Genomic DNA, 72089 nt, shown 5'->3' with positions numbered 1-72089 from the left:
GCAAATGCGCACTTGTTTACCAAAGTTTGCACCTGCTGGTATTGATTTGGGGTTGGAAATTTTAGGTAGCAGCAAATTCATAAATAGAGAATTCACCAGCCCTGAGATGGCACTGTCGCTGTCTATTTTTCCCATCTTGTCATCTCAGTTTAAATGTCACTGCCCCTAGGAAGGGCTGGGCCCACCTCCTAGTCCTCCATCACACAAGCTGTGGCTTCCCTACACGACCCCTTCCCTTCTTGGCCGCCAGCCTGACTTGTCACCCTGGTTTTTTTTTTGCCATCATTTATTGTGTCCACTTTCGTTTATTGTCTTTTTTAACCTTTATATCTCTCTTATAACACTAAGCTTTACCACATATAGAGGTTGGGTAAATATTTGTTGAACAAGTGAGTAGTCCTTCATTAGATGCAGCACATAGTGAGAAAGAGTTCTAGGTTGTTTTTGTGTGTGTGTGTGTGTGTGTGTGTGTGTGTGTGTGTGAGAAAGAGTTCTAGGTTGTTTGTGTGTGTGTGTGTGTGTGTGTGTATATATATCATTACCAGGGTACAGGGGCTTGACCTCAGGGCATGAGGCTCTTCTTGTTTGGATTTTTTTTTTTTTTTGCTGGAGACTGGTGCTCTACCACTTGAGCCACATGTCAACTTTCAGGGTTTTTTGTTGTTGTTGTTGCTGTTGTTTTTGGCTGGTTAATTAGAGATCAGAGTCTTTCAGATAAATCTGCCCAAGATGGCTTTGAACCATGATCCTCAGATCTTAGCCTAGCTGAGCAGCTAGGATTATAGTCATGAGTCACTATTGCCCAGCTGATTTCTAGAAATGAAACTGGAAGAAAAATCTGGTTTCTCATTATACTTTTAACACTTATTGGCTATGAGGTTGGTGACAAGTTGCTTGAGTCACATAAACTTTGGTTTCCTCATCTTTTTAACTAGAAAAATAAATATCTTATGAGCCCAAACTAGAGGTTTATAACTATATAAGCAATAAAAAAACACCAACAGAAAATGAGATATGTACGTTTACTTGTCAATTGAGATATATTGGTGCTATATTTTCTGAATATTCAAATGATTGAAGAATTTTCACTTGGGAAATGGATGTTTTGTTACTCAGTTAAGCTAGTTGCGTGTCTCACAGTCCAACTGTGACATCTTAAGAGTGAGTGATTTTGGTTTTAGGCATCTCTAGCTTTCCAATTCTGCATTGGTGAATTTAATAATGATGCCACATTATAAGGTTATAAATTCAAAGCATTAAAACTGCAATGGTGTGCTTAGGAAAAAAAAAAGCATTTGCTGAATGTTTAAAAGCTTTTTTTTTTCAAAAACAGTTTATACTCTGCAAATAAGACTTTTCTTTCAAGCATTCCTAATGACAAATTTAATTAATAAGCACATTATGATTCGGCTGGAAATGTTTTCTTACAAAGAACTCATGTGTTTCTTAAAACTGTAAGGCAATAAAAATCAACAATGTCTATAAAATCATCTCGATCTTTCCATGTGTGATGAAGACCAACAAAGGATTTAAATGTTAACTTACAGCAGAAAGGAAGCTGCATAAAAGAAAATATTGGTAACTTCACTCCAAAATTATATAAATGAATGCCTTACACAATTATAATGATCAGATCTGATTAAAGGATACTATTTAAGATGTAAAACATTCCCTCCCCCATGGTATAATCCCTGTTTTCACTGTATTTGATGTTGATATAATTTGTGGAGAAGGGAAAAAACAAATTGTTTAAATAGGAATACAGGTGGACCCATTGCAACAATGAGTTGTACAAGACGTTATGTCAAAAAACGAACTTTACTGGGCTGGGAAGGTGGCTCAGTGGTAGAGCGCTTGCCTTGCATGCCTGAGGCCCTGGGTTCGATTCCTCAGCATCACATAAGCAAAAAGAAAAAAAAGCCAGAAGTGGTGCTGTGGCTCAAGTGGTAGAGTGCTAGCCTTGAGCTGAAGAGCTGAGGGACAGTGCCCAGGCCCAGAGTTCAGGCCCCACGACCGGAAAAATAAAAATAACTATAGATAAAAAAAATGAACTTTACAACTTTGAATGGGGGGGGTGGGATGGGAAGAGATGGGAAGGGGAAACAAAGGAGGAGGCAACAATGCTTGATAAGAAATGTACTCATTACCTTTCTCATGTAATTATAACCCCTCTTTACGGTATTTTCACAATATAAAAAACAAACAAACAAAAAAGAAAATGTAAAACATGTTGAGTCACCCAGAAAGCAAGCTAATGGCAGGGAGGGAGAAGTGCTAAGTCAGTGTATTTGATTACAAAGCAAAAACAGATCAGTAGCCTGGTGCTGGTGGCTCAGGCCTGTAATCCTAACTACTTTGGAGGCTGAGATCTGAGGATCATGGTTCAAAGTCAGCCTGTGCAGGAAAGGCCATAAAACTCTTATCTCCAATTAACCACCAAAAAGCCAGAAATGGAGCTGTGGCTCAAGTGATAGAGTGCCAGTCTTGAGTGAAAAAGCCAAGGGACAATGCTTAAGCCCTAAATTTATGTCCCAGTACTGGCAAAACAAAACGAAACAAAAAACAGGTCAGTAAAACCATAGAATGTAGACTGATTGTTGTACATAAAACTTTCATTGTTTCCTGACTTGCATCTCTATTAACTTTCCTGGGAACAACATTAAACAACAACCTGTAAGTTCCCATAGGAAACCTAACAACAGGTATGAGTCAAGGCTAAGGGATCAGATGTCACTTGCTGACAGGCATCTTCTGAGTGTGCTCGGCAGAGGCCCATGACTTCCTATCACTTCCAGGCTATTGTCAATGACCTTGGACAGGACTCCTGAATGACCTGTCAGCAAACAGACAAATATTATGATGCCACTTTTCCATATTTCTTCCCAGAACATGGATTATTTGGGACTATTCTAATAGAATCAAGACAATTTTATGAGAAAACAACACCAAAAACCCCACAAGTTATGTTTCACTTCAAAGTTTTCAGTTTTAACCGAAAAAAAGAAATTAGTCTAGTTAAAATGGCAGGTGGGCTATGATGAAATCAACTTTCAAGTTTTGGCCCAAATACCTGTTTCATGAGTCCCAGTCTCGTGAGATTGGTCTCATTGGTCTTTGCATTCCTCCTAGGCTCAGCAGGCATTAAATATATGATATGAACTATGTCATATGACATAGATACATATATGTATAGCTATATACATATATCTGTAGTTAATAATAATTAATGAATAAGTGGATGGATGAATGAGTGAACAAATAAGAGTTGCAAATTAGGAGCTACAAATTTTTCCTTCATAAAATAACTGCAAGCTGGGTGCCAGAGGCTCACGCCTATAATCCTAGATACTCAGAAGGCTGAGATGTAAGGATCACAGTTTTGAAGCCAGCATAGGCAGAAAAGTCCCTGTGAAACTCTTATCTCCAGTAAACTCAAAAAAGCTGGGAGAGGCACTGTGGTTCAAGAGGTAGAGTGCTAAAATTGAGTACAAAGAGGCTCATGGACAAAGCTCAGGCCCTGAGTTCAAGCCCCAGGATCAGCGAGAGAGAAAGAGAGAGAGAGAGAGACAGAGAGAGAGACAGAGAGAGAGAGAAAGAGAAAGAGAGACAGGGAGAGACAGAGAAACAGAGAGAGACAGAGAGAAGTTGCAGTGGGCCTGGAATGTATGTCTATGAAGAATTTTATTTTTAGATCTTTCATAAATTTTTTTCATTATTTATGGTCAACTTGGGTCTTTCATGATGGTTTTTCAAGCTTGTTTTTGTTTCAAAACCAAGGTGTGAAAAACACAGAGGTATGTTCTGGGATGTGAAAGTCAAATACAGTTCTTTGAAAGTTTCACTCATATGTGGCTTGTGTTTGTGATAATTATTTTAAAATCTCAGACAATTAATAGGTATTTTCTAGGCACAGACTTCAGGGGAGCCACTGTGGGAAATGTTTAAAAACGGAAGTTAAAAGGAAACTACTCTTGCTCTCACACAACAAATACTGACACCAAGACATGTGTACAATTTCCAGTTTATCTATAAGTAAGAAAAGTGGCTAGATTTTTTAAACTGTGGCCCAACTCTAATCCTAGCTACCTAGGAGAATCAGAGTTCAAAGCCAGTCCCGTCAGACAACTTTATTTCCAATTAACCAGCAAAAATCCAGAAGTGGAGTTGTAGCTCAAGTGGTAGAGTGCCAGTCTTAAGTGAGAAAGCTCAGGGGCAGCTCCCAGGCCCTGAGTTCAAGCCCAAGGGCTGACATACAAAATGAAATGAAATGACATGAAATAAAATGAAAAAGTAATACTAAATTATAACTATGGTCAGGAAAGTATAAACAACTGCTATATAACTTATTGTAATTACAGATCTCTCACTTGAAGGCCTTGCAAAATGGAACACAGAAGAGCCAGAAAAACAACAACAACAACAACAACAACCAAATAACAACAAAGATAGACTAAGATATGGTTATAATTCTAAGAACTAGAATCACCAGAAAGGGCCTAAAAAGGCACCTTTCTTCTGCCCTTTGAGTTACTCAGAGATATTTTTCTTTTCTGTGAGACATAATTCTAACAATCTTGATATCAAGGGGTTCGGGAAACAGAAGATTTGTGTGTGGGGGGGGGAAGGGCCGGGGGGAAGCATATCAGAATGGACTGAGAGTTCAGCTATATTAGCAGCAGAGAAACAGATCGATCTTAAAGGAAGAGATTTTTAAAGAGATTTAAAAGAAAGACACTTACGAATTCATCAAGGATGCCTGTATGGGGCCATTTAGTATAAGAGGTCAAGAGGCAGCCACACCTGGGTCTCTGTAAAGACATCCTGAATTACAGCATACTGCACACGCCATAATAATTAATGTTTATAATGACTGGAAATCATTAAGAACAGATTAACCATGAACTCTCTTAGGTGACAGAGACTTACATAATATATTTTGAAAGACCTTTCCTACCAAAAAAAAAGATGAAATAATTTAGGCATTTACAAAACATCAATTTATATGTGATATCTCACTTTCTGTGAGATATAGTATTGATATATATTGCAAATAATAATGCTCATTACTTAACCTTATTGTCAAGGATTTAGCTGTCCTAATCTCAAGTAAGCAATGCATTAGAACCTACTGGGGAAAAAATAAAGCAATTTCTCTAGTTGGTTACCTAATTTCATTCTAATATTCTATAATAGTCTCCAAAAATTAATAAAAGAAAAACTGTTCAAACCACCCCCCTAAAAAAAAACTCTACTTAAAGCTAGAATGTTTTTGTAAATGTTCCCTTCAATTATGATGCTCAGGTCTCTGGTTTAAATGTGGGTAATTATATTATGGTACTTATTCTAATGGTTATTTTTGTAATAATAATGCCTAACCTGCTGGAATTTTCAAGAAGAAAAGGTTATTAGTTAAGGTACATTTGATGGGGAAAGGGGGAAAAAAACCAACCAGAGGCAAAATTTTATGTTGTTTCTGTCCAATGCAAGTCAAGAGGTAAGATTTTCAAAAGAGATATTTTGCATGTACGTACACATTATATCAATATCCTGTTCAGTGACTGCAAAAAATTCTTTATAAAAACTGTAAGTCTGAGCTGGGTGCTTAAAGCTTACATCAGTAATCCTAGCTATCAGGAGGATGAGATCTGAGGATCACGGTTCAAAGTCAGCCCGGGCAGAAAAATCCTTGGGATTCTTATCTTCAATTAATCACCAAAAAGCTGCAAGGAGAGCTGTGGCTCAAGAAGTAGAGCATCAGCTCTGGGTGAAAAGGCTCAGGGACGGCATTCAGGCACTGACTTCAATTCCCAGGACCAGCATACACATCAAAAAGAAAAAAGAAACAAGTAAAGCTTAAGGGCAACTTTCCAGAGCAGGCCTTTTGAAGGTAAATCATGGGGATGTCTCATACTTCTTCAGAAAATTGTCTTGTCTCGAATTATATCTTCCTTTTACACATATATACATTATCTGTTCATTCTGACCAGAAGAGATAATTCACGTGGCTTTTTCTTACAGGCTACCAACAAATCACCAATTAAGTTTGAATTAGTTGGAGCTGCTTAACAATCTACAGGAACTGGTTCACGTGATGTACAGCATGAACTGACTGCTGTCATTTGATGGCTGTTTGGCAGTCTTGAGTCTTTTTCAGTGTGACAGGGACAGAAGAGTGTTTTCTGGAATGTAGTAGTCCTGCTGTACATTTTAACAGTGGTCTCAGAAATTAAGAATAAATTTCCAAGTCATGTCTCTTCTTTTTCTTTCAATGCATTTGGTGATTTAAAAAACAAATCCACTTAAAACCTTTTGTTTTTTAAAGTATACTTTTCATTTCATCAAGACAGGTTGTACTGCATGTGTTTGCCAACAGAATAAAAGATCAAGTCTAAAACTACCCTCCCTCTATACTAAAGGGTTACTCCGTTGGTATCTCTGCCTCACAGAACTTTGCATGGAAACCCTACTTGGTAGGAAATTCTAAATTAATTTAGAAAAGAATTATAATAACTGATATCACCTTTACAATTATATTCTTTAGCTAGTAGCTCCTGTTACTTAGGAGGCTGAGATCTGACAATAATGGTTTGAAGCCAGGCCTGGGCAGGAAAGTGAGACTCTTATTTCCAATTAACCAGCAAAAAGCCGGAATAGAAGTGTAACTACAGTGGTATAGAAATAGCCTTGAGTGAAAAAGTCAAGCAACAGCATGAGGCCTTTGATTTGAGCCCCATGCTGGGGGTGGGGGCACACATGCATGCACACTCATACATACCACACATATTATTTGGTACTCAAGCTTTTGGAATAAATATAAGCAATGTTTAAGCAATGTTTAATTAGGCAAAATAAATGGGATATTTGTAGCAGGAGTTTTAGAGAAAATCCATGTGGTCACGTATGAATAACTCAGGTAAAATCTTAGCAGGCCTAGGAAAAAAAAAAAACCCTCCAGGAGTGGTCATTTGGTCACACTCTAGGAAGAGACAATAAATGTACATCTGTGCAAAGTCTACAAGGTAGAGATAAAGTGTGCACCCTTTCATCATTTGGCAATGATCAGAGGCGAAACCGTTTATAAAAATTCCTACCATGACAGAAACCATTGCATCTCAACCCCAGTTGAGAAGACACAGAAGAGGTTGATTTTTAAAAAAAGAAAAGAAACAGAAAAGAGAGAGAAAGAGAGAGAGAAAAAAAGGAATCATGATACACTAATCCTTATTCTGGCCCCAAAGTGGCTGCCCAAAGAAGGGGGTCTCCATAGTTTTCCCTGATGAAAGGCACAAATCCCAGACTACCCACTGAGGCAGCCAGGGCAGAGGAGTGAGGAAAGGGCCTCTTCTTCAGAGGGCTGAATGGCTGGACTCCCAGATGAATAGATAACGCCATGGCAGAGCAGGCCCTGGAGATGAAAGGACAAGTCAACGCCAACTGAAGAAGAACGGAGGAAAGCCATCAAAGGCAAGGGAAATAACAAAAGTCCAGGGACTGAGGTGATCAGCACCCAAATGCTAAAATCGCAGCTCCGAGAGGACCCTTTGAAGCTGCTAAAGAGATGTCATACAATCCGGAATGAACAGAAATCGCCATCAAACAGAACCGTAGGCCACCAAGAGACCTTAACGAAGGGCGACCTCAGGGAATGGGATCCCTGCAAGCAGCTCACTGGGCAAGGCCCCTTTTGAACATCTCAGTCATTCTGAAGTGCGGTATAAGACACACACACACACACACACACACACACACACACACACGCACGCACACACACACACACACACACACACACACACACACACACACCACACACAAAGAGGCCAGGATCTGTGGAGTATTTTGATTGGGAGGTGTTCATCAAAAGTCTTAAACGATGCAAAGCGATGATGATCCATCTGTTCTCCCACTTCGAGGACCAAGAACAAAGAACAGACACGGGCTTCATCAAAGTGGCCTGTAATGTTTCTAGCACATCTGCAATGTCCATCTCTCCAGGGGTGACCTTCACCGTGAACTCTGGGAGAGACGTGCGCTTTAGTTTTTGTCTCGGTTGCAGTTGAATTCAGCAGGGAAGCGGGCCACACTCAGGAAACACAGCACAAAGGGGGAGGGGGGGGGAAATCACAGTAAAGAGGTGAAAAATGTGATGTTGATTGACAATACATGAGATGAAATAAATGGCCAGGTGTTGTGGTTTTTTTTTTTTAATGAGACCAGCAGAAGGGAAAGGAACAATAAAAAGACCACATTGGTTATCAGTTTAGTGTCATTTCCCATTGTTCTTACTAAGGAGGTGATAATAAAAAAACAAACAACAAACAGCACAATTGAGCAATGCTCAGAGAGAAAGGAAGCAAGAAATTAAATCGGAAAGGCTCTTTAGCACTTGCTTGGGTCCCATCCAGAGACGCCATCAGAACAAAAACTTTGAATCTCATTCAGGTACAATGTGATTGTGTCATACAGACCACTGCAGAAGGACTGAGAAATACTGTTCCCATTTGTGTCATCGTCACTAGACCCTCAGGACTGCAGGTGTTTTGGTTCACGTAAAGTAGAGAAATGAGAGCATATCATGTTGTGACACCTAAAGTTCATGGGCCAGTGGGTGATATCCCTGGGCTCACCTGAGCTACATTTCAGATAAGGAGAAGGAAGAAGGTATTTCTAAGGGGAGACAAGTCAAAAGGAATTTGCATTGGGAGGCAATGTCCCTTCCCATACAACTCTCTTGACTTGTGCTGAGCTGGGTACTCTTACATAGACAGTGGAGAATGGAAAATTCCTTCTTCTTGAATGGGTTCGGTCTCTCAGACCACAAAAGAGCTCCAAGGAAATTTCTATTGCAGTTAGCTTTGTTGTGATTTCTTTCTGCCTGTAAATGTCAGTCGATCATTTGCAGATCTGATCACCTTTCCAACACCAGAATCAGTGCCAGAGTCAGTCATGAGAGGAAGGAAAATGAGATTCATTTCACCATAGTTTTAGCTCTCCTTGGACACTTCCTGGTTTGCATACTATGTTAATTGCTAGGGACAGGCTCACCCCCCTCATGATTCTATTCTACATTTTCTTTTGCTTTGTCCTGGCAGAAAACAAAATCAAATCACCATCTCATTCTACTTTAAAAAAATCTCTTAATTTGGGGTGGGGGAGTAGGAGGAAAAAATAGAAAAGAAGGATGGATTCTTCTTTTCATGAAAGATGTACAGAACTCAAGAGCACTTAGTAGGTGCTCAGTAAATACTACCCACCAGGCAGGGCTAGCTCTCTCCAACAGCGAGCCAGATACATAAGCTGCTTTGGGAAATCTGATGAGAGACCCGCCTTTCTGGCACAGCCATTCTCATACTTTCATCACTGTACTCAAAGATATTACTGATGTTGGTCCTCTGGATTTGCTGCTTTTTTTTTCCCTCTTCCCTCTCACTGGACTAACTGAGTCTACTCTGCTGACTAGCAGGCACTTCAGAATCCTGTCATGCAGCGGAAGGCCAAAGGACATTTTCCCCTAAGTCCTTTTAACTTCCTGGCATTCCATTTTTCAACCCTACATTAAAGGTGCTCACGTTTCATCCTACTCCCACCAGCCAATGGGTGGCCTCAAGTTAAGACTACGAAGGCCTTCTGTCAGTACTTTCCTTGTTGGGCACAGGGAGAAGGAACCCAAAAAAAAAAGTTTCCTCCAACTCACTCACTTTCTAATTTTCCCTTGGAGGCAATCACTGAAGTTCTGAGGTCATTTATTCAGAAACGGAGAGTTACAGTCAAAAGTAACACACAACAGATGTGTCCATGGAGGCCCACCATTGGCTAGCGAGATCTTGCCCCTTCGCAATGCAAAAATGCTCTCTTTACTTGTCTTTCCTCCTTCCCTTCTGCTCTCGCCCAAGGCCTGCTCATCTTATCATCCATGAAAGCCAGTATACCCATTCTGTTTCTTTTCTAAGACAAGACTTGCCAACATGAAAAACAAAAAACATAACTGAACCTCTCCTCATTTTGGCACATTTCTCCAAGCTTCAAAGAACCAACCCCGGGCAGAAATGGGTAGAAGTAAGCCCGGTTGGTGTCTGAAGTTAGAATCATAATTTTTTTAACCTCCTGTGGGTAAGAAGACAATCCCTTCCTCTGCTTCTGAATTGTGATCCCTTCATTTATTGCTGGGTCAGACACTGGAAAGCCCGGCTGACCAAAGAGTGTCTGAATTTTGGTAGAACACGTTCATCTGCAAGAGGAGACTTCTGAATTTTGACAGCACAAATTACTAGGGAGATAGTCTCTCTCCTCTTCCTACTTTCCTCTGTGTCTGTCTGTCTGTCTCTCTGAACAAGTCACCTTCATAGAAGGGGAGATTTCTAAATTTTGACAGAACAAATCACCAGGGAGATATTTTGTCTGTCTCTCTGAACAATTTACCTATATAGAGGGGGATATTTCTGAATTTTGGCAGAATAAATCACCAGGGAGAGTGTCTGTCTGTCTCTCAAATCACCTAGAAAAGGAGATCTCTCTCTCTCTCCCCCCTCTCCCTTTCTCTCTCTCTCCCTTTCTCTCTCTCTCTCCCTTTCTCTCTCTCTCCCTTTCTCTCTCTCTCCCTTTCTCTCTCTCTCTCTCTCACACACACACACACACATACACACACACACACATTTGCCCGTGATAAAATACTTCCTGTAAACATGAAATTAGCTTATATTTTAAGGGCTCTGGAATTGCTAATTTCAACTAAGTTAAACAAGAGGGCAAAGTAATTCTCTCATACTTACCTGGATATGTGTATGTGTATGTGTGTGTGTGTCTAAGTTTTCATTCAGGGCGACCTCACTGATCACTGTGAAAAGTACTTTTTTTAATTAAAAAATTTCTCCCTTAAAACAAAATAACTATAGTTTTGCTGGGACATTTCCTAGGGAAGAAAACTCTAATTTTGTTTTACTTTTATCTTTAAGGCCACTACTCAGAAATGATTTTTTAAATTCTATTTTAAAAATAAATGTGTAGGTGAAGGTGATTATCTCTTCCCAAAGTCAGTCAAACAAATGTGTTGCATAAGTGATTTCAATTCAATTAAGAGAAACAGGTCAGATGCTAAAATATTAGTAAAATCAATTATAAGTAACAGGTCTCTAGTTGGCAGGTCTCTCAACACTGTCTCTCTTACAATATCTGAATATATTTACATTTTTTTTTATATTTCTGGGTGTCAATAGCCAAAACATCATCTAGATTATTATTATTCTGGGGAGGGATCTCTGTTTATGTTTTCTCTGATGTGCCTTGAAAATGGCACATCAGAAGATTGAACCTTATGGAGAAGAATTTTCTAAGCAAGAAAGTCAAATGGCAAGTTGTAACGAGACTTTAAAGTCAGCATGATTTCCAAATTTTGTCCTTTTTCTTGTCAATTGGGGGGCAGGGACCTTCATCCTTGTGAACCTGGAGATTCCTCCATCTTCATGTTTCACTATAAAATGTCTACCAGGGGCCCAGAAGAATGGATGTGAAATCAATGTCTCTTAAAAAAAAATCCTAAATGGTATTTATGAAGGAGTGAGCAGTAATCATAGAATTTGAATTTTGGCGGGGGAGGGGATATAGAATTAAGGTTACAGAGGGGCAAGTGAAAAGGGAAGTCAAAGAGGGAGAGGTGAGGCTGGGAAGGTGGCTCAGTGGTAGAGTGCTTGCCTTGCATACCTGAGGCCCTAGGTTCAATTCCTTAGCACCACAGAAGCAGAAAAAGTCAGAAGTGGCACTGTGGCTCAAGTGGTAGAGCACTAGCCTTGAGCTGAAGAGCTGAGGGACAGCACCCAGGCCCAGAGTTCAGGCCCCACGACCAGCAAAAAAAAAAGAGGGAGAGGTTCTTCCTTTATCTTCCTGTTCAGTGAAGAGGCATAGGCACCCTCAAATCTCAGGGAAAGTGTTCAAGGAAAGATAACAAAGTTATTGTCTGAAACCAGCCGGAGTTACTTGAGAATAAAATACAATTTCAAAAGGGGGCAACACTGAAGCTATACAATCACTGCAGAAATATAAGAGTGATACATGTGTATGCTTAAAACAACAACAACAAGTAGAAACATTTTGGTAGATTCCTGGGGGGGGGAAGTATGTTCTTCTTCTGATTTCCTTTATCATCCTTTTTTTCTTGGTTTATGCTAGTATCAGGACTTGAACTCACAGCCTTGTGCTCTCTTTTAGCTTTTTTTGCTCAAGGCTGGTGCTATACCACTTGAATCACACCTCCTCTTCTGGCCTTGCTGAAGGTAATTGGAGGTAAGAGTCTCTTGGATTTGTCTGTCCAGCTGGCATTGAACCTTGATCCTCAGAAATCAGCCTACTGATTAGCTAGGATTTCAGGCATGAGCCACAGGTATCTGGCTTCTTTTATGATTACTTAGAATAGGATTTGGTTATTTAGGAGGCAAATAGGGAGTTCTGTGGTTAGAGATTCAATCCTTTAGCTAATGGCCTACTTGGTTCCAAGATTTCTTCTCAGGAGCAGGAACGGAAGGCCAAGGCTGACTGTGGAGAAGAGGGTAGGGCACCAGATGAGGCGAGCAGACTTGGGTCAGGTAGGCTGTGGGTATGTAAGGAGTATGAAGGTTAGGGGGAGGGGGATTCTGGAAATAAGAACACTACTGGAGGAGTGCAAGGAAGTAGAAATGGTGGTGTGCAGGACTGTGGTTGAACACAATTTTTTTTTTTTTTTTTTTGTTGGTCCTGGGGCTTGAAGTTGGGGCCTGGGCACTGTCTCTGAGCCTCTTTGTATGCAAAGCTAGCACTCTACCACGTGAGCCACAGCACCAATTGCCATTTTTGAGTGGTTAATTGGAGATAAGAGTCTCATGAGGATTTTTTTTACCTGGGGTTAGCTTTGAACAGCAAGCCTTAGTTCTCACAGCCTTCTGAGTAGCTAGGATTATAGTGAGAGCTACTAGCACCTGGCTTTGAACAAAATTTCTAAGGACTTTTTTTTTTCTTTAAATATGTGTGTGTGTGTGTGTGTGTGTGTGTGTGTGTGTGTGTGAAAAAGAGGAATCCACAGCTGTGTGTGAAAGGGGAACAGGAGAAAGCCCTAAGAAGATCGTCTAAAAGTCAGGAATACAAACTGGAGGGCATGGTGCAAGTGGCAGAGCACCTGCCTACCCAGGGTAAGTTAGGGCCCTGATTTCAAATCCTACACTACTCCATAAACAAAAACACAAAACACAAAAAGGGAGCATTTGGAATACTGTTTGCCAACCATGTGGCTTTCAAAGGCCTGGCTTCTGCCACTGCTTCTACAAGACTTTGTGTGGGAAGGGGACAGACTGGCACAGAATCAAAAACCAGGTCTTTGGGAATTGACAGCCCAAGGTTTGAACCAATCCCTGTCACCCACTGACAAGCACGCCTGCTGCGCTAGTTGCTTCGCCTCTGAAACTCAGCTTTCTCAATGAAGGAAACCAGGACATATGGTATAGATAGTTATCATAAAGATAAAGAGATATTGTAGACACGGCTAGACACACAGACACCCTTGCACATAAAATGCCTCAATCATAGTCAGTTCTTGAATTAGCAAGCCAATTCTTCATATAGGAGCAGATAGAAAACAAATCCAATGCCAAGATAATATGATGATTAAAGGTATACATTGTACACATAGGTACAGGTATAGAGACTAGAGATGAGACAGGATACCAAAGCAACTTTTCAACAGCTCCAGTGTGGTGGACGATCTGCCATTATCCACCACCACAAGTCTTCTGATCCTTGTACTTTTTTGTGTCCCATAATTCTTTATGCTTAGCAGGGCTAGGGAGGTGGAAGGCAGAGATAAAAGGGGCACAGGGTAGCTTTTGTTCTCAGCTGAGCCTTGTGACCAACAGTCCTAAGTCCTGAAACTTGGCAGATCTCATCTGGGAAAGCTAGTCATAAGTGGGATTTGGGTTTAACCAGCCAAACTTTGGAGAAGCCATCTCTGGTAGATGGAGGAAGAATGTGAGCAGGAGATTGCCATGGTCTATGGGTGCTGCTTCCTACCTACCCAGCTTATAAGGATCCTGATGATATGTTCCTGTTGTCAAAAAAGCCTCTGTGTGTGTGTGTGTGTGTGTGTGTGTGTGTGTGTGTATGTGTGTGTGTGTCTGAAACCAGTCTATCCTGAACTCCTAACCATTAACACATGACAACCAGTTTTGCAGATGACAAACCCTTCTGCTAATGGGCAAGGGAGGGCTGTGATGGGGCCCGCCTTTCTGGAACCCATTTAAGCTGCTTGGATCTGTTGTGAAAGGTGAAGATGGAGGCTCTCTTCTTCTCCGTATGCCCATGTGTGCCTGTTTCTTTACACATGGGTAGCTCAGAGACATTACGATTATGCCCTTATCTCATGTGTGTTTATTTCTCTACAAAGTGGCCTTGTTCCAGGGGACTAGTATATATCCATACTTAGTAGTACAATTTCCATACATGAGAAAGACTGGGAAATGTTTACAACTCAGAGCAAGGGTACAGTGGCTCATGACTGTAATCCCAACTACTCAGAAGGCAAAGATCATGGTTTGAGGCCAGCCTGGATAAAAAGTTAGCAAGACATATGTCAACAAACCAGTTGGGCACATTCTTGTAATCTCAACTGCCCGGGAAGCTTAAATAGGAGGATCATGGTCTGAGGTTACTCTGGACAAAAAGTGTGAGACCCCTATCTGAAAAAATAACTAAAGGTTAAAAAAATATCACTTGTACCACTTTGGCTCAAGTGGTAGAACACCTGCCCAGCTAGTGAGAGGCATAGAGTTCAAATTCCAGTACTGCCAAAAGGTAACACAGAAAGGAAAGCATAAAACTTTATAAGGCTAGACATCAGTGGCTCATACCTATAATCCTAGATCCTCTGGAGGCTGAGATCTGAGGATGTGGTTTGAAGCCAGTCTGGGCAGGGAAGTCTATGAGACTTAACCACCAAGAAAGCCAGAATTGGAGCTGTGGCTCAATTGATAGAGTGTTAAGTCTTGAGCAAAAAAAAAAAAATCTCAGGGGCAGCATGCCCAGGCCCTGAGTTCAAACCTCAGGACACACACACATAGTCTCTCTCTCTCTCTCCTTCTCTCTCTCTCTCTCTCTCTCTCTCTCTCTCACACCACACACACACACACACACACACACACACCAGCATGCATACTGATACATACAAAGTACTTTGCATCCCATTTACTAGATTCACACACAAATCTGTAGCTGTGATCTGGGTAGTGACAGAAGCAAGGTTAGAAACAGAAGATGTGAACAGGTTATGTTAAACAGTTCCATGAGCGGGCTGATGAGATCCTTGGGCGTGTGTTTCTCTGGGGTGGTGCTGTGATGCGCCCTTGGTGTGTGAATGGCCAATGTCAGTCCCCACCTTCTCTGTCACCCCGGCTAGCACAGTTTCATCCCCCACACTTGCTGGGATCCCTCCCACAGGCATGAGGACTGTTGCTGGTTAGTGAGGATTAGGGAAATTCCCATGTGTATGTGTTTGTTGTTTTCCTGGTGGTTATCATTTGCTAACTAAAAAGTAAAGAAATTGTCCTTTGAAGCCCTACTAGGAGCTCAGAAAGAATTTCAGAGTCTGGGAAGGAAAGCACAAAAAGGTGTTGGGGGGGGTGGAGGCAACAACTGGGAGGAGAGATATGAGGGGTTGGAGTTTAAGAGATTCTGATCTGGGAACCAAAACAAATGGCATATGCGCCCAAACTTCATTCCAGACAAAGAACTTGAGAGGAGAAAATGCACATCTTGTTAACGATCATCATGTAATTTCCACACATAAGAATCCCTATGTTTCCACCCCTAGCAGGGGCCATGACCAAGTTCAGTCCACCTAATTCAAAGACTCATGGAGTTCATGACAAGCCTGTATTGAACACTGTGTGCTCAAGGCAGAAGCATGCATGTCTCTTTCAGCAGCTAAAAATTTATTTTTGGGCCAGTCCTGGTACTTGAACTCAGGGCCTGGGCACTGCTCCTTTAGTTTTTGCACTTTAGGCTGGAGCCCCACCACTTGAGCCACAGCTCTACTTTGGGCTTTTTGCTGGTTGGAGATAAGGAGTCTCATGGCTTTGTTTGTCCAGGTGGGCTCCGAACTGTGATCCTCAGATCTCAGCCTCCTGAGGAACCAGGATTACAGGCATGAGCCACGGGCGCCCAGCTCAGAAGATTTGATGGACATGCTTTTACTACAACACAGAAGCTTCATAGAGGATATAATACACTTTCAAAACCTAACTTTTGTCCTGTGTATTTAATGTGTACATGATGCTACCAAGTATGTATCTGTCATGTACATGTCAGTAAAAATCAATGCTTTAAGGGGACAGATGAATATGCCAGCACTTTACATGCTTATCTGCTTTTCCCCATAGAAATAGCTATAGTCTATTCATTAGCTAAAATCTTGAGGATGGCACAGACAATACATCTGGGAGAAGAGGTCTACAATATCCAAGTGTTTCCAAAAGCAAACAAAAAAGAACATCACAGCATAGTAGTTCCCATGCCCTTTCCCTTTTCTTATTCTTGCATAACTGTCAATGAGAATTATGTTATATACACTCTCTATATACACACATATATTATGCATTGCATATTATATATGTAATAAACACTATAGTACATATACAACATTCTATCTTACATATTATACATATTAGTATTAATATGTGTAATACATGTATTAATACATGCAATATGTTGTATATTACAGATATGCTAAATCATATACTGCAATTCCATATATAATATTAAATGTTACATATTACACATATCTTACATATACTTCACATCAAACACATATTATACATTACATATTATACATTAAATAATATATTACATATGGCTTTATCTAGCTATCTATTCTAGGACAATATGATAGTCTCAATTACCACTTTTGTGGCTCATATTTGTTAAATGAATAAGCAAGTCAAGCAGGGTATGGAATCACACTAGTCTTAAGCACATTCTTTGTCCAAGAATTGAGGCGGAGAAATTATATCTACTGGAGTCTCTATTTTTGCTTCAAGAATACAGGAACAAAAGGTGAATTCATTACCATGATCTTGAAAGACGGCCATGTGTGAGGTAGCAACTAAGTAAGTGATCAAAAACTGGGATAGTTGAATGGTAACCACTTTATACAACTACTTAAGGTAATAAAAAATACAACTGAATAAAATAAAATTGGTCAATCAATCTCCTACCCCCCCAAAAAAAAAACCACCCAAAAACTGTAACAGTGCTGGGTGCTGGTGGCTCAGGCATATGATTCTAACTGCCCCAGGAGGCTGAGATCTGAAAACCATGGTTGGAAGCCAGTCAGGCAGGAAAGTCCATGAGACTCTCTAACTAATCACCAGAAAACTGGAAGTAGCACTGTGGCTCACCTTGAGCAAAAAAGTTCAGGGACAGAGAGCCCAGGCCCTGAGTTCAAGCCCCACAACTGCCAACAAACAAACAAACAAACAACAACAAAAGAAGCTTTCCAAAAGGAGCATCATATCCACAGACTCCCCACAAAGGGGCCACTGGCAGCACTGTCATGGATCAATTACAGTATCTGTGAATGATGAGCTATATTCATCAAAAAGGAAGAATGAGTAAAGACACACACACACACACACACACACACACACACACACACACACACACAACCCTGAGCTTCTTCACCATCTAATCTCCATTAAGACCTTCAAACCTGGTGGTGGGCAGATTTTCTGTAGAGTGAATAGGAAACCTTGGCTCCTCAGGTCCTTGACAACAGTTGCTAAGGGCAAGTTTGGGTAGGACTGTTTCAGAGGTCTGGCCCAGATGTGTTGGAGACTAGGATGTCCCTGTGTGTATGGGGGAAAGACAGGCAAGCTGCTAGGGATGAGTGATGCTCAAATTTGATGGACAACAATGCTGAGCCTAACTCTGATTCTCAGAATCTTCAGTCATGCAGAAGTGAATAGGGCCCTGTACCTGAGGTGCCGTTTTTATTTATCAAATAGACTCTCTCCAGATAAGCTATTGGACATATATCCTTCTGTTACTACACACCTTCCTAGGCTATTAACACCTGATTAGCTTGATTATTCTTCTCCTCTTGTGAGCTAAGATGTAAGGCAGAGGTTACCTGGAGTTGATCTAAGATATGACAGCAGCATCCTAAGAAATGGTGATGAACTAACAATGCTTGATATCAGCACTCCACAGTCTATCAACCTAGACTAAGACCAAGGGACTAGCTTGGCTGTCTTCTTTCCCTCCTTGATTCCGGCCTCACAAGTACACTACAGACACATAAAGTAGAACATGGTGACATAAAACCCTTACACACACACACACACACACACACACACACACACACATATGCACACGCACGCGCACACACACAGCAGACTTCCACTAGAAACTATGTGAACGTAACGCTTTTTCTTTTGGCTATTTTTCAAGAGCTTTATGAAATTCCAGGACACATAAGTACTCTGGTTGTCTGTGCTTTGGGAACAAAAAGAAAAATAATTTCCTTTCTCATTTCAAGACAGCCCAAAGTCATCTTTTTCCTGTGAGTTTTACCTGTCAAAGACCACCCCCATCTTCTCTGCAAAATAACACCACTTCTCAATAGTCATAAATTATGGAAACAGGCAATTTCTTGGAATTTCTTTTTGTATCTTGTCATTTCCCCAAATTTTGTGAGTCTGCTGCATTGGAAGCTCATTAATGTTTCTCTTTCTGTCCATCTGTCTCAATGTCTCCTGTTGACACATGCCCAAAGGTGCTCAGCTTAAAAAAGGGATTGGTCTTCAAAAACATAAACTAGTTATTCCCTGCTCCAAAGAAACCCCAATGGGCCTCCTTACAAGGGACCCTGGAAATTGTCCCCTGATGGCTATACAAAAGGTTAAAGCTTGTTGCTGGCCAATAGGGATTCACTAATGCATTCTACACCGATGGTGTCTTCTCATGACTACACTCTGAATGCAATCGTGTTAGATGTAAGCTGCTACCGTGATGTTTCACAACCAACAGTGCACTCCAGAATTCAATGCATGGTAATGGTTTCTTTGATATAAAGTAGGATTATGGGAATAAAACAAACTACCTAAATTGACACACATTCTTCAACCGATCATCTTTTTTTTTGTTATTTTTGTGTTTTTGAAGACCAAGACAAGTTTTGACTCCTCTAATTACTGAGGGTTGAATTTTCTTTTATGCACTGTCAGTACCTATTATAGTTTCATTTGATCTATTTTTGGGATAAAATACCTTGGGGCTGCAAGTCTAATCACCCATATTCATAAATAATGGATTATTTGAGGGTCCATTCATGATGAGCAAGGCTGATTTTTGCTTTGTTTGTTAAAGTTTTTAATTTCTCTTTCTGCATAAGTATATAAAATACAAAACAAGTGAGAAACTCACCCCTAAGATTGGAATCTTCTAAAGATGTTCACCATTTTTTCTTCCTGAGTTTCAGAGTATTGAAATCGTCTGCACTTGAGCTGGAATTCTGCCTATAAGTTGACCTCAGGGTCTCTTCTACTTCATGACTTTCTCTTCAGGGTAATCACCCTGGATTGTAGCAGAGAAATAATCTATCCTGGCACAGTGGCTTTTGTTCTTGACATACACAGAACATGGTACATCCATGTCCCTCAGACTTTCACAAAGCTCTTGGAAAACATATGAAAAGCATCATGTCTATGTATATATTGGGGAAATTTGGTAGGGAGCAAATACAGTACTATGCGAAGCAAACTATCCAATATTGAGGAACTTTCTGAATAAGGTAGAGTGCATTTGGGCCTGCAACTGCAGGCTTCTGGGGACAGAAAGCAGAGGCGACAGATTGATTCTCTTATCCCAAGCTGATCTGAGTTTGCTTTTTTCATTTTTTGTTATGATAAAGTTGATACACAGAGAGGTTAGTTACATAGGTCAGGTAAGGAGTACATTTCTTTTTGGACAATGTCACCCCTTCCCTCATTCTCCACCCACAAGTTGTATAGTCTATTTTCCACATAGCATCAAGTGAGTAGTACAGCTGCATTTGTTCATGCTTTGTGCCTCCATTTGATTTGATTTTTCTAGCAGCTCCACTTACCTTCTCTGAGCCCTCCCCTGTTCATTTCTGTCCTTTTAACTGCCACAGGTTCCAGGAACAACTTCTCACAGGTTCTCGTTTTGATGGAAAAGTTTACACTCTTCATCTCTAGTCAGGTTCCTATGGCCCATGCTTGCAATCCCAGCTACTGAGATCTGAGGATTGGGGTTGAAGCTAGCCAAGACAGGAAATTCTGCTTCCAAAAAGCTAGAAGTGGAGCTGTGGCTGAAGTGGTATAGTACCAGACTTGAGCCAAAAACCTAAGGGACAAGTGCCTAGGCCCTAAGTACAAGCCCCAGCACTGGCACAAAAAGAAAAAGAAAAAAATAGAATATATATTCCTTTACCAAATGCTACTCTTTTTAGCGCATGAAATCTGTTTTTGACTTTGCTGCAGTCCTCAATCTTGGGTAGTTTGCTTCACACAGCGTTGTATTTGCTCCCTACCAAATTTCCCCAAGATATATTGCATAGGAAGTGTTAAATGCATATATAGAGACAGATCCAAATCATATTGTTAATGAGAAATGTCAGGCTGGAAAAATACGTAAGTGAAAATAATGTAGAAAAAGTGAAAATAGAAAAGAAAAGAATTAAAAAAGGCATAGCATTGGCTCAAAGACAGGGTGTTCATCTCATCTGCTTATATGATTTAAACTCTCCTTCAGTTTCCTCATTCCCCAAACAGTGAAATAATAATGCAGCTTACTTCCTAGGCTGTCAGGAGGATTACATGAGTTCACATTTATAAAGTAGTTAGCACAGTGCCGGCATGCAGCAGCAAATACTACTATGTAAGCATTTTAAAAATGAAAACAAAAAAAATTAAATAACATACCAATGCCCACAGGGTAGCTACCCAACTCGATAGATGCCAACTACTGCTTTTCAACCTTGGCCCCCAGCATGGGCTTGGGGTCAAAGGGTACTGGCTGTTGACAGAACTTTCTAGAGGACAGGGGCACCTGCAGACACAGCTAGCTCATCACTGCAGTTCAAAGGCCCTGGATGTAACCAGGTCCTGCGGCCAACTTGGCTCAGCTGCATTACTCCCAAGGCTGAGGCGTGTGGCTCTTTGGGGTGTGTGTGTAGGGGGGGGGGTGGTGGTGGAGATGGTGGTGCCTGGGAGATTGCCCAGGCATCCTGGCGCCTGGCCTGGTGGTGGCTGTGGCTGAGGCCAGGGGGCCAGCCCAGAGGAGCCCCACCCCTTGCCTGGCTGCCCAGAACTGCACGGAAAGTTACTGCCTGCTAACGTGGCAGGAACAGCTCAAAGCCCAGGGCGGCCAAGGGCTGGGATCCTGGACTCACGCACTGCTTTGGGGAATCTAGTCTCTACACGTCTCCTGTACAGAACTCTGTCCTTCCAGCACTTCTTGTATTTTAGGGTGAAGGGAACAGGAAAAAAATTAGAAGTTTGAGGCAAAAGCCAAGATCTCAAGCACAATTTCATCCTTTGCCAATGCTGATGGTCCTGAAATCAATGTCTACATGTCACGTTCCCTCCCATCTCCCCACTCCTTCATACTGTATAGTTGAGAACATTGATGGAATGGAAGGTTCAAAAGCTCCTTTTCAAGTTCAACTGGCCAGAGATTCTCATTTGTCTATCTGCTCTCTCACTTACTGACTTACTTGTTTATTTAGCGCAGGTAATGGGGGCTTGGACTCAGCGCCTCCAATTCTTGGCTTTTTTTTCTGCTCAAGGCTGGTGCCTGACCACTTAAGATATACCTCTGCTTCCAGTTTTTTGCTGGTTATTTGAGAGGTAAAGGTCTCTGGGACTTTTCTTCCTTGGACTGGCTTAAAAATCATAATCCTCAGATCTCAGCCTCCTGAGTAGCTGGGGTTACTAGCATGAGCCAAGGGCACCTGACTTCACTCACAGAAACACACATACACACATGTATATACACACATACGTATATGCACACACAATATGTATATACATATATATACACACACATACACACATATCCTAAGCACCAATTATCCCCCAGCTACTCAAGCATCTTAATCCTCTCCTTCCCCACCCCCTCCTGCCGCCAGAAATCCACAGTCCAGTGTGGAGACAAGAATATTCTATTGCTATATGAGATGAAGGACTTTAACTGTGGTGCATGTATTGTGACCAGGCAGTGAATTCTCTCTTCCAGGCAGGGGCAGCTGCCCGCATAGGCGCGCAGGGGGGTCTTGTTAGAGCTGAGGCTTTGAAGAATGGCTCTAGTGAGGAGGTGACCAGGTGGACAAGTGGCCTCATTAGGCGGCAATGCACATCTATTCTCTTTATCCCTCACCTGCTTTTGCGAGAGAGCCTTTAAAACTTAAAAAAAAAAAAAACAGATTGTAGGCTAGCGAATAGTATTGTACCAACACCACATCTCCTCACTAGGATCTTTGTACTGTGGTATGGAAGAGCAAGACCACCTTCTTCAGTGTATCTACACTACAAAAAAGATAAAAGAGGAAAGAAATCCCTTCATATAATACCCATAGTATACGGGTGGGTATGAGCTTTATGGCAATAGAATAATGCATATAATACACTTGAGTGAGCTTCATGATTTCAATATCTAATGCATACAGGTGGAGGGGGGTGAAAATGACAAATAGGACGAAATGTTAACCATTGGTGAATGTATTAGTTCAAGGCTATATGGGGATAGTATCGTTTGAAACTATACCAAGAATTCACTAGACCAGAGAATAAAATCTTTGCAGAAATGTTTGAAGCACATACAAAAAATTAGTTTTGTTTTAATTACTCTCATTTTACCATGATCTTGAAATGCTTGGCCAATGCTCAGAATATAACTGGATTGGAATGCCACATCTGCCTAGCACCCTTCCTCACCTCTCCCCTCAGTTTTTCCTCTGTCCCTCCTTCCCTCATTCTCTTTCTATCTTTCTGTCTTCCCTTTCACTCTTCCCTCCTGTGACCTTTCTTTTATCTCCTTCCTTTCCAATTATAATTTGAGAGTAAGGGAGGGTCAGTATAACAAAATAGCCTATAATGAGCTGATATGCAAATGTAGTAGAAGGATAAGGCTGAAGGAGGTTGCTGGCCCCCCAAGGTAGGGGCCATCCAGGGCTGTAGAGGAAGAGACTCCATGCAGGAGAGGTCAGTTGCTTCACAAGGCTTTGGGATCTATCCCATAGTCTGTCGAACTTGCTTATAATGCATTGTAAAAGAAAAAAAGAATCAGAAGCAATATACAAAAACCTTCGGGCACTATAATCTTAGCTTCTCAGAAGGCTGAGTTCTGAGGATCATGGCTCAAGGCCAGCCAGGACAGGAAAGTCTGAGAGACCTTTATCTCCACTAAACTACCAAAAAAAAAAAAAAGCTGGAAGTGATGCTGTGGCTCAACTGGTAGAGCATTAGCCTTGAGCAAAGGGACAGAGAAGCTAAGGGACAGAGAGCCTAGACCCCGAGTTCAAGCCCCAGTACTGGCACCAAATTAAAACAGAACAAAATAAAACAGAACAAAACAAAACAATAGTGGCTGCTGTACTTACTGGATTCTAGGTGTTTGCTAAAAATTTAATATGGACACTAGGTGATTGCCTCTACCAGAGAGTTATTATTGGTATTTCCATTATAAAGAAGAGGGACCTTGGGACTAGAGAGACATGGTAGAATGGGATCTGACCACAGATCCCAGGCACTAACCCAGTAATTTACACAGCTCTAGCCTCTTGTGACACCATGTGCATAGAGACAAAGGATGCCAAAGGAGACAGAAGGGAAACATGAAAATAGTATGATTCACAGTACAACTAGTTGGTTTGGAAGGATTTTGGTAATGCTTACTTTCATTGTGATGTCCAGTGTTATTTGTGGAATACATATTAAAAAGAAATCTGCCTTCCTGCCTGATCATCCTGACACAGCACGTTTTCAGACATGTGTGCCTAACATGGAGTCTTTATCATTACACAAGTTACACTTGTTGTTTCTGTGCCTTGGTCTCTGAGGCACTTGCTGACATTTTCCTACTGATAATAAGCTGAAACTCTGGGTACCATGTATGTATGATAGGAAGGGTATGGAAGTTGGGGGATGCTAGGAAGGGTAGAGGAAGAACAGGGTGAAGTGAGGGCCAAAAAATTCCAATGAGACTGTTAATCAGCCAGGCACAGTGGCTCACACCTGAAATGTTAGCTGTTTAGGGGGCTGAGTTCAGTTCACAATCCTAGTTCAAGATCAGCCTGAGCACCAAGTTCTCAAGGTTCAGCCCCCCATCTCAGCCAATAAAAAGTTGGGCATGGGGAGGTGCACCTGTCACCTCACATATGTCAGAAGCATAAATGGTCCAGGCCAGACAGGGCAAAACAACACAAAGGGCTGAGGGTGTGACTCAAGTAGTAGAACACCCACCTAATAAAATCAAAGCCCTAAGATCAAACTCCAACAACAACACACACACCACAGTACAATTAACCAAAACTGACTCAAATATTCTGTATGAGGCTAGATTTTCCATTCAACAATGAAATATTAGATCTCCATTCAGTTTTAAATTTTTCCTGTTTTCTTTCTACTAATATCCTTCCTTCCCTCCCGCCCTTCTTTCCCTTTCTCCTTTCCTTGTCTCTTTTTTGCGGTCACTGGAAACAATGTCTTATATATTTATACATTTTGTCTGAGAGAAGCTATTAGCGTCCATTCTGATCACAGAGAATCAAGTCATGCATCCAGGAATACAATCTTTTATCATGTTTGTCTGCCTTACTCATGTACATGAGAGAGACTTTTCCATATGCTGATCATTACATAGACAAGTGTTCTCTACAAATGTATCCACAAAAGTAAAAAGACTGGAGTAACCCAAGGGCCATGCTACTATGAGTAGAAACAGTGGTGGTTCTTTGTTCTTTTCTCCCTGGTCACCTTTCAGACAACTGGGATAGAAAGCAGAGCCATATTTAGGGGCATCATCTATGTTGAAATATGCTTTGGAGAGAGATAAGAAGCTGGGCACTGGTGGCTCACACCTGTCATCTTCACTACTCCGGAGGCTGAGATCTGAGGATAGTGGTTCAAAGCCAGCCTGGCAAAGAAAATTTCTGAGGCTCTTATCTCCAATTAACCACCAAAAAAAAAAAGCCAGAAGTGGAGTTGTGGCTCAAGTGGTAAAGTGTTAGCTTTAAGCAAAATAGATCAGGGACAACACCCACCCAGGCCCTGAGTTCAAGCCCCAAAGAGGGAGGGAGGGAAGGAAGAAGGGAGGGAGAAAGACAGAGGGGAGGGAGGAGTGAGGGGAGACAGGAGACGGAGAGGGGAAGAGAGAGTAAAGGGGGAGAGGGGGAAAGGGGGGGAGAGGGGAAGAGAGAACATGGATGATGGAATGCTGTCAAGGGCTTTGAGAGCTCAGCCAAAGAAGCCCAAGAAGACTGAGGTTGGCTGGGTGTTATCAACTCCTATATCATTCCACAACCGCTCGCACTCCTGCCCCATACCTTCAAATGACCAGCGTCTTGGTAAAAACAAAAAACAGAAAACAAGAAATGATGGGACATTCTGACCCTCTCCATTGGGAAATATAAGGGCTTTGTGAAAATACACACTCAAGAATTGTGTTGGCACATTAAAATCATCAAATATGAAAATCTGTTGCATTGTGGGAAAGAAATAATTATCAAAATTTTAATAAGTTTTTAATTGTGAAAATACTGTACAGAGAAGTTACAGTTACATGTGCAAGGTAATGAGTACATTTCTTATCAAGCACTGTTGCCTCCTCCTTTGCAATTATCAATTAAAAATAAAACAAGTTCCAGGGGACAAACTAGTAGGGGACAGTGTGTACATGTGTGCAAGTGTGTATGTGCAAGTGTATGTATATGTGTACATGTCCCTATAAAAGTCTAGAGACATACACACTGCAATATTCAACACAAATGCCAACATATGTACCCATTATTTTACCCTTTCCACATGTAGGAATTTATTCTGTCCATATAATTGCACAGGTTAAAAATGACATATGTTCAGGGATATCAATTGTATCTCATTGTGCTAGCAAATCTTGCAAGTAACTTAGAAGTTGGTTAGTAAGAGGATTCTACAAGTATGGATGGGTCCATAAAATGGGATATCAGACAGTTATTAACTAAGAATAAGGCAGTTGTATACGAACTACTATGGAATGAAAGAAGTTGGGATGTGTACAAACAAGTATGCATGCACATATGAACATGCAGGTTAGATTTCATTTCATTCATAGCTTCATGAAATTGCTTTTTTTCTTTTTTCTTTTGTCGGTCATGGGGCTTGAACTCTGGGTATGAGCACTGTCCCTCAGCTCTTCGCTCAAGGCTAGTGCTCTACCACGTAAGCCACAGCGCTACTTCTGGTTTTCTGGTGGTTTATTGGAGATTGGACTCTCATGGACTTTCCTGCCCAGGCTGGCTGTGTTCTCAGCCTCCTGAGCAGCTAGGATTAAAGGTGTGAGCCACCGGCTCATCATGTCATCATGAAACAAATTGTTTTGCACAATCCATATATGTTAGTAAAAAAAGGAATCAGTGATTGTGGCCTTAAAGAATAGAGCTCATCTTTGACTGCATACTTTTTCTTTTTTTGTACTTTTGATAATTGTATCTTTACCTATTTGTTCTACTAAAAAAGAGATTAAACGATGTTAGGTGTGATAAAACTGGTTAAACAACACATTGAGAAGACGGCCTTTGTCATGGTCTCTGGGGAGAAAGCTGGACTTGTTGTCAGAGATCTCCTGTGTCCACCTTCCCTCACAAGGTCAGATTACCTAGCACCCATGGGGTCTTAGGAGCCCAAGGTGACTCCAAGGACATCCTACTTGGATCTGCACATAACCATCCCCTGGGTCTCAATTCTTCATTTTTTACCTTCCCACAGATAGCTCAGTACAGGTAGGGCAGCCTAGGGCTTGCTTGAGTGAACCCTCTTGAAATTAAGGTCCCCCACCCCCAGAACTGTGTCAGATCATCAGACAGGGCTACACGGGGACCTTCCATAGTGTAGTGATGGGAAAAACCAAGAGATAGGATTTCTTTTTTGGCCAGTCTTAGGGCTTGACCTATAGAGCCTGGACACTGTTCCTGAACCTCTTTGTGCTCAAGACCGGTGCTCTATCACTTGTTCTACAGCTCTACTTCAGGCTTTTGGTGGTGAATTGGTGATAAAACATCTCATAGACTTTTCTTCCCAGAGTAGGCTTTGAACTGGCATCCTTAGATTTCAGCCTCCTGAGTACCTTGTATGACAGGCATGAGCCACCAGCACTTGGCAAGAAAAGATTCTTAGCATTGAGGACCTTTTCTAGACTAGGAAAAATATATTTTTTTGCATCTCTGATTGGGACTAATATTAGCAACAGGGAGAAGGTTCTGGCAAGGATATGCCTCTCTAGCCTCCTTATTACTTGAGGTAAGGATTCATTTGAGGGAGGGAGGGCCCTGGGCTGAATATCCATCTACTTGTGCCTTCCTATAACCCTGCAGATACTCAGGCATGTGCCACTGTGCCCAGCCATTGGTTGAGTCAGGAATCTCATGAACTTTTTTATACCTAGGCTGGTCTTGAATTGTAATCCCCCAATCTCTGTTTCCCAGGTAGCTAGGATTGGAGCTGAAGCCAAGATGGCTGGCTTCCACCTAGGAAGGGCCTCTTTCAGTTAAACAGTGAGACACTGGGACACCTCAGTCATCAGAGCAGAGTACTTGCTGTCAACTCACTTCCAACTCTGCCACCTGCACAGCTGTGGGGCTGGCAGATGTTCTGGTCTGGGCAGCTGAGAGACAGTGAGTGACCCTTGACTGGTCACAGAGCTCCGGCCTCGCTGCCCAGGACACCCTCATGGCTCCAAATGTCCAACAGTGTAACAGCCATTTACCTCCTATTAGATATTCTATAACAATTTAAATAATGGAAATGACAGAGAATGACATAGGTTGTATGCAAATTCTGTATCATTTGATGTACGGGACTGTTGTACCTTGGAATGCTGGGATGTGGATGCAGTCCTGGAATCAATGTTGTGTGGATTTGGAGGGAGGATTGTAGTGAGTTTAACTAATTACTCTGCCATACTGGCTCAGTAAATACGAAAACTGAGCTCTTCTCCTTTCTTTCTTCCCTTCTTTGAATTTATTAAGCTGTTTGAAAGGATTCCACGCTGCCATCTCTAAGCTTGTTTTTCACATTTATCCAACTTCTATTAATCCTTCAAAACCCAGCCCTGAGCATTGCCCTCCTCCATGAATACTTTATCATAACCTCCCTTGGGGCTACTTTTGTATTTGCACATTCTCAAAGGCTGCCTTTCATAAATATTGCAAACATTTATTTAGATGTGTTTCTTCCTCGGAGTGTAAGCTTAAAGAGGGCAGGGGCCATGTCTTGTGACTTTTATTTTTAATTTAAACTAGGTTAGGGCAGTTTTAGATTTATGGATTTATACATTTCCACTTACACTATTGAACTGTTATCATTTTGTTTTACTGTAGTACGCTGTCACAACTAAGGAAGCAGAATTGATATATTCCTATTACCCAAACTTCATGTCTTATTTGGGGTTTACTTATTTTTTTTAAAATTATCTTTAAGTAGTTCTACAAAGGAGCTTTAATTCAATATGTCAGTTTATAAGTATAATTCATCTTGATCAATGTTAGGCCTTTTCATCATTCTCCTACATCAAGTTAACTAATTGGTGTGTGTGTGTGTGTGTGTGTGTGTGTGTGTGTGTGTGTGTGTGTGTGTGTGTGTGTGTGTGTGTGTGTGCGCATGTGCGCATGTGCGTGCACGTGCGCGCATGCGCGCCAGTCCTGGATCTTGAACTCAGGGCCTGGGAGCTGTCCCAGAGTTTTTTTGCTCAAGGCTAGTGCTCTACTAGTTGAGTCACAGCCCCACGTCCAGCTTTTTTGGTGATTAAAGAGTCTCACAATCTTTCCTGCCTACGCTGGCTCTGAACCAATGTCTTCAGATCTCAGCCTTGTGAGGAGCTAGGATGACAGGTTGAGCCACCAGCACCTGGCACATTCACTCATTTTTAATGACCTTTTCACATTTCAGGAGACAATCCAGAGCCCATATAACACTCGTCCTCAAGTCTCTTTTGGGCTGTAAAAGGTTTTTCAAACTGGCCTTTGTTTGAATGGTGTTGGTGACATGAGGTATGTTGGTTTGGCAGGGCATTCTGAGTTGGTTTGATGTTTTTCTCCTGGCTAGACTGGTGCTTGTACATTCTGAAACAGCAGCACTGAGCTACAGGTCTTGCCCAGATACTGATTGACAGAATAGATATCCATGCACTGAACGGCAGATGACATGAACATTTCTGTAATCAGGAGCACCTGGACAGAGGCCCCGTGGGAAGCGAGGTATGAAACTTTGACTGGAAGAGATCTTCCACATGGCTGAGTGATCAAAGACAGCATGAAGCCAAGTGTCCAAAGGTGGAGGGGAGAAAAGGAACAGAGAATGACTGATGGCAGCTCAGGAGATGGATTAATCAGTCTGAGAGAGGGAAGTTAGCAGATTCTATATGGCAAAAGGGTTTAGAAAGTGAGGATTGAGAGAAGGTGTGTGTGTGTGTGTATGTGTGTGTGTGTGTGTGTGTGTGTGTGTGTGTCTGCTAGGTACTAAGGCTTGAACTCAGGGCCTACACTCTGTCCTTCAGCTTTTTTTTTTTTTCTCAAGCCTGGTGCTGTATCACTTGTGCCACAGCTCTGCATCAGGCTTTTGGTGATAAAAGGTCTCATCGTGTCTTTTGCCTAGGCTGACTTTGAACCACAATCCTCAGATCTTAGCTTCCTGACTAGCTAGGATGACAGGTATGATCCACCAGTCGCAGGTTTTAGTTCTGAGATAGGGTCTTGTGCTAACTTTGCTTGAGCTGGCCTGAAACCATCATCTTCTTGTCTCTGTTTCTCAGGTAACTGGGTTATAGGTGTGAACTAGCATGCTCAGCTTCTTCTCAATCTTCATGTCTTGGCTTAAATGTGACCTCCAAAAACTTATATTATCTAAAGGAGGCTCCATGGGCTTCTCTATTTGTCCCCTTCATAGTTTTTCTCCCCTTCCTCCAGCATTTAGAATAATAGATTGCTTATTCCTCTTTCATGGGCCTCTCTGATTCACATCTTGAGGGTATATCATGGCATGTGGTCTTTTGTGTATTTATCCTGGTAGAGCCCATAGTAGTACCCATGAAAAACCCATGAATGAGGTGATGTTGATGGAAAATGATAAGAGTGAGACAATGACAGGCACTGGCGTGGCTGATGGCTCTATGTGGCACAAAAATGGAGCAAGAGCAGACTAGGTAGGCAATGGGAACAATGCCAGGTCATCAACCTGTTCACATGGGTGGCAGATCATCCTGGATGGGGTGGCATAATTTGGGCAAGGGCCAACGGACAGCCTAGGTGTAGGCCACATGGAGGTATAGGACATCCAGTAATTTTCCATCTTGAGATGACCATTAAAAAATTGGCAGGATGAGAAAGAACAGGAAATTATGAATTACCAGGTCAAGGTTGGATAGAGGTTACAGGAGGGGCTGCCTAAACTAGTCCTAAGGCATTGTCTTAGTTGTAACATAAAAACCAAAGCAAGGTAGTACCCAAGTCTTCCCTTCCCTGGTGTTTCCACATACTCAAGAAGAAAAAGGGGACGCTTCAGTGAACACTTTTGGAATCAGCAAGACAAAATCAGCAATCTCTGTGATGTTGCCGGATGAATACATACAAGAAAAGCAGAACCTGCATGCAAGGCTGACTGAAACAACGCAATACCGACTGAACTCTGAGGCGCAGTGTAGAGAAGACGTCACCGAGCCATGTCTCTGATCTCTCCCACTGCAGTTCCTCCAGGGGAGGCAATGTCAGGGTGCTCACTCCTGACCCTGGACAGTATACATACTCCAAATTCAGAAGGCTGACCTAAGCCAGGCACCCACCATTACAGTTATGCCTGTAATCCTAGTTACTAAGAAGGTTGAGATATGAGGATCAAGATTGGAAGCCAGTGTGGGCAGACAAATCCAAGAGAGACTCTTATTTCCAGTGAACCACCAAAAGGCTAGAAGAAGTAGTGTTGTGGCTCAAGTAGTACAGCATTAACCTTGAGCAAAAAACAAAACAAAACGCTAAAAAGGATAAAGCCCCAGACCCTGAGTTCAAGCTGTAGTACTGACCTAGTTCTTTTTTTTTCTTTCAGTGTTTCTAATGAGAATCATGAATGTAGGGAAAGACTTGAAAAGTACATGTCAAAGAAACCAAAAGTCCAGAGTGCCATTTAGAAACCAAATGAAAACAACAGTAACAACAACAACATATCACCAATCTTGTCTTTCATCCAGCCAAAGGAACAGCTTTGATAAAAGAACAGTAGAATGTCTTATGTTGGGAGAAGGCCGGGGTGGGAGGAACCTGGTGGGGTAGGTGGGTGGGTATGCATGGGCAAAAGGGCACACCAGATGTGGTTTTTCTTCTAAGGAGAAGAACAAAATACCAAATCCCTTGGGAGAACCAAGGACCCCTTCCAACTGACTGACCTTCTTCTGTCAAGTTAGGAGGTGGGCAGCAGACAGCATAAAGAACGGCTGTATTTCTCCATCTGGAAGTCAGAAACAGAGATGGAGGAGGGAGTTTCATATATCAATCCACAGACAGTGAACCCAAGCAGGTAAGTAGGCGAAGCCTCCTCACTGGACTTGGGGTATAACTCAGGAATTCCTCTTCTCCGATGGACCCCCTTAGAGAGAGACTTAGTTAGGACCACAAGGCCACACAGTCAGTGGCTAGTTTAACCTTTGCCCAGAAAAGGGAACAATGGATATTCAGATGACAATGTGACCTGCTTATTGTTACCCAGTAGCAGTGGAGTCGGGGTGAGGATTTCTTAACTCAGCTTTCTTCACCCTGTCCTAAACATATGAAGACACTGAGTGACTGACAACCAAAATCAGCTCTGTCTGATGTAAAGTTTTGATTTCCACTCTCGTTTTATATTTGTGACCTTTCTGGAGCTTGAGCTCAGGGCCTGTCATGGTTTTTTTACCCAAGGCTGGGGCCCTACCACTTAAGCTACACCTCTATACGCCTGGATTGTTGGTGGTTAAAGGGAAATAAGAGTCTCTCAGATTTGTCTGCCTGGGCAGGCTTTGAACTGTGACCTTCAGATCTCAGCCTCCTAAGTAACTAGGTTTATAGGAGGTGCCTGGCTTTCACTCTCATTTATTTTAATGTATAAATTAAAACAATTATTTTTGTAATAACCTTGAGGCTACTGGGGAGGGGACAGAGAACAACCCCTAAGAATAACTAATGACATTCCTAGACATTTTAATGAGATACACATCAGGTATCTGACCCAGACTGCAATTTTTTTCTGCCAATCTTAAACTCCTATCAATTCATTTCCCTCAAAGAAAATAGATGTCAACTTTGTCAGATGGAATGTGATTTCCCTGTAAATATTACCAGAGGGGTTCCCTTAGCCCTACCTCACTGTTTTATTATGACTTTTGTTTTGAGCTAGGGTAGGGAACTTCTCAGTTTCCAGTCTGAATGATGGAAGTCAGGGAGGAGGGTAGAGAGGAAGAGGGCTTTTAACTTTGTATTAGTTTGTACATCATAGAAAAAAAACAAAAACAAAGATCAAGTCCTTTGGCCATGTGCCAAGTATGGCTAAGGACACCTTACAAGATGCTGGCTGTCCTCCTGCGGGCCACCCACAGACTTTGAGATCCTGTGGGCTGAAGTGAATTACTCTGCAACACAGGAATGGCCACTCAGAGGTGAGAATTGGGGTGGCTTGATGGGGCTCACTTGTAAGCAGTGGACAGCACCTTTCTTACAAGATAAGCCAGCAGGGGCAAGCTAGCTTGACATTATATATATGAAAAATATATATATATATATAAATATATATTTACATAGGTTATTTATATGTAAAATATATAAATAAATATATAAAAAAATATATATACACATAGTTTTAGTTCCTGGACTTAACCAAAGGTTGGTATTCCTTTAAAAATAAAAGCCAAAAAACAACAATCTAAGATGGGTGTTAAGGGGTCACATTCATAATCCTAGCTACTCAAATGCTAAGATCGCAGGATCACAGTTCAAAGCAAACCCAGGTGGGAAAGTCTGTGAGAATCTGATCTCCAGTTAACCAGCCAAGATCTGGAAGTAGAGCTATGGCTCAAGTGATAAGAGTGCTAGCCTTGAACAAAAAAATCTAAAGGAGAGCGCCCAGGTCCTGAGTTCAAGCCACAATACTGGCACAAAAAACAGCAACAAAGAACCCAAGATTCTGGGCTGGGAAGTTGGCTCAGTGGTAGAGTGCTTGCCTTGCATGCCTGAAGCCCTGGGTTCCATTCCTCAGCACCACATAAGCAAAAAGAAAAAGCCGGAAGTGGTGCTGTGGCTCAAGTGGTAGAGCGTTAGCCTTGATCTGAAGAGCTGAGAGACAGCACTCAGGCCCAGAGTTCAGGCCCCACGACTGGACCCAAAAAAAAAAAAAAAAGAACCCAAGATTCTAAGCATTTTACATTTAGATAAGGAAGTTAAGCAACACAAAGGTACTAACAACACTATTTGTGAATACCCATTTATTTATGTGTAGAGATTTCTTTAATTCATAGTTTGTACAAAAATACAGAATTTCCAGTTAAATTTGAATTTCAGGTAACCAAAAAATACATTTATTTTAGTGAAAGCCTAGCATATATTTTTAATCCATGGCTAATTGATACTGACTCCATTAAACAGTTTATTTATCCTTCAGATTATCCCCTTCTCCCTGATTGCTTACTTTTTTCTTTTCTAACCTTTTAGTGGCTTAATTTTAGGAACCTTATTAGAAGATGGAAAGAGAAATACAACTCAAGAGCATTGATGTCCTACTTAGCCAGGGCACAAGTTTTCACCAGGGCGGGAGGGGTGGGGGGAGGGGGAAGGGGGGGCGAGGGGATTTATACTTTAAAAATGGTGATGACTGACATTCTTGTTAGACAGACAGAATTAGCTGTAGACTGTTTTCTAGTGTTCTGATTTTTGCAATTCAGGAAAATGTAAAAAAGAGGGGAAATAGTGAAATTTTTAAATTGTAGGGAAAGCAATACTCTAATAAAGAGATTTTCCAAAAGATCTAGCTGCGCTCTTCTATTATCATTAATGCAACAACAACAACAAAAAGTTACATTTCAATTTCAATGTAACTCTCCTTCCCCCCCCAATAATGAGAATATAGTTTTAGAATAAAGAAAATGCTTCTTAAATCAAGTCAGGTGCCTTACGGGTCACTCTTATTTTGGGAATAACACTGCAATCTGAAGCTAGATGCCGAGAGTGGGGATTCCCCAAGAATCAGTTGTGCCCTAGTACAAGTGACACCAGTCAAATGACAGCAGGAAGATGGCACATTACCCAGGTTAGTGCTGGCAGGAGAAAATCACAGAGAACCTTTCCTGAGTAAAAGTAATGGCAAAGACAAGCTAGTTTTTTTTTTGGGGGGGGGTGGGTCAGTCATGGGGCTTGAATGCAGGGCCTGGGTGTTGTTCTTGAGCTTTTCTGCTCAAGGCTAGTGCTCTACTCCTTTGAACCATAGCTCCACTTCCAGTTTTCTGGTGGTTAATTGAAGATAAAGAGTCCTATGGACTTTCCTGCCCCAGCTGGCTTTTAACCACTATCCTCAGATCTCAGCCTCTTGAGTAGCTAGGATTATAGGCATAAGCCACTGCTGCTTAGCTAACAGTTGGAATTCTGATGACTTTTTTTTTTTTTTTGTAAACAGTGATGTCTGTATACTATAAAGAAAACTCAAAGCATTCTTGCTTTTGCTTGGCTTTTTTCACTCAACACTGGTGCTTTACCACTTGAGTCACACCTCCACTTTTAGCTTCTTGTTAATTAACTGGAGATTAGAACTATCCTGCCCAGGCTGGGCTGACTTTGAATTCCAATTCTCAAATCTCAGCCTCCTGATTTGCTAGGATTCCAGGCATGAGGCTACCAGTGTGTGGCTCAGAAAACTTACTTCTAAGCTTCCTTTAAGAGCCCAGGCTCCAAAGTCTGTAACTTCGTCTCTCTCTATATATAAACTGAATGCTTCCAGACCTGAATAGCATGACACTGAACTTAGATAGTCCCTTTCTGTGAGGAGTTCAGAGGTGTCTCCAAGTACAGGTAATTAAGCCTCCTGGCACCTGTGAGCTAGCAGCAAGGGATGACCCCAGCAGAACAGAGCTGGGGAGTTGCCAAAGTAAGGTCCAGCTGTAGCAGTGCTTGGAGACAGAGTCCCCAATTCACATTTCCTGTCACCCTTCCCATTTTACAGCAGAGACAACTGGAGGACAAGAATAAATGATTGCCTGAAATTGCTGAGAAGTGCACAAAATAAATCACTCAATCCAAGTAGTTTCTGCTACCCTCCTCTAACCTGAGAAACATACATAACCATTCTTTCTTTTCTTTCCTCCCCTTTTTTTCTTTGCTTCTTCCTCCCTCCCTTCCTTTCTCTCTCCTCCCTTCCTCTTTTCCTTTCTCCTTCCTTCCTTTCCTTCCTCCCCCCCCCCCTCTTTCTTTATTTCTGTCCTGGAGTTTGAATTCAGGGCCTGTGCACCATCTCTGAACTTTTTTACTCAAGGCTAGTGCTCTACCACTTGAGCCACAGCCCCACCTCTTGTTTTTTGGGTGGCTAATTGGAAATAAGAGTTAATTCTCAGATCTCAGCTTCCTGAGCAGATAGGATTATAGGCCTGAGAAACTGGCACGGGAAGCGTTTTCTTTTATAAACCTATCCAATACCTCAATTGTTCTATCCATTCTTGAAGCTCTGAGATACTTTCTCTCCCTTCCAGACCTATTTAATATTAGTTTGTATTCATTTCTTTCTTGTTCTTTGCCTTATAAATCCTGACACCTCTCCCTCTTCTGCCCTCCTCCCATCTCTCCAGTTATCTCTGTCTCCTTTCTCTTTTCCTTTCCCCTCTTCCCTTTCTGTCCCCACTGCATACGAGAGACTGGCTTTGATTCCAGAAGAATAGTTCATAGAAAGTCAACTCTTGTTCCTGGTATTTCATGAGCATCTCACCAATGACTTCCTTGCTGTTTCAAAGTGATGAACACTTGGATTAGCAAACCCAAAGCCCTCTCAGACACCATTTACTTTCCCTGGAACAGGTGCACCAATGAAGCCCCAGGACCCACGGCCGAGCCCTCCATCTCCCGTTAATAAGTCCTGTCACCTAAACCAGGCTGAGCCTACCACGACTGCGTGGCCATGCGCTGCCTCGGGGCACACAGAAAAATGCAAATGAGTGTGGCCCTCCAACCGCAATTTCCAGAGAGCAGTTAAGCTATGCTTTTCCAGAAATTTCTTTTCCCAACCCAAGAGAACCTGAGGATAATGTGCTATTTTTACTTTTTTTTAAGTAGAGAAGAACATGAAACCTTAAGGTGAAGGCTAGCATAGTGCTGAATTATGTGTTTTAGTCTGACTAGAATAAATTATCAGACTTCTGGTGGGGGAAAGAGAGAGAAAGAAGCACATTGAATCCAAAGAAAATCAGATTCAACAGGGCAGTTACTCTTAGTTCCTGAGTTCTAGAGATCAAATTAATGACATAATAATTAAACTCTAGGATGCCGTGCGTGCGTGTGTGTGTGTGTGTGTGTGTGTGTGTGTGTGTGTGTGTGTGTGTGTGTGTTGGTACTGGGGCTTGGGTGGTTTTCTGTTTAGTGATTTTTGAGAGATTTTTTAAAGCACTCTAGAGAGCCACAGTGAACCACAACTCCACTCTGGCCTTTTGGTGGTTAATTTGAGATAAAAATCCTACAGACTTTCCTATCTGAGCTGGCTTGAAATCTGTGATTCTCAGATCTCAGCCGCATGAGTAACTAGGATTACAGGCTCATGCCTGTAATTTCAGCTCATGCTGTAATTTTTAACAAGCTATTTCTTACCAAATATATTTTAAAAAAACATATACTAAAGACATAAGTGTAGTATTTGTCTCTATGGCATGAAAATAGACTTTCTGCTATCCAAATGAAAGTGATACTTAAAGGGGAAAGGTGATGTTAAAAAGCCTTTTGCAAAGGCATTCAGGTCTCCTGGATGGAGGAGTCCAAGGATACACTGTGGTTTGATGGAAAAGAATCAGAGGATTAGGGCCCCCAATTCTGTAGAAAGAGAAGTATGCTTAAAATTGTTACAGCAAGTCAACAGGACAAGAGTCAACTCTGTATTCTGTTTCCAATTTCTAATTGAAAAAAAACCCTGTACTCTTGTCTTGCCTGAGAAAGATCCTCAACCCCTTCTGGGGCCATTTCTGGCCTAACTCCACTCTCAGAGCTGAAATTCAGGCTCTCAGTGAATTTGCAGGTCTTTCCTTTGACAATCTGGCTCTCCAGTTCTTACAGAGTCTGTCATTGTAAGAGAGATTTTCAAACACCAAAAACCTGTCTTTAGTTAAACATTGTTCCTCAAAGTCTGTCTCAATTGGACCCCCTGAGAAAGTCTGCTCTTTGTATACCCAACACTGACCCAGTCCTATGGCTATGTTCTCACCAACAAATGATCCATTAATGATCTTTTTATATTTATTCATTTGTAGAAACCCCTCCCTTCCTTTCTTTTCTTTTCTCTCCTTCCTTCCTTCCATCTTCCTTTTTCTTTCTCCCTTCCTTCCTTCCTTCCTTCCATCCTTCCTTTCCTTCCTTCCTTTCTTTCTTTCCTTGGCCCTTGACCTCTGGGCCTGAGCCCTGTCCCTAAGCTCCTTTTCCTTAAGGCTAGCACTCTGCCACTTGAGTTATAGCACCACATCTGGCTTTTTCTGTGACTTTCCTGCCTGGGCTGGCTTTGAATGGCAATTCTCAGATCTCAGCCTCCAGAGTAGCTAGGATTACATGTGTGAGCCATCAGTATCCAGTTTATGTAGAAACATTTTGTATATGAAGGTCATTAACTTTGTGCCTCAAGCTTAGAAGAATGTATCTCTTGTTAGTTGGCTTGGTGTTCTTTGATTTTTGTTTTTGTTGTTATTTTTGTTTAATCGGGAACTTGACGTTCTAGGCAAGCATCTATCTTTAGCTAGAACCACAGACTTGGTCTCTGATTTTGTAATCATTGTTTGCACATAGAAAATATGAATTGTCTCCGTATTCCAACAAATTGACTCTGGAAATATGCATCTACCTAGAAAAGTGTGTGTATGCATGATTCTATTTACATATGCAAGACTATGCTAGAGCTCTTGTTTCAATACTCCACATTTTTTTCTGATTATTTTACCTCTCTTTCCCCCCAGCTTTACTGTCTTCTGCCTGCCTTCTCTCTCCTCCCTCCTCTCCCCACCCTTCCTCTCTTCTCCTTCTATTCTTATAATGGTTTCTTTCAACTTAAAAGGTGGTGAAGATAATGTATCAGAAAGCTATCTAAAATCACTAGAGTAGGAATCTTTACCTTTAAAGATTGAGATGTCAGGTGAAAATGACATAGCACACATTCCTGTGTCTTGAAGGGAGGGAGTCCTACTATGACACGGAAAGCCAGCAAGGACTTTCTTGGTTCCTTGATATCTGGAGGCCCAGTGACATAAAGAACTATGTGTATTTCTTTAGAGTTCCTCTTAAGAAAAAACATTTCCAGTGAGGAATAAGTTAAAAGGCCATTACTGCTTGGGCATCAGTAAAGATACCAACCCTAACATAGAAAGCAAAATAGAAAGCAAGAAAAAAGTCTGCATCACAATGGATTTGTTCTGTAAAATGTAGCCAAATAATACTCTTTTGTTTTTAAAGGTCTAAGGCCATAGGGTTAAAGATAACAGCTTTTTCCCCTCATTCTAAACCACATATTTGAGATTTTTTCCTATAGTGTATTTTCTTTTTGGTGCTGGTATTGGGACCTGAACTCAGGACCTTGTGCTGTCTCATTTGACTATTTTGTTGTTGTTATTGTTCAAGGTTGGCATTGTACAACTTGAGCTACAGCTCTTCTACTTTTTGCTGGTTATTTTGAGATAAGAGTTTCACAAGTTTCCTGCCTAGGCTATCTTTGAACTGAGATCCTCAGATCTCAGTTAGGATTACAGACGTAAGCTACTGGTGCCTCAACTTCTAAACATCCTTTTCTTAATAATAGTTGGCTAAATAGTTTGTAGAATACAGACATTATTGAGTTCTAAAAAGATCAATGTTACAGTCAACAGTGGATTTTCTCTCTTCACTTTTTACTGTGACAGACCCAGTAACAGCAAAATACATCTCTGAGACAGGACATTTCAAAGCCAAGCGCTTTTTCACTGAATAAGATTTAACTCAACCAGAAGAAGGTATGAAAAAGAAAGTTATCTCTTAAAACTGATTTTTCTAAAATGAGTAGGAATTCCTTCCCAATGGCTTCTCCATCCCCACAACAACCAAAGATTGGTATATCTTGCATGTTTAAAGAAAAAATAAAAAGCTGGGTGCTGATGGCTCACACCTGAAATCCTAGCTACTCAGAAGGCTATGATCTGAGGATCAAGGTTTAAAGCTAGCACAGGCAGGAAAGGCTGTGGGACTCTTACCTCTAATTAACAGTCAAAAGCCACAAATGAAGCTACGGCTCTAGTGGTAGAGCACTAGCCCTGAGCACAAAAGCTTAAAGACAGTGCCCAGGCCCTGAGTTCAAGGTACACACACACATACACACACACACACACACACACACACACACACACACACACACACACATGCACGCAGAGGCTATAAGTATGTCCTCAGTAGAAATATAATTATTTTTTCCTCTTTGTAATACAATTAGCCCTGTTTTATTCTCTAGAAGAGCCTCATTTTTCTCTAATGGTCTTTGACTTTCTCCTTTCCCTTGCTCTTTTTCATTAGTAGATAATTCTTTCTGGCTGACCAACAACAAGAGGGTCAGTCACAGGCAATATACCTTATCTGCTTTTCGCCTGCTTGTATGAAGGTAAACTCTACCTCAACCCAGAATTAGTCACTTTACATATGAGGGATGGGCAGAATCCATGGCAAAGATGCTGCCATCATAAACACTGCTGTCATTTCCCACCTCTCATCTTTACTCTGAAACCACAGGCAAACCCTTGACGTTTCGTTTCCACTGAAAAGAAATAAAACTCAAGCGCCATGCCTGTCAATGACACACAGAAACAATTCCGCAGGAGTACATCTCCCCTTTACATCTTTCATGCTCATTTTTCCTCTCTTGGAATAACACTTAAACACCATCAAAGCAGTGATACGGAACGGGTGACTTTTCCCAATGGTGAGTATAGCATGTAATGAACCATGGGTGACTGGGACATTTTGGAACAGAGATTCCAGTGGATGAAACTTCCATCTCTGCACCTGTCGAGGCCAATATGCCTTTCAACAGCTTGTCTGTGAGATTTTCAACCCTGAAACTGCACGAAAATTGGGCTGGACGGATCTTTACCATTGCTGTTTCTGTTACAAATAGAGAAGAGTCACAAGGTGGCACAAACAATTTCTACTTGCAGGGGTGGGAGAAAGGGATGCGGGCCTCAGCATTGGGTCTCTGGCAGTTCAAAGGCCAGGGCTGAGCCTGACTGTTTCAAGAGTCCATGGAGTTCTGCTGGCTCACACCTCTAATCAGGTGTACTCAGGAGGCTGAGATCTGAGCATCAAGATTTGTAGCCAGCTAGGGCAGAAAAGTCCATGAAACACTTACTTCCAATTAACCACCAGAAAACTGGAAGTCAGCTGTGACTCAACATAATAGAGTGCTTGCCTTGAGCAAAAAATCTCGTGGACAGAGCCTATGCCCCGAGTTCAAATCCAATAACTAACTAACTAACAACAACAACAACAAAGAGTTGTGGAGATCTGAGAAAGGTATAGAAAGGTAAGTAAATAAATAAGTAGTCTTGGACATGGGATGTGTTGGAGTGTCTGTAGTTGGTGATGGTATTTACTTACAAACCCTTTAGACACCAATAATTTGGAGAGGCTCATGGAAGGAATCAGTTTGGCAGTCTGTGCTCAGGGTTCCTCCTCTCCCTTACTTTGGGAGGTATCTTGGTATTGAGGAAAGCCATTATACAATACATAGTCCCAACATGCTAGGCCTGCTTCCTATGTTTGATTCAGAATGGTTATTTAACTTTGTAGAACCTGAGGATCTTTACCTAGAAGGATTTCCATGAGTAGAAATGTTTGGAACAATATCAAGATTGAAATCCAATTGAACCCTTGGTATTGCCAAAGGTTCAACATCTGTTGGCACCCTTCCCAGATTCTCTCCCTTTAGACAAGTCAATCTAAGCCCCCAGGGTTCCAATTGCTTCTAAGCAAGTTCTGTGTGTTCTAACTCCAGAATCTATCCAGAATTGATCCATCATCTTTTCTCTTGTTCCTATTACTCTGGCAGGAAAGTCTATGGGTCTCTTATCTCCAATTAACCATTTAAAAACCGGAAGTGGCACTGTAGCTCAAAGGGCTAGAGTGTTAGCCTTGAGCAAGATCGCTCAATAAAAAATAAAAAAATGCAAACCGTAGATTGCTTCTTCTTTTCCTACAGTCCTCCACTGGCTTCTTACTAAACATAAAATGAAATCCTAAATTTTTATGATAGCCTTCAGCGTTCCATGGGATCTAACCTCTGATACCCTTTCTCCTCTTTCACTCCATCTGCAATTGCCACATCCTCATATTAACACTTTCACGATTCCTCCTCAGACGTACTGGCCTGTTTTTCATTACCATTATGCAACCAAGATTATATTTCTACCTCAGGATCTTTTCACCACCTGATTTCATGGCATGGATGAAGCTTTTTCCAGATTTTCCCCTTGTTGAAAAAGTCTCCACAGATAAGTCACAGGTTTCCTTCTAAAATGGGTCTTCCTCAACTTACTCATTGCCATATTGCTAGCTTATTTTCCTCATTACACTTGTAACGGTATCAGATTATCTTCAGTGCTTCCTCTGTTTATTCCCTGGTTCCCCTTGGAACTGTCAGCTCCAGGAAAGAGGGGGACTCTGTTTTTCATCTGTGAATACAATTTGGATCAGTACCCAGTATAGAGTTAGTACTAGAAAAGACATGTGGTGAAGTCATTCTGATTACATACATGGTTACAATGAAATAATAATGTTAATATCCTCTTGAAAGTTGGTAACTGGCTTGGAAAATTGTTCTATGTCCTTTTAAGGGCTCAAGATTCATGATTCCTTAAGCAAAAAGACCGAATTCCAGGACAATTTTCAGGTGTGTGCAAGCGCATGCATGCCTGGGGCTTGCATTCAGAGCCTGGGTGACTGCGTGCTAGCTCGAGGCTAGCACTCTACCCCGTGAGCTACACCCCCACTTCCGGCCTTTTAGTTGTTAACTGGACATAAGAGTTTTATGAACTTTCCTACTTGATTCTGCTTTAAGCAAAAGGTGAGAAGGGCTTCTACTCTTTATGATTATGTTTTTGAGGTGAAGGAATCTTTCTAAGTTACTGTAAAAGTTTCTTCTTTTACACAACAGTTTGGTTTTTGGAGTGAGTTTGTTCAGCTTATGTCTTCCTTCAGGGATTTTGCTGAAGCAGCAATCCACAGTCCATAAAAAGCAGTGACTCAGATAACCAGGGAGTTCTTATCACACTGTGACCCATGGGGATGAGAAGGTTCCAGGCTGTGCTTCAAGGGGAACATTGAGCACATGGGATCACATCCTGAGGATGTGGAATAGGAAACTATCTGAGGAGAAGGAATTAAAAAAAAAAAAAAAAGACTTCTTGGGAAGGGGAGCATCAGAAGTAGATAGTAGTCAAGTATTTGCCTTTTTTTTTTTTTTTTAGCAAATCCTATTACTTTCTCCTCCAGAATAACATATCCAGACTCTTATCAATCAACTCATGAAAAGCAGATTCTAAGTTGGTCTTGGGACAAACCTAAAACCAATGAATACAAACGATGGCAAGGCAGATTTTGTCTCAATAACACAGGGGGAATGTCCAAGTCTGTCCTCCTTCCTAAGTAAATCCAGGCTTGAAAATGCTTTCTCAAGCAGGTACTAATCTCTGGATGTTTTGTTTGGCAGGGGAGGGATGGGTCACCCAAATCATTGGTCAGTAATGTCCATTCTACAGAGATTCCTGTTCTTGTGGGTGAACAGAGTATCTACTTCAGACATGCTCATTCTGAAATCTCCTCACATATTCCAGACTGCTCAGTATTATATAATTTGTATCACATGGAATGTGATACACATGTGTAAAATGAGAAGAACCTCTCTTTTTTGTTTTATGTCAGTCATGGGGCTTGAACTCAGGACCAGGGCGCTATCCCTGAAGCTCTTTTTGCTCAAGGCTAGTGCACTGCCACTGACTGAGCCACAGCTGCACTTCTGGTTTTTCTGGTGGCTCATTGGAGATAAGAGTCTCACGGACTTTCCTGCCCAGGCTGCCTTGGAACTGTGATCCTCAGATCTCAGCTTTGAATTTCAAAAGTCAACATAGAATCTCATATACCTAATGTTTCATTATTGTGAGTTGGAAGCAAGTTATTGGTTCTTCCTGAACATTTCTTATCTGGAAGTTTGCAATAGGAAAGGAGGGTGACCTGAGGTTCAGGGATAGAAGAGAGGAGGGCCAGTGAGTAGTTTTAGGATTGTCTGAAGAAGTTCTTTAGGAATGTGTTTTCTCTCTTATATGGCTGTTAGAGCTAAATTATAAGAATATACAAAAACATATACTGAGCCATATGCATATATGTGTGTATATATGCATATAGGCATATATATGTATATAGGTATATATATACACATATGTATATATGCATACATACATATATGTATATATATATATATACACACACATTAAAGTATGGTATATGCAGGGGATGATTACAATAGTGTAATTCTTTTGAACAATTACCTTATAGTTTAACAAAATGAATGCCAGGAAGCTGGAACATGTTTTGTGAGGAGTTGGGGAGGTCTAGGGGAGGGGGGTAGACAAAAAGAGAGGGGAAAGGTGGGTGAAGGCAGTCATAATATTCAGTGTACATGTCTGAAAATGGAACTAAGTGACTTAAAGGGAGGGGTGAGGGGAGGGATGGGGGAACAATGGAAGAGGTAACATGGATCAAAATGTAAATTACTTAAAGAAAGAGAGAGGGAGGGGAAAAAGAACCCCTTTAAAGAATTAGCCTAGGACTGTGTTATAATTCTCTCCATCCTTCTAGCAGAGGTGGCTGGTAACTTCAGGCAGAAGCCAAGAATCTTCAGGCCCTTCTTTTTCTTCTGGTTCCTTCCTCTAGCTTTCATTAGAATTCCTAGGAGTTTAGAATGCTTAGCATGAAAATGAGCCCATCTTATTTTTGGAACCCACAAAGGCAGCCTTGAGGGGAGTGATTGTGTTGCTTTTAGCAGCTAAACAAAAAGGTGTGAAATCATTTGTTGGCTGTTCTAGAATGAGGGGAAAAAATGAAACACAAATTTTTTAAAACCCGAGTAGGAAGGTCCAGGACAGTGTGTAGGCCACTTGGCAGAAAGCGTAGGACTGGGGCTTCTCCGACATTTATTAGTAACCAAAGTGGCTTCAGGGGATGTCTGCATTTTTCACACCTTCTCTGGAAGTTACTAGAAAGGAAGCCACTGAGACTTTTGCCTCAAAAGAAAGGCTAGTTTGAGAAAAAATTCCATATAGCCCTCAGTAATATTTCCAGTACAGGAAGTGTGAGGGAGACAAGGGGTAATGACTTCCCCAAGCTTTGAAACTCTGGGCACAGCCAGGCCTTGCTTTGGTGAGCAGGTGTGCCTTTCAGAAGAATATCATATTTTGAAATTTCTTGATTAATAAATCAGAGCAACTTTACCTCCCTGCTCGATGGTCCCTTCCCTTCCCTTCCTTCCCTCCCTACCTGACTTCCTTCCTCCCTTCTTCTTCTTTTTCTTTCTTTTCCTCCCTCCCTCTTGGAGTTTCAGCTCAGGACCTCATGTTGCTTGGCCTGCTTGTTCATCAGTGCTCTACCACTTGAGCCATGCCTCCAGCCCAGCACTTTTGCTGGTTATTTCTGGAGATGGAGCCTTGCAGACTTTTCTTCCTGAGCTGTCTTCACACTGCTTTCCTCCAGTTCTTGGATCTCAGGAATAAATGGGATTATAGGTGTGAGCCATTGGTGCCTGTATGCAATTTCATTTTCAGTTCAGTCTTCAATAAAGGCCTTTTGCAATTATGGAATCTTTAGTTAAATTACAAAACATAGAGTCTTGGTAAGCACACATCTGTATTCACTACATTTTATGACTTCTTACATTCAGCTCAATCAACCTGACCTCTTTAAAAAAGAAATTAAATGTTATTCATTTCTCTTAATTTTTTTTCCTTTGGTGGCACTAGGGTTTGAACTCAAGACCTTTGTACTTGCCTAAGGCAGGTACCCATCCACATCCCCAGCTCCATGCCCCCTAGCTATTTATTTTTTAGAAAAGGTATTGCATCTGGGGCCATGATAGGCCTCAAACTGAAAACACCCAGTTTCATTAGTTGAGATAGGGGATCTTTTTTTGTTTGAACTGGCTACAACTTACAATCCTCTCCCTCCCCAAGCCCAGCTTTTCTTCCTCTTTTTGAGGAACCAAGTTACACCCATCAGCTGCATTGTGTCCTTCCAGCCTGGTCTTGAGTATTCAGCAGTCTGGTTTATGGGCCTGCTCTTACAATGGACAAGCAATAGGACTGTTTCATTGAAGAGGACTGAACCTCTTTGTATCCAGCACCCCAGGCCAGCATTAAGTACCATAAACCTGCAGGTCAAGGAAAACTCTTTCTTGATTTATTGATCCATCCAACAAAGGCTACTGATTTCTTACTTATGGACAAGCACCATCCTATCGGTTGAGATATGGCAAGTGGTAGAGACATAAATTGAACCTAAATCCACTGCCACATCAAGTTTCTCTTAGGGAAGGAACTATCTTTATTAGGCAAAATGCAAGATGAACCCATGATTTTGGGGATACTTGGAGTCAGAATGGAGAGACAACATTTGAGTGAGTGAGGATAAAAGGAGAGGACCCAAGGAAGAAAAATAATCCAAAACTGAATGGTGGGAAGGGATGAAGAGAGATGGAAATGGAAGGGGACAAAAGAAGAAGACAAAAGAACATGTGAAGGCCAGGACTGGTGGCTCATGACTGTAATCTTTAACATTTGAGAGGATGAGAATGCGTGCACTGCAGTTCTAGGCCAGACCAGGCAGAAACATCCACAAGTTTCCATCTCTGTGGCAGAAAGTTGGAAGTGATGTTTTAGCCTCTGACCCCAGTGATGACAGGAAAGCTTGAAAGTAGGTGGATCAGAGGCTGGGAAGGTGGCTTAGTGGTAGAGCGCCTGCCTTGCATGCATGAGGCCCTGGGTTCGATTCCTCAGCACCACATAAGCAAAAAGAAAAAAGCCGGAAGTGGCACTGTGGCTCAAGTGGTAGAGCGCTAGCCTTGAGCTGAAGAGCTGAGGGACAGTGCCCAGGCCCAGAGTTCAAGCCCCACGACCGGACCCCCCCCAAAAAAAAGAAAGTAGGTGGATCACAGCTCAGACATGTAAAGGGTAGGGGGTGCCCTAGGTCCTATCCTGAAATAATGTGGTTATGGTGAGAAAACAAAAGGAATCTATGGTGACTTGACCACTGCTATACTCTAACAACAAGGACCTTATGGATTAATCAATTCAAAGTAATTTGTGGTTTTGTGAAAGAAATCTGTCATATTCTGTGGAGTTTATTTTCATTCTATCCATTTTAACATTCAGGGGAAGTAGACTGAAAACAAACAAGAAGGAACAAATATAAAAAGGGTTAAGCCAGGTGTCTGTGGCTACTCCTAGCTACTCAGAAGACTGAGATCTGAGGATTGCAGTTCAAAGTCAGCCTAGGTGAGAAAAGTACATAAGATTCTAATCTCCAATTAATCACCAGAAAATCGAAAGTGGTTCTGTGGTTCAAATTGTTAGAGTAAAGTGCTCAGGGACAGTACCCAGGTTCCAAATTCAAGTCCCACAATCAACAACAAGAAAGAAAGAGAGAGACAGGGGGGGAGGGGAAGGAAAGAAGGAAAGAAAAAAGAACGAAAAGAAGGAAGAAGGAAAGAAAAGAAAGAAAAAGAAAAGAAAAAAAAGAAAAAAGGGGCTAATTTCCCAAGTATGTCTTTGTACATAGGTGTAGTTCACATGTATTCTTACATATTATAACACATACGATCTACATCTACAAGACATCCAAATAAACCACATTTCCATCAGTAAGAAGCATGGATTCACAACACAGGTTAACTGTGAAAACTCAGCCCCAGACATATCTTCCTTATACTCCAAAGTAAGTCTAGGAATTCTCTGAGATCCTGGCCAGGTCTGACTATCTATGTGGCACAGGGCAAGTGAATTCAAGACCATTTCCAAAGCCATAAAGAGAGCTTCTTTATCACTGGAGTGGCAAGAACCCTGTAGAGAACTGGGTGAGAATATGGTGTTAGATTCTGACATCACTGTAGTTCATCATACCTCATCTACAGTTGCTCCACTGCATGTTCACTCTATCTCCAACCAGCAAACTTCTGCTTATCTTTTGGTTTCTTTTTAAATGTGACCTTCCCCAGGGAGCATCTTCCCTGATTGTCCAGGGAGAGTGATGTTTTTTCTTCTTGTGAGCTCCATGTATAATGGTATTTCTAGTATGCCACATGTACACACATACAATATCATATAACCAGCAAGCCCTGTGATTGACACACCTTGGAATTCTCAGCAACTAAGGAGACATAGGACAACTTCACTATAAAACCTGGGCTAGTAGGGATTGAGGAGTGGGCACATTGCTTAAGAAAGAATGATTACACCAGGCACTGGTGGCTCACACCTGTAATCTTAGCTTTTCGGGAGGCTGAGATCTAATGATCATGGTTCAATGCCAACCTGGGCAGTAAAGTCCATGAGACTCTCATCTTCAATTAAAAACACCAAAAAACCAGAAGTGGCACTGTGGCTCAAAGGGGTAGAGTGCTAGCTTTGAGCACAAAAGCTCAGGGACAGCATCTGGGCCCTGAGTTCAAGCCCTATGACCACCACCACCAACAACAACAAAAAGAGTAACCACCAACCTCCCCCAATAGTTTATTACTTCCACCTTGGTCCAATTTGAGTAAGAAGAGCCCCATTGCTTGCCAGAGGCAAAAGCAATACGATAGTCATGTGTTTATTTACTTCCGGCATAGAGAGCTAAGATGACGAGGCTGGATTGCAAATGGGGTGTAGACACAAAAACTGGAAAGCCCCACCCTGCCAGGCCTGTCTGACTTGTATGTTTGGGCAAGGCACAAAGCCCCTCTGGACTCTGTTTCCTAACTCAGTGGTAATGACCAGCTTTGCAGGGTGGCTACAGAGCTTAATTAAAGATTTAGAAGGTGATGGAAAATATAAAGTGTTCCATACATGCGAAGGATCCCTTTCATATTTATTTTTGAGCCTAGTAACTCCGTGGTAGGAAGGTATTTAGGACCTGTAAGAAGAGTCTAGCAAGAAATGTCACTAGCTATTCTTATTCTAAAACAGTTGACTTGGTGTTAGCTGGGAAATGGACCACAGCATTGTTTTAGAACATTCTACAGCCCTTGCTACATAAACTTTTCCTTTGTATGGCTTACTAACTCTCCAGCCTCAAGTTTCTTTGATTTCCAGAACTTTGTAGTTCCTTCATACTCAGTTTTTGGGGGCTCTAGTTTTATCTCAGTCTCCATACCCTTAAACCACCCACTTAGACTCAACATTGGTGTATGCTATACAAGTTTGTGATGGAATCCCTAAATAAGGGAGTCTGGACCCAAAAGAGAGACAGACTTGTGAATTGCCCAACTCTGCCTGACTTTGATGTTGAGAGATTTAATATGTTCATTGCTAATTGTCTGCTAAATAAATTGAGCCAGAGGACCAGTGGTACTGAGGCCAGATCAAGAGTCCAGGCAGACAGGAACACAAACCAAACTAGTGGTTTGTCATCACCTTAAAAATAGCATTATTAGGGCTGGGAATGTGGCTTAGTGGTGGAGTGCTTGCCTAGTATGCATGAAGCCCTGGATTCGATTCCTCAGTACCATATACACAGAAAAAGCCAGAAATGGCACTGTGACTCAAGTGGTAGAGTACTATCCTTGAACAAATGAAGCTCAGGAACAGCACCCAGACCCTGAGTTCAAGCCCCTGGACTGGCAAAAAAAAAAAAAAAGCATTATTGAAGCCAGGCACCAGTGGCTCACACTTGTAATCCTACTACTCAGGAGGCTGAGATCTGAGAATCATGGTTCAAAGCCAGCCCTCAGCAGGAAAGTCTGTGCGTACTTTCCTGTGATTCTTATCTCCAATTAACCACCAGAAAATTGGAAGTTAAGCTATGGCTCAAATGGTAGAGTGCTAGTCTTGAGTGAAAGAGTTCAAGGATAGCGCCCAGACTCTTGAGTTCAAGGGGGAGGCATGATATTTATATTGTATTTTTTATATATTTCCATCACAGAGGTTGTTTCTGTACTAGGGAATATGGTTAGTTTCTGTACTAGGGAATATGGTTAGAAAACTGTCCAGAAATAATAGGGGAAAAGCATAAATCCTTATACCCAGGAGGTATTAAAAAACATCATGTGAAGTGTTTATTGTTGAGACAGGAATACGTGCCAGAGGAAACTCATTATTTAAATAAGGCCTCCTCTGTACCCTCCATGGGCACCAAGAAATCACTGCCAGTCTGTTTCAGCTGTCCTCAGAACCCATGGGATCATACCCAGGTAGCAGGCAGGTTAGCCCCAGAGTGTAGGAGAGGAGGAGAAGGAAGGAGAGAGGAAGGAGGAAGAGGAGGAGGAGGAAGAGGAGGAGGAGGAGGAGGAAGAGCAAGTCGGGTTTTGCAGGTTGACTGGTCAGGTGGCTATGGAGGTGTATGTGGCCACCAAGGATTATATAAGGAGAATGGAGAACAGAAGTCAAAGGGGCTATGACTCAAATGACCATCTCATGAGATCCAGGGAGGAAGGCCAAGGTGAGAGGGCAGTGTCCCCTTGTGTGCCCACGAACATGGAGGTACCTCCCAAGTATAGACCTGACAAAGTGTGTGGATAAATTAGAAAAGATTCTACTTAAAATCTATGAAAAACATATTAAAACATATTAAAGGGCTGGGCACTGGTGGTTTATACCTGTAATCCTAGCTGTTCAGATCTGAGCATTGCAGTTAAAAGCCATCCTGGTCAAGAAAATGTATGAGAATTTTATCTCCAATAAACCACCAGAAAAGTCATAAGTGGAGCTGTGGCTTAAGTAGTAGAGTACTAGCCTTGAGCACAAAAGCTCAGGGACAGCACCAAGGCCATGAGGTCAAGTCTGTCTACCTCTCTCTCTCTGTCTCTCTCTGTCTATCTGTCTGTCTGTCTCTCTCTCTCACCTACACACACACACACACAATCACATATTAAAGGAGTTTGCATATTGAGTGCATTGTGAATACAGGTTCAATGTCTTTTATCCAAAAGGTTTAAGAACCAGAAGTGTTCAGAATTTCAGAGTTTTCTGGGGGGGAGGGAAGCATATTTGTATATACATAATACCTTTCAAATAGACATCTGTATGTATATCTTGGGAGGGCACCCAAGTCTACACACAGAATTGGATTAGAATACCTGAAATGTGTGGCTAAAAGGTAATTTCCTGCAATATTACTTCAATTCATCATATGAGATCAGAGGTGGAAGTTTCCTATTAGTGGCATACAGATGTTCAAAATATTTGATTCTGGCATTTTGGGTTTTTGGATTAGGGATGTTTAAATTGTCCCATTTCTGAACTTCATTTGAAAATCACTTTAAGAAGACAAAATAAAATTATGAACTTCAACCTTTGATGACCAAAGATCGCTTTCTTCAGAAACTGTAGCTAAGGAAAATGTTGAACACAACTTTGCTTTCTTTCTTTTTTAAACCAAAGCGAAGCATTTTAACTGGTCTCCTGTGTAGCCAGAGTAAAATTTTCTGTAGAAAAGCAGCTAAATACAAGCTGGGCACCATGGCTCATGCCTGTAATTCTTTGCTACTCAAGAGACTACAATCTGAAGAATTGTGGCTTGAATTTAGCCTGGGCAGAAAAGTCTGTGAGACTTTCTCTAATTGACCAGCAAAAATCTAGACTAGAGGTGGTAACACACCAGCCATGAGCAAGAAAACCCAGGAAAATTTCTAGGCCCTGAGTTTAAGTCCAGGTACTTGTATGGACACACATATACACACAGACACACATAAACAGAAATGACCTAAACACAGCACAGAAAGAAAGTCTTGATTGTTCTCAGGACAAATATATTGAAACAAAATTTAATCTTACCCATCCTTCAAATCATAACCCCTTTTGTAAGAGAACTCAGAACTCTCTTGGTGTCTACCATGGTTAATTTTGCCTGCTTTGATGTTGCAGAGAACAGGTATGCTAGGACACATTGCCCTTTGGGGGTGGGGGTGGGGGTAACAGAGCCCAGAGAGAAGAGGCTGAAGGAGGGAGAAGCAGAGCAAAGTAATTCCAACACACACACACACACACACACACACACACACACACACACACACACCGACGCTTATCCTCCCAGCTGGTACATTGTTACAAAAAGCAAGGTTTCTCAATCGCCGTCCCACTCTCTGAGGTCAACTTGTATCACAGGTGCACTTGCCCACGAAGCCCTCATAATCTCAGAAGCGGATCCAAGCTGCCAAGTTCAAGCTGCCATGGCTGAATATAGTATAACATTCACAGGCCAAGCCAGGGTGCCCAACTCTTTACGGCTGTTCAGCTGCAGGCCCTTCTTGCTACCACACTCTGACTCACACACACTGGCTACCGGCATGAAGCAGGTGAAGGACTTAAGTGTCACTCAGTCGGTTTCCAGTTGCTTCCAGGAAAACAACAAATCCATGGCATAGAAGATTCTTGCTTCTGACACCTGAACTTTCTCCATTACTCTCCTGGCTTTTCAATGTTGTTTCTCATTCTTTGAGGGGTTCTGAGACAAAAAGAAACCTGGGGACATCAGTGTTTTGGAGATAAGGTAGAGATGAAGGAGGACAAGAAGAAAAAAGAAACATGCTGTGTGTATCTAAAAATCTCTGCCAAGCACCTCGGCCCTGACATGCCACTTGTGACTCTTCTAACTTCAGAACATTCTGTTTTAGGAGCTGTCAATCAGCCTAACATCATACACTAGTTTTATGGTGTTGATACACATCTAGAAAGGAGGCCAAAAGGAAGGACTTGTCTCCATTGCTGCCTTCCTCAAAAGATCTGATCACTCCTAACCCAGCCCATTACTCCCCCCCCTCTCCAACCTTGTTCTGGGTGTCTCCCTGGTGCTGTTCCTATGCCAACTGTCATATTTGGAATAAGCATCCATGGAGCCCAGTAAACACTGAGATCGCATGAATATCTAAATCATAAACTAATAGGCCCTTCACAAAGCAACAAGAAGAGCAGACTTAACTTCAACACAGCCCAATTGAAAGCTCAAAAATGCTATTTTGACTATTTTTTTTTGCATAGCCATTTAGGTGTAGGATCGAATCACCAATGTAAAAATAAATTGAGAGGGCTGAACTCCGCTAGCTCATGCCTATAATCCTAGCTATTCAAGAGGCTGAGATCTGAGGAGCACAGTTCCAAGCCAGTCCAGGCAGAAAAGTCTGTAGGACTCTTGTCTCCAATAAGCTCAGGTACAGTGCCCAGGTCCTGAGTTCAAGCCCCAGGACTGGTATAAAACAACTCAACAACAAAAAAATCTGGAAACTCTGTTCACATAGTTTACGTTTTCTACCGAATAGCCTACTCTGGGAGGTGAAGTACGAGTCATCAAGCCACATCCTTTTATCTTTTGGGTCCCAAGAGTTAGCAGAATTTTATCTTGATGTGCCAGAACTTTTAGAAGTGGGTATTGTTGGGGTTCAAGATGCAAAACATCATTACTGAGAAAATGCAGTTTCCTTTTAAGCAGAGAAATCAACAGTTAGGCATTAAAAGACCTTTTTTTTCCCTTCAGTTGAACTACCACAAAACAAACAAAATTTTAGCTCTGTTTCTAGAAGCTTGAGAGAGGATCAAACAAATCTTTCTCCCTTGAAGTTGTTCAAGAACATTTTATGTGTTCTCCAGACTCAGTTTCTATTTATGCTGCTGGCTTTTATATATCCACCTCAGGAGGACATAAGGCCTGGAAATCTCATCCATCCCCCATCCCCTCCTACCTCCAAGACCTGAGGAGGGGTGGGGAATGCATTCTCACTGAAAGCATTCATATTTGAATTTATTTCCAAGAATGGGTTAAATCAGGGAACTGCCCTTGTGGCCAGTATATCAGGGGAGAGAAACTCCATGGTGGCGGGGGGGGGGGGGGGGGGGGGGGGGGAGAGGGAGTATGGACTGCTTTCTCTGGGTATAAATGATCATTCTTGAGATGGAGCTAGGAGAGACCTGAACTCTCTCACCACCTGTATATAGGTTTGCTATACACAGATGGTGATGAGGTGTTGGTGATGAGGCTATGAGTGCTTGACTGGACTTTCAAGCACTGTATTCCCTTCCAGAATAAAGGAGCAATGCTGCCCATCCTTTCTAAACTGCATTCTAATCTTATATATCCATGGACTTTTCAATCCCTGGCTGTCATTCATGCTCCTCACAATACCTTGCTTGGCATTTTTTTTTAAATCCCCAATGGGACTAGAACACTAAGGCTCAACCATTAAATAACAAATCTAAAGTTACACAACACATCTATAGCAAAGCTAAGATGCCAATCTGAGCCCAATGCCTGAGCTCTTTCTAACATGCCACAGCCTCTCTTGATTATACCCTTCTTAAACAACTCATGCTACCATCAGCGAGAAGACAAAAAAAAAAAAAAGCATTTGGAACAGACTCTTCTTGAGTTTTTGTTGGAGAGGGATATGGGGCAAGTAATAGCACTTCAGTTCTTGAGTCTATGCCCCCCCCCCACATCACACACATACTTTTTTTGTGGTAGAAATATACAGGGGTTTTCTCTTAAACTGGCATGCTCAGACTTGCTGGTGACATTTAAGTCACACCCGGTATATGATGCAAGTTCACCTCAGCGAAGACAGCTGCTGTTTCCAGATGTGTCAAATCCTGAATGATGTTTGTCTACACCCACAGAGAAACCACAGGTTGTCTCTGGGGGAAAAATTCTATGAATGATGCTTCCCCAAGTAGAGTATTCCTATTTAGATATCTTGTCTAGTTATATGAGAACCCTTGTGGCATACTCTAGAGCCGGGACAGAAATCTTCTGCCTATGCCAAGACAGTTCCCTTGATAGCTGGCTTGCAACTCCTCATGTTTTCTTCCATGATGTAATGGATTTGGTGTACCCAAAATATACTTTCTTTTTTTCTTTTGATGCTGGTACTGTGGCTTGAACTTAGGGCTTAGGTGTTTTCCCTTAGCTTTTTCATTCAAGGCTGATGCTCTACCCACTGATCCACAACTCCAGTTCTGGCTTTTTGCTGGTTGACTAGAGATCAGGGTCTCACAGATTTTTGTGTCCAGGCTTGGCTTCGAACCAGGATCCTCAGATCTCAGCCTCTTGAGTAGTTAGGATTACAGGCCTGAGCCAGAAGTGCCTAGCTTTGCAACTCTTTGCTATGGCACGAAATCTGCCAGCATTTCACTTCCTAGCTCTCTTCCTCCATGACATCAATATCCTCCTGAAGTATATGAGAAGACTTCCACTTGGGGAAGCTTCTAGAAGCATTCCCACAAATAGTAACAGCTTTCTGCACCCCCTCACTCCCCGCCTAATCTTGTTAAAGTTGGTAAAACATGTCCATAAAGTCAACTATCCCTTTCAGAGTTTTGTACAGCCGTTTCAGTCACCTAAATCTGAGAGAGATAAATTTACAATCCACTTTAGGGTTTATGTGGGGAACCATAAATATCAGGCTTGAGCCCTGAGGGCTAGAATTTCATGGGCCATTAAGCATGTCTCCAGGTAGGAAGCTGTCAATAGCTGGATGGGAATTACAGGGAGATAACCTCAGTCAGCCTGGCTTAGGAAAGCAAAGCTCTGATCAGAGAGGGCTGGACTTTTCATTCCCCTGCCCTCCCCTCCCTCCACTCTCCAATTCTTACTTCTCAGAACACAACCATCGCCTTCATTTCTTGTGGCTCATCCCCTGTGCTAGATAGCAGTGTGATGAGAGAAAGAACGGATTTACAATGAAGGCAACCTGGATTTAAATCCTTCCTCTGCCATCCACCACCCATGAAACCATGCACAAGTCACTTAATCCATTCTAGCCCTGGTTTTTCCAACTACAGAAATTATTGAAGATAATTGTCTTTGAAAGAGTCTACGAAATTGTCTATGAAAGAGTGTAGGAGGGACTGGTCTTCTAGTTAGTAGACGAGTTTCTAATAGCCAGATGGCTTAAAAAAAAAATGGAATGGACCAGCCAGGTGCTGGTGGCTCACACCTGTAATCCTAACTACTTAGGAGACTGAGATCTGAGGCTCAAGGTTCAAAGCCAGAGACTCTTCTAATTAACCACCTAAAAAAGCTGGAAGTGGTGCTGTGGCTCAAGTGGTAGAATACTAGCCTTGAAGGAGGAAAAAAAAAAGCCCAGGGACAGCACCAGGCTCTGAGTTCAAACCCCAGGAATGGCACCAAAATAAATAAATAAGTAAATAAAAATAATGAGCTCACTTAAAAAGAAACGAAGAAATGGGGCTGGGAAGATGGCTCAGTGGTAGAGCGCCTGCCTTGCATGCCTGAGGCCCTGGGTTTGATTCCTCAGCACCACATAAGCAAATAAAAAGAAAAAAGCCAGAAGTGGCTCTGTAGCTCAAGTGGTAGAGCACTAGTCTTGAGCTGAAGAGCTGAGGGACAGCGCCCAGGCCCAGAGTTCAGGCCCCATGACTGGACCCCCAAAAAAAAAGAAAAAAAAGAAATGAAGAAGCAAATACTTTCTCCATTCATGAAATCTTGTGCATAACTAGATGAGGGCGGTGAATTTAGGGGAGCATACGTAACTAGAATGATGCTTGTAAAGTTCCTTGCTGATCCCCAAAGTTCCATGATTCTATGATTTGCATATATTATAGAATAGATCCAGAAAGCCAAGATAAATCTTCAAGTGCTTTAAAAATGACATTCTATTTTGTTTTTTTTGTCATTTTTCTTCTGAAAGACTAATCCCACCCATGTTTTTTTCACCTCCTCAAACTAAGTTGGTAGAGAATCACATTTCTGCCAAGTGTATCGAACACATTTAACCATTTTGAACCACTTAACATTTAATGCAAATCAAATGGCTTTAAGTTTTAATTACTTCCCACTAGACAAATAGGTACATTTTTAGGGAAAAAAACATTAAAATGATCAAAACTGTCTTCTGCTTTTCTTTCCTTATTCTGATTTGTATAGGCTGGTGGTGCTTTCTCACTGTTTTCTGCTATCTGAGCCCTGGCACCTACCAGTACAAGCGATGATGGACTTTGATGGTCACATGTGTTTCCCACAACAGAATTCATCTCCTAACAGGTGAGTGACGCTGGACTGGTTACACTGTAGGGGTTTGCTTCTGCAAGTGATGAAGGCGTTTGTTTGCTTTAGCTTCCCAGGGAAAATAACCTATGAGTCCCCAGAAGAAACATCTCAACCTATTGGCAAAGCCCAACATCTTGATTTAGTATGGGTTTTCTTGGAAAACTGACTACCACCTATGAGTCATAGATGCAAGGTCATCTTTTGGGATGGGTTGATATATGTGTATGTGTACACATGTGTGTGCATTTGAACATGTGCAGAGCATGCTGTAAGACACAAAGCAGAGTCTTCTGTTTGGTGAAATGAATCGAAAGGGAGGATTTCAGTGGGAGAGGGATGCATGGAAGATTACAGGACATACCCCAGGGAGTGAGAAGGGATGCCCTCATCTCAAAGTGATTATCATGACTGAGTGCAAGCACTGAGGTACTTGTACTAAGCTGATTTCTTTCTTGGCTAGGAACTGTTATCTCCAGATGAAGTTCTGGAACAATGAATCACTTCTATAGGGTAGAGGCAGGGGTTGAGTCCACTGATGGTCCCTTAGAAAATCATAGCTTTAGCCAGGCACTGAGGCTCACACCTGTAACCCTAGCTTCTCAGGAGGCTGAGACTGAGGATCACAGTTCCAAGCCAGAGAAGGTAGGAAAGTCTGGAGACCCATCTCCAATTAACTACCAGAAAACCAGAAGTGATGCTGTGGCTCAAAGTGGTAGAGTGTTAGCCTTGAGTGCAAAAGCTCAGGCACAGCATCTAGGCCTTGGGTTCAAGCCCCATGACTGACCAAAACTAAATAAATTAAATAAAAATAAAAACAAAAAGCATGACTTTTCATGGTTAGCTATTTTTGTTTTTCTCTCTCCAGTCATTGTTTCCTATTCTATGTGGCCAAATTCCATGTACTTTTCTTGTCTATCTAATGCTTTAATTTATGTTTCAAGGTAATCATTTTTCAGCGCTTTAGGGACAGTTTACATTCCCCCAAAAGCTGAGTTCTTCCAGGAGACCCCAACTTTCCCAGACAAACATTAGATGATGTGCCTTCTCTTCTCTTGCCTATTTGGGTGGTTGGGATTTTTATCATTTAAATCTCAGGAGCTAAGAAATAAAGAATTGTTAACCATAGCTGCTCACAGGTTAAGGACACAGAAGTCTTCTTTATTCCCTTTGCAAATACAGAGTTTAATCTTTTTTTATCCTGAAGTAGAAAATAACACAACTAATGAGGCTTATACTACCTCAAAATGTTTGCTGGTAGGTATCATGAGTTTTCTCTTTTCCATAGTAAAGTTTTATAAGACAGATATTTTTAGCCTTGACACAATTTGAAAGTAGCAGACATTTTCTCCATATTTAATGTTGTATATTTCTTTCCACTGAAACCATACAACCAGAAGAAACCATCAGAAATAAGCAGGAAACCAAGCAAGCAAACCAATGAAGTCTCCACTTGTGTCCTTAGCTATGCAACTGCAACCTGGAATCGTTGAAAACTGAAATACAGGGCTCATTTTTCAGTGGGCCAAATCATATATCCCTAAAACCCCCTTGCCACCCAGTAAAAGATGTCTGCACCTTAATTTCCAGAACCTCTGAATATATTAGTATGATGCTGCTTGATGCAAAAAAAAAAAAAAAAAAAAGCCTTTACAGAAGTGATTAAGGGTCTTGAGATGGGAGATTATTCTGGATTATCTGGGTGGGTTCAGTAGAGGGAGAGACACAAATGCAGATTAGATAATGTTGCATTGTTGGTTGTGTGTGTGTGTGTGTGTGTGTGTGCCGTGTGTGCACGCCTATGTAACAATAGGGATTAAAATTGGGTCATGGGCACTGTCCTTGAGCTTTTGTGCTCAAGGCTGAGCCACTGCTCTACTTCTAGCCTTCCGGTGATTAAGGGGAGAAAAGAGTCTTAAGGTGTATAGGTGGGTCTCAAACTTTGGTCCTTAGATCTGAGCCTCCTGAGTAGCTAGGATGATTGGATATAAGCCACTGGAGCCCAGAGTTATTGGTGTTTGGGGAGTGGGGTGGGGAGTTACCGGGGCTTCTAGCTTTCTAGGCAATTGCTCTATTACTTGAATTATATTCCCAGGTCTTTGTTTTAGAGATATAACTTTACTTAGGGCTGGTTTCAACTCTTGAAACTCCTCCCAAGGAGCTAAGATTATTGACATATGCCATCACACCTGGTATGTTTCTAGATGTTGAAGATGGAGGAAAACAGCCATGTCACAAACAATAAAGGCGGACTCTGATGCTGGAAAGTTTGGAGACAGCTTTCTAGAAGAAATGTCAATACCTGGAGTACTAGCCCATTGAAATTGATTTTAGACTTCAGGCCCATCAGAACTTTAAGAATAATTTGGGGTCGTTTTTAAGTTCAAGTTTATAGGAATCTGTTATAGAAGCAATAGGAAATGAATGCTCATCTTTACCATTTATTGCACTTATCATAGCCCCTGTTATGTAATAGAGGCATTTATCAAGTGTATTGGAATATAAAGGCACAAAGTCAAGAGAATAAAGTATATAAAAATCCTTGGCAACATTTTAAAGTTCCCTAGTTCTGAGGATTCAAAGAATATTTCTTTCAGACATAGAAAGGTGTTGGGTTACATAGCTGTCCATGGCAAGGCCCCAACACTTTATTAGTAGCTTTGTATGAGCTCATCAAACCCAGATAGCTCTTCCTTTAGGAGCAGATAAAGACCACAAGGCGTTCCTGATACAGTGCTTAGAGGCTAGTTGCATTAGGAATACTTATTTAAAACGAATTTTACAACTTTGGAGGGGGGGAGGGAGGAGTTGGGTAAGAGGGAAAAAATACTTATTTAGTATTTCCAGAGACTCAAAGCTCCAAGGTGGTTAGGAACAAATGAAGATAAGTAGGGCTAATATTGTAAAATATCAGTAGCAAGTTCTAGCCTCTTGAGGAATGCCTGACATACGGTAGGCACTCAGCAAGTAAATGATAGAGCTGAGGATATAGCTCAGTGGTGTAGCACTGAGCTGACATGCACAAGGTTCTGGGTTTGATCCCCAGCAAACAAACAATAGAATGACATTCAAACATATAGACTAGATATGGTCTCCCGCCTCCACTTCCTTCTCTGCCTTTCTGGATGCTCATTTGGGTCAGATTTCACTCAGGTAAGTGGATGAAGAATTAAAGAGAACACAGCTAGCCTCAGATACTGACACATATACATCTGTCAACCTGCATTTTTGATGAAGTATTTCAGTCCAAAACAATACACCTCACCTTTTCTGGAATTCTCTCTTAGCTCAACTTCTTAAACCTCTTCAAATCTTTTAATTTAAAGTAAAATTATATTACACCATTCTGGCTCATTGAATAAGAGCTTCCCCTAAGGAAGTTATATGTGTGATTTACAGTAACTCCTCATTCACGATCCTTTTAGGTGAATTGTAGGAAGTAAAAATCAATAGTCTCTATCAAATTGGAGACATTGAGATGATCCAGTTTTAAAATATTGGCTCACAGGAAAATTAATGATTAAAAATTGAAATAACTCCAGTTCTTTTAAGACTTGAGGAGAGGGTCCTCTCAGAATCAGGTGTTGGGGACCATTGTTTTACAGAGAAGGAAAACAGGCCAAGGTGGTTTCTGCAGTTCATCTACCCAGGAAACAAAGTGACACGGCACAAAGGTTCCTGCTTTCCCAGCTCCAGTCAAGTACCTTCTTTAATTCAATGATGCCCCTTGAAGTTTGGAGCCACACACAAGTAAACAGAATCTTGATTTGTCTTCAAGGGAGATTAAAAGATATGTCTTAAAAATTATGAACAAGCCAAGCACTAGTGGTTACGCCTATAATCCTAGTTACTCAGGAGGCTGAGATCTGAGGATCACAGTTCAATGCCAGTCCAGATAGAAGGAGAGTCTGTCAGACTCCTACCTCCAATTAACTACCAGAAAACTGGAAGTGGCACTGTGGCTCAAAGTGGAAAAGTGTTACCTTGAGTAGAAAAGCTCAGGGGCAGCACCTAGGTCCTAAGTTCAAGCCCCACCACCAACAAAAAGAAAAAAAAAGGAACAATAGTTGGACTCTGGTGGCGCCCTCATGTAATTCTGGCTACTCAGGAAGCTGAGATCTGAGGATCATGTTTCAAAGCTATCCTAGGTAGGAAAATCCATGAGACTCTTATCGCCAATTAACCAACAAAGAGCTGGAAGTGGAGTTGTAGCACAAAAGGTAGCACCAACCTTGAGCAAAAAAGCTGAAGGACAGCTCCTAGGCCCTGAGTTCAAGCCCTAGAACCCACATACACCCAACAAATGACAACACAAGCAGACAGATATGCTCTGTGGAGATGTATAGATAAAAGAGAAATCTTTAAATCATTTACACTTGAGATACATTTTCATGTGTTCTAATTTTACAGTACTGATCAAATTTGTGAAATGGTGAACAACTTTTTTCTTTTTTTGCAGGATTCCTTGAAATCAAATACTGGGAAATATAACTTAGTTAAGGATTGTACAATACACAGTGTTTGAGGATCTGATTTGAAAATATAACCACATAGGCTAACTGCACACTGCAGGTTGGAGGGGATCTGCTGGGCAGGTATCCCTTTGTGTGTGCAGGACTGAGTCCCAGAGGAAAGAAAAATAATTGTTAAATCCATTGGCCAGCACCTTAGGAGGCTGAGAGACTGTCGCCATTCTGTTTTGGATAGCTTGCTCTAAAACCAAAATACTACATTCAAGCTAACATACAGGAAAACTCGAGATTTAGAGACCCAACTACAAAGCTATTCACAACAAGAGATTACTACCCGCCAGAGTCTGTCGTCTTGGTATAATTAGAAGAAGAGAAAGAACATTGAATTGTGGTATTTGTGAGCAATATTTGCAGCTGAGTCGTTTGTAGAATTGGCTATTGTGGGTTGGCACAGGGCACCCGTGAATATTAGAAACCACAAATCTCCAGGGTTTCCTGAACAAAGTGAATGGCCTTGTCTTCAGATTGCCAGTTCTGGAACCTGGCTCAGGAAAGAAGGCCTTGGGTGATTTCCAGAGCTACCTATGAATCCTTTCCTCCTTGTCTTGTCTTCTCCTCCTCATCTCCCCCCACACTCCCTTTTTCTTCTTTCTCCTCTTCTTTTGTATAGGCACCTTAGTGAATCTAAGTATAGTTTATGATGCCCAACCCTTCTCCATGAGAACAGGCAAGAAGCAAGAATTCGCAAACAGCACCAGACAACGGGGCAAACCGTATTTCCATAAGGAAAACCAAGGAAAATGACTCTTTCCTCCTCTGGGAACTGGAAGAGTACCATCCCTACATATTCTCTGATATGAGGGCCACCAAATGACGGACACTCTCTGTACAGGACCCAAAATGAGTTCTGGACACCCTGATCAAAAAGCCATTTTTTGGACATCCTAAGATGGATGAGTGGGCCCTTTAAACACATTTCCATGGGAACCAAGAAATGGAGCCAAGATCCTTTCTTGCTTTCTTCTGTCCAGTTACTACTCTTTGACAATTTGATTGTTTTGGGTTATAAGTAAATAAAGTAAATATCTTTTAGCAGGTAAAATTGAAAGAAAAAACAAAAAGGAAAAGAAAATGAGTTTTGAAATCCTCAGGATGAAAGCATACATTGAACAACAATAGCTATAACTATACACAACATTTCCATTCACCAAAGCCTGGAATATTTTATCCACTCTTCCTGGCCTTCATGCTCTCAAGTCTTTATCCACACTGATTTTGAAGAACTACTATGGGGGTAGGTCTGATGTTGTTCCTTTATTTAATAGCTGCATTCATAGCATTTTATTTATTCATGTTCTTTTCTGTCTCTCACCTCCACATCAAATTTAAAAAGGAATTAGAAAAAGGGCTAGCCATGGGTGGCTCATGCCTATTAATTATAGCTACTCAAGAGGCTGAGATCTGAGGATCATGTTTCACAGCCAGCTTGGGAAGGAAAGTCTGTGAGACTCTTATCTTGAATTAACCACCCCCCCCCCACCACAGCTGGATGTGAAGCTATGGCTCAAGTGGCTAGCCTTGAGCACAAAAGCTCAGGGACAGTGCCCAGGGCCTGAGTTCAAGCCCCCAGACCAGCAAAAATAATAGTAATAAAAACAGGAAATGGGATGTGTTATGGGGAGATTCCATTTTCCTTTTTTATGCATGGTACTTTCCCATGTATTAGAAAGTAAGTAAGACCAGGGAGATTCCAAGATAAATAAGTAAAATGTATATTTTTTAAAAATCCTTTTGTCAGCCATGGGCATTGAACTCAGGGCCTAGGCACTTTCCCTGAGCTCCCCCACTTCCCGGCCTTTGCTCAAGGTTAACACTTGGCCACTTTGAGCCACAGCTCCACTTCTGGTTTCCTGGTGGTGAACTGGAGATGAGAGTCTCTCAGACTCTCCTGCGCAGGCTGGTTTCAAACTATGACCACTCAGATCTCACTCAGCCTCATGAGTCACTAGGATTACACATGTGAGCCACCAGCACCTGGCAAAAGTGTATTCTGGTGGTAGGGAGACATCCACCTGGAGAAGGCAGAGTTCTAAAACAATGAAAGGAGAAAGTGAACTAAGTTCTGCGACTGTTTGCTCCACGGCCCATACCAACAGGACACAGCTTTCTTTCTTTCTTTTTTTTTTCAGGTAAGGGGTAGGTTTATTTAGTAGACCTGCTGGGACCAGGCAAGGTTGGCACTCCACGTGGCTGGGAAAGGCCTGGGAAAGAGAGAGAGCTGGGAAAGGGAGATGAAAGAGAGAGAAAAGAGCTAGAAAAGAGCAGAGAGGGACACAGCTTTCTTTAGTTTTTTTTTCTATCTATTTGTACAATGGTGTGTTTCCATGTCAGAAGGTTGCTCTTTAGAAAACTCTTGAAAAACCTTATTCCAGGTTGTAAAAAATATGAATGCCAGGCCAATTCTCTACTTGAGATCGCTGCTATTTCGTGCAAAGAAGCAAGACTTTGGCAGGTTAAGTTAGTGCTTAAAGGGATTTGGCCCCAAATCCCATATATTTTTCCATTGAAAGAAAAACAACCCTATTTTGATTGTGATGTTTGGAATTTTACCATAAACTACAATAGGTGTTTCGGAGTAGGCATAGCTGAAGTGGCTGATGGTCCTCGTGTCTTACATTCAACCTCAATTGTCACTTGAGTCTACTGTCCCATCCCTGACAGAAAGAAAGCCTATGTCAAGTGAGAGGCAGGGGAACCTGCCTCAAGTCAGCTTTGGGGTATGAACAAGAAGAAAATTGCAAATGACCACTTCTGGGATTTACTGCACACACAACTTGGAAATGGTGTTCAATAAAAGAAAAGATCATTTGGAGTCATGTAACATGGTCTGAATTTAGAAAACTGCTTTGATCCCCAGAGGGTAGATGGTTAATGAGTATTTTAAAAGGTCAAGATAGAGGTAGCAGCTAGGCCCTGGCGGCTCATGTCTGTACTCAGGAGGCTGAGATCTAAGGATCGTGGTTCAAAGCCAGCCGGAACAGAAAAGTCCATGAGCCTCTTATCTTCAATTAACCACCAGAAAACTGGAAATGGAGCTGTGGTTCAAACTGGTAAAGAGCTAGACTTGAGCAAAAGAGCTCAGGGACAGAGCCCAGACCCTGGGTTCAAGCCTCATAACTGACAAAACAAAAACAAACAAACAACAACAACAATAAAAAACCAGAGGTAGCAGGACAGAAAGAATCACTGTCTTGTGTTCACATCTGTAAGCCTTTCTCCATGTCCAAGAAGAAGATAAGGGCCACTATTGAACTCCCTCTGTTCCATTCTACAGTCATACCTAGATGTCTCAGACCATTGAAACCAATCCAAAACCAAGTGCAATCAATACTCCCATCTCTTTGCCATACGAAATGAAGGTGAGGCAATCTCATTTTAAAAAGTGATTTTTTTTTTCTTCAGTCTGGCATGGTGGTGCTCGCCTGTGATCCTAGCACAGGATGACGCAGGAGGATCAGGCGTTCCAGGACAGTCTGGGCTACACAGTGACACCCAGTTTCAGGAAAAAGAACATTAAATAACATAAATCAAAATAAAAAATTCAAAATAACTATTTAAAAAATTTTTTATTTGCATGCTAGCAATTAAATAGAATTTCTATTAGGACTGCACAGATTTAATTTCAGAGATAATTATCAATTTCCTGATTTTGATAACACATTCTTGTCATCTCTTTCTCACTAAAGATTCTCTAATTACCCAATGTGGACAAAACTCAAATGCAAAATATAACTATCTTAGAAAATCACAGCCATAGGTGAACATAGGTGAGCTTTTTCAAAAAAATTCAAGCTCGTACAGAAATTGAATCGTGTGATCTATTCCCCAGCTAAGACCGTATTTTGCCTCTGCTTTCATTCATTCCTACCTCTTCTCTACCATACTTTACTCTATGGAGCATTTTGAAGAAAATCCCAGATATCTTGCCACTTTATCTGCACCTACTTCAATCATCAGCTCTAAGTGATAGAAGACTTTTTAGAAAACAATTACTGTAGCCTAATTATGCCTGACAATATATATTTTTTAATCCTTCCTATCATGTAAAATAACTGCATATATAAGTATCATAATCATCCAAAATATCTACTTTTCTTTTTCTGGGCTTAGTTTTTTGACTTCAATCAACATCCAAATTAAGGGAAGAGGTGAGACTGATTTCACCCAATTCATAATCTTTTGTCTTTAAAATAGTTTTCTTCAAAGGTGTAGCCAGGCAGGTCTCGAACTTGTGATCCTCCTGCCTCATCCCCCTTCTTTGATTACCGGCCTGCGCCACCACGGCCAGCGAAGACCTGTTTTCACTGTATTTGATTCCAGTGCCCTGCATCTTGTATATACACTTCTCTAATTTGGGGAGGGGAAGGGAAAAAACATAATGCTTAAATAGGGATACAGGTTGACCCATTGTAACAATGAGATGTACAAGACACTATGTTGAAAATGAACTTTGCAACTTGGGGGGTGGGGCAGGGAGTTGTGGAGGTGGGAAGGGAAGGTAGGGGAAAAACAAAGGAGAAGGCAACAATGCTCGATAGGAAATGTACTACTCATTACCTTACTCATGTTAACTGTAACCCCTCTGGTACAGTATTTTTACAATAAAAATGTACAAAAAATAAATACATAAAATATTTTTCTTTTGTGCGCTAGTACTGGGGCTTGAACTCAGGACCTGAGTGCTATTCCTGACCTTTTTTTTTTTTTTTTTGCTCCAGACTAGCATTTTACCATTTGAGCTACAGCTCCGCTTCTGGCTTTTTGTTGGTTATAACTGGAAGTAAGAGTCTTAGAGACTTTTAACTGAATAATGATCCTTAGATCTCAGCCTTCTGAGTAGCTAGGATTGCAGGCTTGAGCCACCAGTGCATTACTCCATACTGACAATATCTAAGTGTATGAGCCAGATATAAAGGAAGTGCAAGGTACAGAACTGGTAAAGTACCCAGCAATTGCTTCTGTTCCCCTCCCTCCCCTCTCACCCAAATGTGTGGAGTGTTCTAGAGACATTTTGTTAAACCTGACATTTGAAAAGGGTGGAGGGAGAAATCTGATTAACTGTCCCGGGCTTTATTTTGTCCACAGAAAATTTGACTTTTTGTCACAATTGAACAGTCTTAAAAAAAAAAGTATCATAATTTAATTGTAGTTTCACTTGCCCTTAAAATAGGGAGGAGGGAGAGTGGGATGGGGGAAAAATGGAGGAAGGGGAGAAGAGAGGAAAAGGGGGAGGGAAAGAATGGGGAGACGAGGGCAAGGCTGAGGCCAAGAACGACATGTGGAAAAAACAGAGGAGCCCCAAGTGTCATAGACGTGGGGAAGAGGAAGATAAACAGCTCCTCCATTCAGTTCCAGGAGGCCTCTCTGGAAATGCCAGACCAAAACTGCTGTGATTCATAACTAGAAATCCGGTTTTATAACACCAGGGTTGTGTTTTGTAACATGCACCACAAGAGAGGAGAAAAAAAATAAATAAACACTATTCAGAAACCAAACCCAAGTCTTTGCCTCTGGCCCCTGGCGTCAACCTCTCAGAATGTCCAAGTGACTCCTTTAATTCACAAAGAGGAGGGGGGCCAGGCCTGGTCCCTTTTCCTACGCAAGAAAAGTGGAGGCCTACACATATTCCCTACAGGAGGGGCGGCCATGAATTTAGTTTTCTTAAAACAGAAGGATTTTCAGACTTGTGTTTTCCTGGCAGCTGCCTAGTGGCTGTTCTCCAATAGGGTGTGTAATTGACAGTAATATGAATCACTCAATGAAATTCTGGCACCGACAGATAGACATTGGCATACACATACACACACACACACACACACACACACACACACACACACACACACAGACCACCTGCACATGTTATTAAATTTTTTCCAGGAAAAAAATTAAGGAGTCGCTTTATCTTGTCCATTGAAAATAGCCATCACTTTACATTTCTGCTCATTAGATACCTTTCTATGAAAAACATCCCTGTCATTTGCATGCTCAGCACTGTGTTGCAAAGAAGAGGTTACTCATTGCACAATGTGTGCATTCAGATGGGTGGGTCAGCCATAATCTGGGAAAGAGCACATTTTGATGGATTCCTTGATAACAGGACTCCTTCTTAAGTGAAGACACAAGAGACCCTCTGGCCCCCCAGGTTTGTCCGCTTGAAAGGCCACTCTCTGCCAGGGACTTTGTCATTATTATGGTAATGGCCCAGGGCAGACTGACCAAGCTGCCCCTATACAGAGCCAGCTTCAGAATTCCTTTCCCAGGGACTCAGACATTAGAAAAAAAAATCCAAAAGAATGGCTGGCTGGGGATTTTCCCAGGGAGAAGTGGTGGGACTATGGAAGCTTTCAGACCAGGTAAAGCGTTTCTTCAATCTGTTCGTTTTCTTTGTGGAAGAGAAAGAATACTGTGAATTTGCTTCATTACCAACCAGAAAAAAAAAAGCCCTCTCTTTGCTAAGGCAAGAGGTACAGTAACTAAACACTGGAAGGCCAGCTCCATTTAAACTCCACTTAGATAAGCCCTGGTGGCAGCTGAACCCTAGAGGTTCAGATATTTGTCTGAAGCATCAACAATAGTGAAAACTGCTAGTTTCTAAACCAACCCTGTAAGGTGTCTGTGGCTTTGGGATCCTCTGTGAATGGGGGTATTTTTAATTGTGAACATCCCAAGAATAACCATACAAATAAGCAAAGCCAAACCTGGAGGCTTTTGTTTTTTGGGTTCTGTATTTTGGTCCTGGTGCTTGAACTCAGGGCCTGGGCATTGTCTCTGAGCTTTTTGACTCAAGGGTAGCAGTTCTACTTGAGCTACAGCTCCACTTCTGGCTTTTTGCTAGTTAATTAGAGATAAGTGTTTCAGGGACTTTCTGCCTGGGCTGGCTTTACACCAGGATCCTCAGATTTTGGTCTCCTGAGTAGCTAGGATTACAGGTGTGAGCCATTATCAACCAGGACGATAGTTTGGATTTTTTAGATGTTTTTCCTTTCCTTGCACTGGAATCTTCCATTCTTAGAAGTAATAAGCAAAATCAAGTTTCACTAAATTTGAGGTGAGGTCAGGATTCAGAAGTAAAATCCATGATAATAAAATCCATGATAAAGCCGGGCACTGGTGGCTCACGCCTATAATCATAGCTACTCAGGAGGTGAGATCTGAGGATCATGGTTCAAAGCCAGCCTTGGCAGGAAAGGCCATGAGACTTTTACCTCCAATAAACCACTCAGAAAACCAGAAGTGGCGCTGTGGCTCAAGTGGTAAAGTGCTAGCCTTGAACTGAAGAGCTGAGGGACAGCACTCAGGCCCGGAGTCATGACTGAAAAAAAAAAAAAAATCCATGATAAATTTTACTGAGTAGTTCTTTGCCAGAATCAGAAATTAAACCCAAACCTCTATATTCTCAGATGTCTGGCTTACGTCTCTCTACCACTTGAGCCACACTTCCGTTCGGCATTTTGCTGGCTTAGGAATGGAGTCTCTGACTTTTTATGCCCAAGCTAGCTTTGAACTGTGATTCTCAGATCACAGCCTCATGAGTAGCTAGGATTACAGGTGTGAGCCACTGGTCTGAGAAGCTGTCTTCTATGATAACATGGCTTGAGGGCATCAGAAACTCAAGATGGTTTCCCTCTTCATAATCCACCACTGATTTTTTTTTTTTTTTTTGTCAGTTGTGGAGCTTGAATTTAGGGCGAGGGTGCTGTCCCTGAGTTCTTTCACTCAAGGCTAGCGCTCTACCTTTTAGCCACAGCTCCACTTGGTTTCCTGGCGGTTAATTGGAGATAAAAATTTCGTGGACTTTCCTGCCTGGGCTGGCTTTGAACTGCAATCCTCAGCTTTCAGCTTCCTGAGTAGACCACTCATTTTATATTTAATTCTGGCTTTATAAATATCAATCACAAGTAAAAGGGTAAAATATCAATCACAAGTACTGAAAACCAGCCTGAGGATGCACATAAATAGACCCTCCAAATATATTTTAGATACTGGATCTCAGTCAGTAGCAGACTGTCAAAATAAAAAAAGTATCATGTTATGTGTCTAGTCTTTGAAGCCATTCTTTTTTTGTTCCTATGTGAATATATTTCATATGAGCCCAAATAGTTGGAAATGTATCATCATCATCATCATCATCATCATCAGTAGTAGTAGCATTGAGAAAAATGTGTGTGGCCAATACCTGTAATCCTAGCTACTCAGGAGGCTAAGATCTGAGGATCACAATTAGAAGCCAGCTCAGGCAGAAATGTCTGTGAGACTTTTATCTCCAATTAACCACCCTGGGCCCTGAGTTTAAGCCCTAGTACTAGTACAACCAACAACAATAACAATAACAACAAAGGCCATCCATCTTCTAATTCCCTTGGCTTCCCAGTGAAAGCTAGGTGGCAAGAGATACCAAACCCATCTTCCCCCATGCTGAATAGGCACTCTTTTCTGAGAGTACTCCCCCAAAGCACTGTGTATGCAAATTTTAGTCTTTGTGTATTCTATGAGGAAGACATTGTAAGATGCAGGCATTGAATTGGAGTCAATCGGGAATCCTAATGTCTTCTCTCTGAGAATGAGGTAGGACCTCGCTTCATTCAGTGTGAAGTAGATCTAACTTAGATTTTATGCCAAGAAAGTTGCTGTTAGAACCTTTCCAAGTCTGGGATGGTGGGCTGAGCTCAGTTAAGGGTGCTGACACAACGTGAAAACTTTCTTAAGAGGTTTGTTTGGGCTACATGCAGAAAGCGACTAGTTAGTATTTCAAGGCCTCCTAATCAGGCCTTCTCTAATTCTCCCTTACAAGGGAGCATTTCCATGACCACTGAAGAGCGGCTTAAGTCCTAGGACAATCTTTGTGAATAGGATCCACACTAATTCCATGAGAAACCCACCAAAGGAATCTCAGGTAGAGTAATTCAGGGCAATACAAACATACTCTTCAAATGATAACTGTCCCCAGGTGGTTTCCATAATGGAAATGAGAGAATCTTCCCATCTTTCAAATCACCCTAATTATACATAGGATTAGGTTATCTTCAGCAAGTCAGGCCAAGGAAAGTTCTTTGATTTAGGGCAATCAAACAGAATTCCTTTTTTTTTTTGTTGTTGTTGTTATTTTGGTAGAGAGTGGTAGAGTGAAGCAGGAGAAATAGTGCACCTGACGGCAGATCAGCTTTTCCTTTTTAGCCCTCAAAAAAAAAAAGCAAAACAAAACAACAATTTAAAAAAGCCAAAACAAAGACCAGAGTTTGATTTGCCTTCCAGGACAATTTGTGTCTTGTTCTATGGAAGTGTAGCACAAAGATGACACTTCTCACTGTGCATTGAATACTGCCAAGTTGGAGTAAAGTATGGCAGAGGATACAAGAGATAACATCTCTATTTAAAAAGAAAAACCAGCTCTAGTTGCATGTAGTGGCGCACTCCGGTAATCCTAGCTCCTCAGTAAGGAGAAACAGGAGGATCACAATCCAAGGCCTAGCAAGGAAAAGAAAGAGAACCCTATTTGAAAAATAAACTAAAGAAAAAGGGCTGAGGAAGAAGGCATGACTCAAGTGGTTGAGAGCCTGTCCAGTAAGCATAAGACTGTAAGTTCACATTTTTTGCAGTTCAGAAATACTAGAAAAAAAAAAAGTCAGCTTCAATAGCCCCAAATCTTACTTCATCTTATCATCCTTTGTTTTTTCCTGAGCCTACTTACAGATGCCTAATGAGACAAGAATTATTGCAAAGCTCAGAAAAATGAGGATTAAATTTGATATGATAAGATGGGCTTTATGTGACAGGCAAAACCCATTTATTTTCTTCTTGCAATAATTCCAAAGTGCTTTTTGACCTTGGTAGAAGAAGAAGAAGAAAAAAAAAAGTCAATGTTAAGATAGAATTGGTTAGGTCATTGCCTAAGGAGGCATAAAAGGCCACCAGGAAATAAATTAAAATTAAAATAGATTCTTTTATTGGGTCATGTCTCATTCTCTCATTTATAAGCAAGGTTTCCACTCAATTGATACCAGAGGGGATGATTTTGCTCCTCTTGTTTAAATTCAAGAAAAAAAAAAGTCACAAACAAAAGTCAGGAAGGAGCTACAGAAGAAAGTTAAGATGGTTATTTTCAAAAGAACTCCAACGAAAAGTGGCCAGAAACCAGGATCGCATGAAGCTTCTGCTGAGCTGGACAATAGTCCTTGTATTCCTTGGTACCTGCTAAATTAAGGAAATAGATGTTTATGCCCCAGATCAGACCAAAAAATAATGTCACATTTTTGACCCTGAATGCTAAATGTCATCATTTCTCTCTAGAATTTACCTCAAAATTCAATAAGTAATCTGGGATTATCAGGGCATCTACTGAAGAAATTGCTTAAGACTTTAGGATGGCTTTTTTCCTCCCCAGACTGGACAAATATAGTATATTTCCCTTGATAGAACACTATACACTTCGTTCTTGGAAAGGTCGGCCAATTCTCTAATAGGCAGTTTTCTCCTTTGTATTTACATAAGTTACCCGTGGTAACGGAAAATATTCCTCTACTCTTTGCCTCTGCAGACGTGATCATTTTGGGGTTATAGAAACCTGGCATTGACAATAAAAGCAAATAGCCTTAGAAGGGTCACTCTAAGAAATTGCACACGCTTTCTCTTTAGATTTTCCCCCCACACCCTCAAGTAATTCTAAACCTCTGGATGGAAGTCTGACTTCAATCCAACAAACTGCTGTAGGAAAATTTAAATTTACATGTGATAGATTGCTGGATATCAAGAAGCCCTTTATGAAGCTAGGCATCAGTGGCTCCCTCCTATAATCCCACTGATTCAGAAGGCTGAGATCTAGAGGCTTGTGGTTCAAAGAA

This window comes from Dipodomys ordii, unplaced genomic scaffold (genome assembly GCF_000151885.1).
Source record: "Dipodomys ordii isolate 6190 unplaced genomic scaffold, Dord_2.0 Scaffold11, whole genome shotgun sequence".
Lineage (NCBI taxonomy): Eukaryota > Metazoa > Chordata > Mammalia > Rodentia > Heteromyidae > Dipodomys > Dipodomys ordii.
This window is presented reverse-complemented; position numbering follows the sequence as displayed.